At 38.3% G+C, this 72,089-nt stretch overlaps 1 protein-coding gene and 1 long non-coding RNA gene across 2 annotated transcripts; both read left to right on the forward strand.

Moving 5' to 3' along the window:
* Positions 1-9,419: 9,419 nt before the first annotated feature.
* On the forward strand, positions 9,420-14,380 carry HEB2 (condensin-2 complex subunit H2-like protein). The gene is made up of 12 exons (XM_087670799.1): positions 9,420-9,533; positions 9,631-10,165; positions 10,787-10,886; positions 11,000-11,100; positions 11,185-11,327; positions 11,433-11,910; positions 12,006-12,169; positions 12,286-12,456; positions 12,552-12,647; positions 12,966-13,067; positions 13,246-13,416; positions 13,574-14,380. The coding sequence occupies exons 2-12, from the start codon at positions 9,982-9,984 to the stop codon at positions 14,033-14,035; spliced, it is 2,172 nt and encodes a 723-aa protein (XP_087526925.1). The 5' UTR covers positions 9,420-9,533; positions 9,631-9,981; the 3' UTR covers positions 14,036-14,380.
* A 31,651-nt stretch (positions 14,381-46,031) lies between these two features.
* Positions 46,032-46,987, forward strand: LOC148011330 (uncharacterized). The gene is made up of 4 exons (XR_015689258.1): positions 46,032-46,089; positions 46,190-46,238; positions 46,349-46,408; positions 46,674-46,987. It is a non-coding gene; the product is annotated as an uncharacterized LOC148011330 (long non-coding RNA).
* The last annotated feature ends 25,102 nt before the right edge of the window (positions 46,988-72,089 follow it).

Below are 72,089 nucleotides of genomic sequence, written 5' to 3' on the forward strand. Positions count from 1 at the left end.
TGGTCCGATTCTGGGAATCGAATCGAACAGGGTGGTCTGATTCTAGTAGTCGGACGGTGCGACCCCGAAATTGAATGGTCCGATTTTGGGAGTCGGATTGGGAAAGTGGTCCAATTTTCGGAGCAGTCCGATTTTGGGACTTGGACGGGTTGGTTCGACGGCGCGGACGATGGCCCGTGGGTTGCGTGCAATGCTTCAAGGTCAATGCCTACTCCACAGAATCGTGCCGTGCCTTCCAAATAGGTGCAAAACAATAGAAGGAACTACTAGGTATACCTGGAAGCAATGCGGCGCTTGAATCGATCGATGCTTCAACGATCTCCCCATAGCTCTCTCTTTCTCTCGCTCTCTCCCTGGCTCTCAAGCTTACTCTCTTCTCACAAGGCAGAATGTCAAATGTAGTCTTTCCTGGTTCCCTGGGCCTCTTATTGCCCCATCCCAGCCTGCTGTGACCTCAAAAGTTAGTCCCTCATACTCTTCCAGCCAGAAATCTGAATATGTGCCCCTATTTCCCTATTTCAGCCTGTTATACAGCAGAAAACCCTATTGTTTGCTCCAATGTTTTGTTCATATCCTTCCTAAATGCAATAAAAAATTATAAGAAAAATACCTACGCTACTCCCTTATACTCAATCTACAACATAATGAAATACTAATATGGATGTACTTAGACACATGTATGTGTGGTTACTAAAGTAATAACCCATTAAAGATACATGAGGTGGCACAATGAATGTGCCATAACCAAGAGTGGACTATATAGCAATCAAATGGCAGAATCGCTAGCATTCTCCCATGTCAATAATCTAACACATCAATGAGTAAAATCCTACCACATTACCAAGGTATATAATGGATACCACATGTGGAGCTCGACATCTCAACACCCCTCTCGAGCTCAACATGAGCTCCTGGATTCCAAGCATACTCCTAAAGCGGTGGAGCTTCTTGACTCCTAAGGCCTTTGTAAAAATATCTACAACCTAATCCTCATTATCGACATAAACCAAGTCGGTGTTACCTACTAAAGCCCACTCTTAAATGAAATGGTAGTGGACCTCTATGTGGTCTATGCATGATATACTAGGTCCTTGGCGATCAAATGCTACTAAGGATATCACATATGCTACTTGTCCACTGATTAGTCCCAAATCACCTAGTACCTTGAGCTACTTCACATGTTGCAACTAAAACACCTCTGTACTCTACCTCAGTATTAGATAATGCAACTATAGGCTATTTCTTGCTACTCCAAGTAACAACAAGATTCCCAAACGAAAACATAAAACCACAAGTAGATCTCATGTTTGAAATACTACTAGCCCAATCTACATTCTTGTAAGCATGCAAGTCCAATGATACACCTCTAGCATAGAACAACATGCATATATAAGATAATGCAATGTGTACTGGACTACATCCAAATGTAGCTTTTGTGGAAGCTACAAGTACTCACTCTCTAGACCAAGCGTGTGGTTTAGTGTAGAGGCGAAGCTCAAACTCAACCGCTAAGGCCCACGGACCTCTTATTGTTCAAGCATTTCAAGTGAGCACTAATGGCTACCTCTCACATAGTTGACGCACTATCCCTCTCTACAAGTGTTGTGAGCTTACCTTGATGCCCGATTGAGCTGCTTCCTCTCTCAAGCAATCCGATAGCTCCACGATTCGTGATGCAAGCTCAAGTATCCTCAAGCCTCTTCCCTCAAGCTCCATCCTCCATAGCCACGTGCGAGACAAGAGAGGAGATGAAGGAGGGCTTCACCTCCAAGATCCCTCACCCTTACCCTCACACACACACACTCCTTCACTCACTCACACTCCCTCCCTCAAAGCACTCACAAGCAAGCAAGCAAGCAAGAGAAGAGAAGAAGAGTCCACTTTGCCACACACCAAGAATGAGCTCTCATTCACTTTTTGAACTTTATATACAAAACTCTAAATCCCTTTTGGGCAATCATCCCCTTATCCGCTTCTGTACATGGATGGCCATGGCCTAGGCCCTTTTTCCCATTCATCCTCTTCTCTTCCGAGCTTGACCCTCCTGCCCATTCATGGTTACAAATTACACAGGAGGGAGCTTGGCACTCTTTTATAGAGGTTTTGGCTATGCCTTTATATTTTAAAGGTGCATCTTCTTGCCTTTGGCTTCTTGGAGCTTCTATGGTTGCATCTTGTACTCCTGTTGGTTGTTCTCATGCTTTTAGATTCCTTCCGGGTCCACTCTTTTGTAGGGCACCTTCCCTTTTTTCCACCTTGAGCTTTTCCTCTTGATACCTTGTTTTCCGTTTCCTTCACTTTGCAGTAAACATTTAGCTTTAGCCTAGTGGTCATCTAATACATAAGGTTGCCAATAATATTTTTACATGTAGTGACATCCTCAACCACATCAAATGGATTCTAGAGGCATCAAAATTGACTTGCAATCAACCATACTATACTTTTTAAACATATCCAAAGCATACTATTTTTGTGATATTCATATATCCTTTGGATTGCTAATTATCTTAATGCCAAGAATATAGTGCAACATCTCCCAAATACTCCATTTCAGACTCTGCCTTGGGAAGTCCCTTCACATGATCAATCTCTATATCACTCTCACCCACAATAATCAAGTCATCTATATATGTAGTGATAACCATGATACCCATATCACTCTCACATACATAAAGTGAGTGATTAGCGTGCACTTTGGGAAACCCAATCCAAACAAGATATTTTTTGATCCTATCATGCCATGCATTGTGGAGCTTACTTCAATCCATAGAAGGCCTTACAAAGCTTGCATACTTCATCCGGATAACTAGTCTACTGCTCCACATAAAATTCTTTTTACAATTTCCTACGTAAGAAGGCATTTTTAACATCCATTTGATGATACATAATCTAACCCTTTGATGCAACAACTACTATGATAGCCCTCATAGTATTCATTTTAGCCATTGGGACAAAGATCTTCTATTGATCAATGCCATGAGTCTATGCATACCCATTGGCAACCAACTATGCCTTTTAGTGCTAATCAATAAATCCATTTGATTTATGTTTCACTTTGTATACCCATTTGCAACTATTAGACTTTTTACCTTCAACTGAAGGTATCAAATTCCATATATCACTTGCTTGAACCATGGCCACTTCTTATAGCATGATTCCAATTCTCATCAACAACTACATCTTCAAATCAAGTGGGCCCTACATCTTGTGCAACCTTAGCCATGTATGCATGAGTTACATAGCTATCATATATCAATCACTAAATTGCCTTTTTAACTCTGGTTGACTTGTGTGGATCTAGTTCACTACTAGGTGCCTTAGTATCCTGCTGTGCCTTTCTCACCAAGCATTCTAATCCTAAACCCTTCATTCAAGCTCTACTTAAAGCCATCCAAAACTATATTAACATGAAGTGATTAGAAATCTACTACTCCAAGGTCTATCACAATAGACCCATGATTAGGCAACTCCTATGACCCATTCAATGTTCTATCTTTTTCATAGCCACGCTTCCATGTACATTAACCCCAATTGTATCCTACACATCACCATACCAACTACTCATTTACTCAAAGATAACATCCTTTCAACTCTTAACTCATGTGTACTAGGGTTGTATAATCTCTATCCTTTTTTGTCAATAGAACATCCCACAAACACACATTTTTGGCTTTGGGATCCAATTTTCCATGCAACTCATCAAGAATATGTACAAAAGCAATTCATCCAAATACTTTCAATGGGATAGATTTGGCTTTCTACTTGTATACTTCTCCTTAAGTTTCACATTATGTATGGCAAGTTGGGGGGTGTCTTCTTCATAATTTATGTAGTAGCGACTACTTTAGCCCAATAAGAAATAGGTAAGTGTTTTCAAACATTAATGCATGATTGATATTTTTTCACTTCGCAACTATATTTTGGTGTAGAGTATATTTACATGTACACTACATTTATATACCATTTTTATGTAGAAGTCAATGAACTCATTGGAGAAGTATTCTCCTCCTTCGTCAACCTTAAACATGCGTTTCACAATCTCATATTCTTCTCAACTAAAGATTTAACGCTTTTAAAGTAAGTGAACACCTCATTTTTTTAATGCATAAAATAAACCCATCCTATTTGAGTGCAATCGTTAACAAAGGAGACATAATACTTGCATCCATGTTGTTCAAGTACGATCATCAACAAAGGAGACATAGTGCTTGCATCCATGCATAGTCATAGTCTTCATAGGATCCCACACATTTAAACATATAAATTCAAGTGGTTTCTTGCATAGATTCTTCCAATGCAAAAAAGCTTGCAACATGCAACCTCCACCTGATCATGAAATGTTGTATGACAAATAACTTCTCGCTTCTTTCATAATTGTTTCTACAATTAAAAGCATAATTGCCTTGTTGCCTTTTTAAATCTCTAATTTTAGCCTTCTTTTCAAATAATTATTGAAAATGTGGCATTTTTCACCACAAATCCAACATTGTGTATTATCATCGAAATTTTGTTGTCTATTCAAACTAGCAATTTACTCTCTTTAGCTTCGTTGCCTTCCTCAAGACCATCTTCTTCCATTTTGTTGTGCATTATAATCTTGACACTACCATCACCTTAGCCTCAGTTATGACCTTTACCTCTATTGTTAGAGGAAAACATATGCTCAAAATTGTTCTTGCTTTGAGGAGAATAAGAATCCAAGTCAAGTTTCTTCTTCTCAAGTATCAACATAGAAATCAAATCTACAAAATCAAGGGTATCATCCTTGGTATTCATAGATGACCTCTTATAGTTATTTTGAGTTCATTGAAACATGCTTGCATATCATTCTAGTATTCATAGATGAGCTAGAGCTCTTATAGTTATCTCCGAGTCCATAAAAACATACACACATATCACCGTCATCATCATCATCATCATCATCATCATCATCATTGTTTTTACATTCATAAATCCAAGAGGTTCCACAATACACTTCTCTTTTAACTTGAACTTGAACTTTTAGGCCACCTTTGTGTTTACTACAAACAGTCTTACTAGATTCTTCCATGCAATGGCAAGGGTTTCAAACTCTTACTAATAGCCTATCATGCTACATTTGATAGTCGTATACAACCTATAAATTACTTTACTATGTGCATACTCCCAATCTTTCAAAGCTTTATTTTGTTTTCGTAATACCGATAGCCCATCATGCTATCTTTCACACTCGTGGACAATCTATAAATTACCTTACTATGTACATACTCCCAATCTTTCAAAGCCTTTTACTATTTTGCATGTAGCATTTCTTGGAGACACTTGGAGTGCCACTGCACTATCTCCTTTGAAGTCATAAATAGACATTGCCCTTTAAGAAAATTGTCATCCTAAACTTCTATCTAGGATAGTTATTCATATTAAGCTTCTCACTAACAATATGGTTAAATTCAATAAACTTTCTAGCAAGACAAAGAAACTTCCAAAAATTGCATTTTGCATCCAAGAATATGCACCAACCCAAGCATGCAAGCTTTTCCATTGGTTGCATAATAATAACTACAATCTACAATTAGATGCCCTTTGTGTCTACAACTTAGCAAACACCTAAAACCTTACAAATTCAAAATCTATAACTATCGCATCTATGAGAGTGACTGACATAGTCCAAACTATAGCGTATCCAAAGACTATCATCAATCATCGTGCAAGGCCAAAATAACCTCAAAATGACAAAAATAAAAACAAAAAGGCCTAAAAGGCTTATTTGTAGAGTATATACATTGCTCTTTGTGGTCGCCTAGGGGATCCACCTATGAGAAATAATCTATATAATGTACATTCAAATGATATTAAGAAATACCCTCACATGCTATAAGGCCTTAAAATTACCTCTTTTACTTTAGTAAACTTATGAAAAAAAATTAATTGTAGTTTAAAAGTTCATATTATAAATATAATCTTGTAATTTTTACTAAATATAATACCATTTCTTTTGAACTCACATGGTATCTTACATATTCTATAAGGTGTACTCCCTGAGTGTGGTCACTAAGTTTTGATACAATTAAAGTCTACTCCTACTAGCCTAAAGAGTCTCTTATGGCTACATCCTTGGGCAATTGAACAAGAAGGAAGAGCCTCTTTCTTGTTGTGTACTTGCTTACTTTTGTACTCTATCACCTTCACCTTAGCCTTCGATTAGGCTTGGTGTAATCATAATAAGGCTCTAATACCATGAAAAGAAATAAGAGAAGAGAGAGGTAAAGTAACTATACGCATGTACACACATACATAATGGAGACTTGAGCATGCACAAATGTAGGGCAAAAACTATCTTCTTGTTCTTTCTTCTTCTTACACCCAAAATAATTTAATCCACAATATGATAAAATATTAATATGGAGGAATTGAAACACACACATACACACGATCATTATTTGAGAACCTGGTAAGGTAGATGCACCACCTATAGTCTCAATGACATTAAAGTATACTTGCTTAGATAAAGACAAAATGATAGTGGACTTACATAACTCATCAAGCTCCTTCCAAATATTAATATCCATATCTTTTGGTTTATGTCTTTGTATTTCAATGGCTTGATCTACTTCTTTTGCACCAAAACTTCCCAAATTTAGGACTTCCAATAGTTAAAATTGTTGCCATCCAACTTGTCAATGTTAAAATTGCTAAAATTTAGGACTTCCAATAGTTTGAATTGTTGCCATCCAGCTTGTCAATGTTATAGATTAGCACTATTCCTAAAAGCACTAGAAGCAACTATCATTATGATTGCAAAATAAAGAGAGAACATGCTATTGTAATTTCAATAAAATAGCTCCAAAACTAAGCCAAAAATGTATGCAACGAGAGGAGTATAAATCAATATGTTGCTCTCCACAAAGTAGAAGCAATAGAGTGCTTGAAACAAGTGTTTGCTCTCAATAAAAGAGCACAAAGCCAAATCACAATAAAATTGTAGTAAATGATAAGTCAACTGTAGGCAAATGTTCAATATAAAGTGCTCCCATTTCTAGGGAAGTCCAGATAGTAACAAGACTTACAATGCATCTAGTAGTGTCAAATAAAAAGCATGGAACTCCAAGTACCAAATATTGTTAGAGAATCCAAAAGTGTTAAATACATAGATGCATCTCAAATAAAGGGGTAACCAAGTACATAAGCTAATTGTGCATCAGAGATCTCTAAGCAATGATGAGATCTACTAAGTTGCAACCAACTTGCTACATGTATCCATGATTGACAACTCGTTGACATGAGGAAGTACCAAATAACCAAATATCAAATAAAGATTAACCCATAATGATCAATAGCTACAAGAACAGTGTCTGCATAAACCCATGTGATATGAGAAAGTACCATGTAACCAAATATCAAACAAATATTAGCCCACATTGATTAATAACTATAAGAACAATGCTTGCATAAACCAATGAACATATAGAGAGATTCCACGGGCTCTAAACTCCCACTGAAAGCAAATTAAAGAATGCAAAAGCAAAGCAACCTTAATGCACGTACATAATAACATCTAGAAACGCAATGATACAAAATAATACATTTGGAAGTGTATAAATTACATAAACATCCTAGCTCATAAATGATAGATCATTGACGAATGCAACCTTTGCCAAATATGACTATAAAGGAGCTTAAAGTCAAAACCCAAAGCTAAAAGAAGAGCATATCCAACGTAACTATCAGTGATAATAAGCATACACATGATCCAAGAACATTCGCAAGTGATATAAAAACATGTATTTTATTGATATTTAAGACATATGATTGCCTTCTATTGTTTATGATAGCAATGAACCTTCTAATAGAGCTGAGCAAAGTGGGCCCTAATCATTCTATAGACCATCCTCAAGTATAAAGACATTATTCTAGCATTAAACCTTCAGTGAATAAGCATTAAAGAAGCATAAAAATTTAAATGTTGGCTACCATGAACTGTAAACAACATGTTTGTCCACAATGTTAATCAATAACTGATCATTCTCTTCCAAGGTATGCCCAAGACACGGAGTCCAATATGTGAGAAAGAACCCCTAATAACCAGGCAAAACATGGGAGACTGAAATCGGAGCAAAATACTAGAGGTAGAAGTAGTAGGGATGCTTCCTAAAAATACACTAAAAATTGCGAGGGATGCTCATGGGTCTTCTCCTATTGTGTATGACCTCATAGATCACTTGGCAATGATCAAAATGTGCACTTGAAGCTAGGGAAGAAGTTGGAGAAGGTGGGGAGCTAATGCGTACCTCAAACGGATGAAGACCGATGTGTGGGAACTCCAATAGTCACAATGTGTGACTTGCCTTCCCTTTATTATTTTACCATAGCAAATAATAAAGAATACATATGACAGTGATGGGTGGTCACCACCTGTAGTGTATAGATGCATGGGCACTAAGTACAAGGTAAATATAAGCATGTAGGTGGCATAGGTGGCCTTTTACCCCCAACACACATGCACACAAATAATTTGGTTCTTGCCATTCATACATTAGGAAAATTTGGTGGTCATTTAGAAGGCTCTGTAAAGAAGTTTGACCAAAATGTCTCCTCCAAAAAGGGGGCATGTAGTAAAATTTTTGCAAATGAACTCCAAAGTTGTTGGACCTCACATATTTGATTGCCATTAAGCTACTCATCTAGCAAAGAGAGAGGGGAAGGTGTAACATGGATTTCATATACACTTTCATCCTTTTGCCATGCATGCAATCTCAAAAACATTGGTCAATATATAGCATACACTAGGCACATAATAGTCCACAAAGGCAACATTCATAGATCTATCTCTCACATTGGCTCTCTTTATCAATCAATTTATACTAGGCTTATTTTAAAAAGTTATACTTATAGTAATGATGTACTCCCACAGCTATATGCTCAAACCACTTGGGCTATAACCCTTGGATAATAACAATAGCAATAGCAATGATGTACTCACACAGCTATATGCTCAAACCACTTGGGCTACAACCCTTGGATATATCCCTCGAGGCATCTTTCAAAGTTAAAAGCTGGATGCTAACATGTTGTGGCTTAAGGCATGCTAATGCAAATATTTGAACTATTATTTGTGACTTAGTATAATTCTAGCATTACAGAAAAAGGAAGTTAAAAGCCATCTTAAAAGCAGAAACGAGGTAGTATTTATGAAATGGAAGACCTTCTTTAAGAAGATTTACCCAGAGGTGGTTTTTTTTTAAAACAAAAAGTGATGCCATATGCCCTCACAATGCTCTACAGAGGTGGAGCAAATCCACTAGTCCATCCCAAATCCACTACAGAGGTAGAGAAAATCCACTAGTCCATCCCAAATCCACTAGTCCATCCCTCGGAATTGAACCGGGCTTTTTACGCTGTGCACACAGATGCCTTAATGGCTGCTCTAAGCGTTGCGGGGTGCCTAGGGATTGTTATAAGTTGTGTCACTATGTTTGGCATGCCCAAAAATGGGCAGTAGCCAGTCATGGGGGGCGAGCCGGTCGTGTCCCGCCTGTGAATGAGCGGGAGTTCAAGTAAATTTGAAACAACCTGAACAACACACACACACACACACACACACACACACACACACACAGCAGAGAGCTAAACGGTTATGGCGTCTTTCTGCAGGGAAGACAGAGACTCATTCATCGCCAATCGCAGTTCCAGGACCCGCAAGCTCTGCTGAACGGTTTTGGCGCCTTCCTGCGGAGAATATAGACAGAGGAGCCTTCATCAACAATTGCTGCACCAGGAAGCACAAGCTCGGGATTGACACAGACAGACTCAGTCAATTCTTCATAAACATCGTCTAAACTGTCATGCGGGAACAATTTCATTACTAGTCGACAGTGTCCTGTGCCAGCCAAGTGCCTGTTTTACTTGTGCGTATGCTGCTCGGACCGGCTCTAAACAGGATTGCTGTAAGAGGCCTCTGAGCCAACATGCGAAGAGGACAGTAGTGGAGGTATCTGAGCCAACATGTCAGGAAAAGGGGACGATGATTGTGAGAGGGAGCCTCGATATGCCCACCTGCTGCAGCCAATTAGGGATCTGGCAGCAAATTGGGCAGTGGATGTGGCACAGGAACTGGAGAGCTATTTGGCAGAGTTGTCTTTGGCTCCAATTCCTGAAGACAGCCATGGTTCCTTCAATTTTGCAGAAGGTATGGCATACCTGCGTTGAAATTACTGTTGGTGCTGTCGCCCTGCTCACAATTAGCTATGTCACAATGCTTTGAAGAAACATTTCCCACTTTGCTAGTGCTGGCCGAATTTTTCTACAGGAACCAGATTTTTATAGCACAAGCACATGTCACAAGTGATGCAAAACAGGACAGAGATGGGGGAAGGGAAATGGGGAGGAATTGCCATCACGTGTGACCATCTAGTCACATGGAATGGGATGTGGGATGGAAAGAAGCTACCATCCCTGCAATCCTCAAGTCCAAAAATGTCCATCACTTTAAAATTTTATTAAAATTCAATTAGATAGGACTTTTGTTTCAAGTTGGAGTCAATCTAGTTAGCAAATGCTTCTCAAGATGGGACTAATGTGGATCAAAACAAAATATCTTTTGTTCTTGTAGCATATACCTGTTGATGCATTTTTGTTTCAAGTTGGTGTCAATCTAGTAAGGAAGTGCTTCTCAAGCTGGGACTAATGTGGATCAAAACAAAATATATTTTGTTCTTATAGCATATACCTGTTTATGCATTTTTTAAAACTGTGACTTTCTATTCAAATGACGTGCAAATGTTCTAAGATACACATGCATGGATTGTAGCTGCACTTTTGATACAGGGTTCAATTCAAATATACAGCAGGAAAGTCGAATACCTTTATGCTCTGGTGTTGCAGGCTTTGGAAGTCATTGCTCAAAAGAAGTAAGTCTGGGATTCTGGCTGTACATGATATTGTGTGTGCAATCTTCAGCAAGTTATGATACAAGCAATTAGCTGAAGATTCACAGTTGGATGATATAATTGCACTTGCACAGGCAGGGGCAGGAGAAGAGCAGTTCCATACAAGAAAATGGAAAAGATGTAGATATTGTTGAAGACAAAGAGGAGGATTTTTTGAACCTTGATGATGTCCCAGGTAGCGGTGTGCCAAGTTTGTCACTATTCTTTTAATCACTCAAGTTGTTTCAAAATCAAGTAATTATATGTTTGTTATGGGCAGAGGAAGCAAACATTGATATTGTTGATGAGGAAAATGGCCCTGGTTCTTTTACTCCAGCTGTAAAGCCACCTGCATGTTTACTTGTTGTAGAAGGCCATAATCCTGAGTTGTCTGGAGAAGCTGGAGAGTTGGCTTCATACCAAGTAGGACAAAAGCTTAGCTATTTTTTCAATGGGCAGCAAAAGCCTTTTATTTGCAGAAAACTTTTTTAAAGTTGCTATTTCATAGTAATCTGCTAATGGGCACAGATTTCCACCAGCAGTCTACACAGAGATTTCTTGCTTCTAGACCCATGTGATGCAAAGGTCGTGGATGAGTATTGGAGGGCAAAAGAATTGAAACAGAAGAATGTAACTCCATCCAACCCTCCAAGTTCAGCTCATCGACGAACTCCGAGGAGTGGGGCTGGCACACCTAACCGCCGGTTATCTACTGCTCAAGACACCAACAACTTTGGGAGCTGTCAAAGGAATCATAGCACCGTGAAGAGCCCTGAGATGGCTGAAATGTATGATGGTGGTGTAGATGATTGGCATGATGATACTGGAGGTGCAGAAACATGGGGGGAGGGAGGCAATGGTGATGGTCTTGATGGTAAAGATGGGAATAACAGGTATACACACAATGATCAGAATCAAGTTGATGAAGGTGATGATGCTGTAGATCCTTGGGCACCCTTGAACCCTCATGAACCTGGGATGTTACCGGTGATGCCATATAGACGGGGTACTGATAAGGCTTGCTTTTGACAACCTTGGGCTTTATTTTTGTTAGGGTTATACAGATGATGAAGTATAAACTTGGATCATGGGTTGTCACAGGTAGATTAAACTCAAGAAAGAGAGGCATGAAAAAATCCCGTGATCCGTGTTTGGATGCCACATCTAATAGACCTGAACTGTCTAAGGTGTGGCAAGCTTTAGAGTGCTTGGAGAGGGAGATTCGTCAGTCAAAGCAAGCAGAGTCCCCCCCTCCTTATGAAAAGGTTTGATGCAATGTGTCTTGTGGAAGGTCACCCAACATGTCCCAAGTAAATTTGCTGTTTTGTTATGATGTCTCAGCCTGATATTGATTTACTTCTTCCATCTGGGTATAATTTAGTTGAGAAGCACTTTCATTTCTGGTGGATCAATAGCATTTGATGATGAAGAGTCCGATGACTCTAGTGATAGTGAATCTGACTCTGGACCTGGGGGATGGGACGCTGCTGATGAGCCGGTAGTGTACGAGCCAGATTTTGTGGAAGATTATGGTTCACAGGATCCTAGTCAGGTAAAGGATTCTCATCTGTATGATTCTTTTTTTGTGTGCCTCTGATGATAACATGCTGAGGTCTGAAAGATAAATGGGCTTGTGGATGCCTGTAGCAAAGCAAGCATGATATGGGCCTTGGTGAACCAGAAATATCAGCAAAAGCTGCAGACAAAGGAGCATGCCTTGAGGATCTCTGCCAGGTTCATCTGGTAAATGTTATGCTGCCTTTTTCTTTTTCCATCTGGTTGTCTTATTGTTTAACATTATGGAACCTGGCACTAACAGCTATTCTTACATAAGATTTTCATGAACCATACAGTAAAGAGAACCTATTTTTGGAGTCTTCAATACATTTGCATTGATTTAAACGATCAGGTTAGAATGTGCATTTCAGCTTATAGAACCGCTGTTGATGTATGACCAGCAGGAATCATACAGTGCACTCACTGCGTATGCTTAAAACAAGTAAAATTAACTATTAAATAATTATCATTTAGGCCTCAAGTGTGTTTGATTGCCCATTTCAGGATGAGTTTCTTAAAAAGCATACAGAGTCTGAAGTGCGGGCAGAACTTGCCACCAGGGTAACAAGCTGGAAACAGAAAATTGAAAAAAACCTTGCAGTACAGGTATGACAGACTCTCAAGTTTCTTTAAAGTTAAATACTATTGAGCCCTAGATGAAATTTGCTAAGTCTGTGCATTTTGGTTTGACATTGTGACCTCTGCAGGAGTCTCATTGTGATGTTTGCTGTAGAGAACTGCAGTGTGTTTTTGATCAGTTGGTTTAACATTGTTAAGTTTGCAGGACTCTCATCCTCCATTTGATATACATGCATATGGGGAGCGAGTACTTTGCAAGCTTACAGTCTCTCCAGATGCGATGGATGAATGTGTCATAGAGAAATCCTTTGTGGATATTGTGGCAGGGCTTGAAAGGCATGAAGTTGCAAGAACTTTTGCTGCACTTTTACAGCTGGTAACATTCCTGTTTTTTGTTGCCTCAAGTTCTTGGTTATTCTCTTAGGAAAATGTTGAAGGTGCTGTCAACCCTATGGCTGGTGCATTATGGCCTAGTCATGCCCAGTATGTATTCTGTTTGGTAACTCTAGCTGAAAGGTGATGTGCTATTCCAGGTGAACAATGGAAATGTCTCACTCGAAAAAGGTCATGCAGATTGCTTGCCTATATGCTTCACAGCAGAGCACTCGTTTTCTGTGAGGCTTCTTAGCAGCCGGAAGGCACATGAGGAAATGCTGCATTACAGGGCTCCTTCTGCAATGAATTCAGCCAGGAAATCTTCCAGGAAAGGGAAGAGAGTACCCTCAAAGCTGTCATCTATGGAAGTAGAAGGTGAGAATGTAGTGAGTAGTTTCTTGTTCAGCGGAGTCCACAGCCCAGCTGCAGCCAATACACCACATAAGTTAATGTCTTCTGGGAAGAGCAAGCGGATGGCTAAGGGGAGAATTGGGGAGCCTGAAGGAGAGGCAGAAGTAGGGATGCCAAATAAAAACCTTAGTCCCAAGTCTACTCCGGAGGGGAAAAGGAGAAGACGGCGGCAGTCACTAAAACCTGTTCAAGTTTTACTAGCAGGGTAAAGGTGCTCACATTTGCTGGTTATTGTTCTCTGTTTTCCTTCTCTATGTGAACACATTTCTTTCTGACAAACTTGATGCAAGTATCTTGTTCCTTGTCAGAGAGTGTACAATGTATCAACACTCCTAATTATCACCACATCGAAAGGTCCCTCTGACAACAGAGATCTGATGATGAGACACTGCTTGTCAAAAGATTATCTCTATCAGAGAAGGATCTTAAGGGTGTTTTCTTCGATCCTGCCAAAACATTTGGCATTGTATAACATTCTCAAGTATGGGCCCTTCCAAGGTTTGGAATTTTGTATTTAAGTTTCATGGAATCAAAAGGTCTGTACATGTGATCTGACCCCTTTTTCTTAGCTAAGGTAACTATGCTTATTTTGTGCAGTGAGATTAGATGATTCATATGGAAACCCTTTTTAAGTATTAAGGAGAAAACAATGCATCTTTCAACCTCCTAAATTGATGACGACATAAGGTCATTGTTGGTATAAAGATGGTTGTGACTAGTGGGACTAAGCTTTTTTATGCCTGAAGAGTCCCAATGAATATATGGTCACAAGAGAGCTCATACGATTTAATAGACCAAGTTCCAGCCACCTTCAAGTATCTCATTTTTATTATTTACGAGGACCGAGAGCAGTATTTTGTTTTCTGGATCCTGCATTCCATTTCATTTTTCTTTTCAAATGTAAACAACCTTTCCAATCAAGGACAGTTTGAAGGCAAGTAGAGTGAGCAAACAAGTTGAGTGATTTGAAAGCATTGGACCAGTGATTACTGTTGACATGTAGAAAGCGATCTGGCAGCAAGTTAGACAGACAGCATCATAGTCAACTGCTTCATTTGTAGGCCAGCAAAAAGAAGACTCCCTCAGAAATCCATTGCCTGCATCCCAAAGTCTGCATTGAGATGGGATCCTGGCAGATTGTGCATGAAAAGGTGATCATTATTGCTCAGTTGCATTGAAGTTGGATCAAAGAAAGTAGGCTGGTTGGCCATTGTAGTCTCTTGGGGTACCTTTCGTAGGTTTGCCTATTGAAAGGGATGCGGGAGATGCGGGAGAGGAGCATACACATGTAGGTGCTGGTAACAATGTTATGACAGCCTTATTGCACTTTCATATATATATGAATAAAGAATATGGGCGGTCATTGTACATGGGCAGGCTGAAGGGCCTTTTACCCTAACAACCTCCCACAAGGCCAATGGGCCAGGGAGTGAAAAAACAAAACAAAAGAAAAGAGACAGGGTGAGGAATTATGACATCTCACCCAATGCCCAATCAAAAAGCGAGCTGTGTAATAATTGGCGGGAACTTCCGCATAAGAAGAGTCGAGTATCCTTGAGTCCATAACATCCAGGAGATAAGCGATCTCATAGCTCTAGACAATAGATCAATCCATGATTTTTTTCCATGAAGCAAGCAGCAACACAACTCATAAGTGCACGGTTGTAAAGCATCATCGTTAGAGTAGTGCATAGCATCAGCGTGGTGTATACAAGACAGTGGAGAGCATCCAAACTCTCAGAGTCAATTATTGAAAGAGGGTCAGTATCCCGGACACAAGCCAGATAGGGTCTCAAGATAGTATGTGGCCTCAACGAAGCGGAAGATTGATATATGGTTGTAGAATTAGCCATAAAGCGCACTAAACGCACATAAAGAGGTTTGAGAGGTATCTGCGTCTCATAAAAGATAGTATGACATCTGTGTAGAACTTGCTCGGCATCTAAATTTCAAAATCTGCAAGTCGTAAAGTCACCATCTCCATAACCAAGGAGTATGTATCTGCGTGATATAGGCTCATGTGGCATACTGGCAGATGTCTGGCAGTCGAACATCCTCAAGTGATCATAGGAGGGTTTTATGCCACTACATGTCTCGTGTAGAGTAATAACATTCAAAGAGAAACACGACGTTCGATTAACCAAGCAGATTGCCGTCATAAGGGCCTTAGTCCAAAAGCCATAAGACAATCTAGCTATGGTAAGCATAGAAGCAACCTTTGCCTGTAAAGTCAAGCACATGTCATGAGCAGTCCCATAATACCGTGGGCATTAGAAATCAATGCCATATTGTTGACAAGAGATTCGTAAGCTGGGAGAGATAGCATGACTCTCATAATCCATTTGTAAGCATCTAGACTTGCTACTAGTAGAATCTATAAACCTGTCAAGCATAGTAACAACATCCTCAATTCGTACCAAAGGGTAAGCCCAAACACGGTGGGTAGCATGATCCATGAAGGTCACAAAATATGACGGTCCACCAAGTGACTGGGAAGGCATAGGTCCATATATTGCAACATGGACTAGATCTAGAGTAGCATGCCCGCACATGATTGCTATAAGCCAAAGAGGCTCTGTACGGACCATGAGTACAATGAGGGCAAGTAGCATGGGGAAGAGCAGGAAATAAGCCCATATCACATAAAGCATCCATCTCAATGTGTCGTACATGGCCTAGGCGACAATGCCCAAATCGGAAAGCGAGTTGTGCAATAAGTGGCGGGAACCTCACAAGAAGAGTCAAGCATCCTTGAGTCCATGACATCCAAGAGATAAGCGATCCCATAGCTCTAGACAATAGAGCAATCCATGATTGCTTTTCATGAAGCAAGCAACACAACTCATAAGTGCACGGTTGTAAAGCATCATCATCAGAGTAGTGCATAGCATCAGCGTGGTGTATACAAGACAGCGGAGAGCATCCAAACTCTCAGAGTCAATCATTGAAAGAGGGCCAGCATCTCGGACACAAGCCAGACGAGGTCTCAAGATAGTATGTGGCCTTAGCGAAGCGGGAGACTGACATATGGTTGTAAAATTAGCCATAAAGCGCACTGAACGCGCATCAAGAGGCTTGAGAGGTGTTTGCATCTCATAAAAGATAGTATGATGGTTGTGTAGAACTTGCTCGGCATCTAAATCTCAAAACCTGCAAGTCGTAAAGTCACCATCTCCATAACCAAGGAGTATGCATCTGCGTGACATAGGCTCATGTGGCATACTGACAGATGTCTGGCAGCCAAACATCCTCAAGTGATTGTAGGAGGGTTTCATGCCACTATATGTCTCATGCAGAGTAATAACATCCAAAGAGAAACACGACGTTCGATTAATCGAGTAGACTGTTGTCATAAGGGCCTTAGTCCAAAAGCCATAATACAACCTAGCTATGGTAAGCATAGAAGCAACCTTTGCTTGTAAAGTCAAGCACATGCCATGAGCAGTCCCATAATACCATGGGCATTAGAAATCAATGCTATATTGTTGACAAGAGATTTGTAAGCTGGGAGAGATAACATGACTCTCATAATCCATCTGCAAGTATCTAGGCTTGCTACAAGCAGAATCCATAAACCTGTCAAGCATAGGAACAACATCCTCAATTCGTACCAAAGGGTAAGCCCAAACATGGTGGGTAGCATGATCCATGAAGGTTACAAAATACAACGGTCCACCAAGTGATTGGGAAGGCATAGGTCCATATACTACAACATGGACTAGATCTAGAGGAGCATGCCGCACATGATCGCCATAAGCCAAAGAGGCTCTACACGGACCATGAGTACAATGAGGGCAAGTAGCATGGGGAAGAGCAAGCAATAAGCCCATATCACATAAAGCATCCATCTCAACGTGTCGTACATGGCCTAGGCGACAATGCCATAACAATGCATGTGGTATCTGCGTAACTGCAACCATAGAATCTCCCACATGAGAGATATGCACTACATAATCACTGCCATATCTAACACCTCTGGCTAATACAAAGCAACCACGATGGATTTTCCATGAAGTATCTCCAAGAGAGACATAATATCTTGCACCATGCAATTGACTAATAGAGATCAGGGTCTTACTGAGCGTAGGTATATGCAAGACATCACCGAGGATAAGAGAAGATCCATTTGGCAAAGCCAAGTGTATATTCCCTGTACCAATAATATGACAATCTTGCTCAAGGCCCAAAGAAATATATCCATCAACCTCCTTGTAAGAAGAGAACCAAGCTCTATGCGGAGTAAGATGACAAGATGCCACACTGTCTAAAAGCCAATCAAAGGTATAGGCCGTATCATTGAGCAAATAATCTGCAAGGTAACACGATGCCAGGAGTCTAGGCTCAGCTGTATCATCATGGGTAACTATATGCACCATACCACTATTAACAATGGTCTCACCTATTGTATCACTGACTCTGCTCTCATGTCTAGTGCGGCGCAATCTTTTCTGCTCTCTAATCCCCTTGAAGCATTTATGCTTCACATGCTTTGTCTTTCCACAATGAAAGCAAGCAGATACTGTAAAAGCTGTAGAAGAGGACAATTGCTTTGTAATAGCATGAGTAGGGCTTTCCAATACATCTAAGGAGCTCAAAGAATCACGGGAACTCTCATAAGAGAGAACATGCTCATCAAGAGGACTGTCTGCATGACTAGAAGAGCTGGAAGTCCTTATAGCATACTGCAAAGGAGACTCATCCAAATCAGAAGGGGAGAACACAAAGGCATCAACCATGGATGTAAAAGCTCCCACATGGACAAGCTTAGCAGACAAAAGCATGACATATCCAACCATTGTAGCTCGCAGCCATAAAAGCATAAGCATGCCTCGGAGCCATAAATGCATAAGAATTCCCGAAACATAGGAGTATATATAACTTTGCAGTGTCTTATGCCATGTATTGACATACATGTCCAACCAAGAACGACAGGTAGCAAATAAACCTGCAAGAATCAAGCTCCAATAAAAGCCCAAATATCTATGTAAAAGCATCCAGGTAAGAGGCTTTGTAAAATACATAGTAGCAGACCATGTGCATACACGGGTGGCCATAAAGATTAGCTGCTCCCTGACATACATGGGCAATAGCAGTCCAAATAGCATAGATGCTATACAATAGAGAAGTAGGACGACCATAATTGTAAATCCCAAGCACTATCCAAGTCCACTGATTAGTAAGTATCCCGCATATCAAATGCAAACGAGCAATCACAGCTCAATATGTAACTGCCAAAATAGGGGGGCAATTCACTGCTCAATACTTGTAAGTGCATCCAAGTAATAGCCAAGATCCATAATCAGAGCATAAAATCCCATATAGCATCCAAGGTCGTAACGGAAAAAGCCAAGTCAATGTCCAACTGCTCAAGAGAATACTCAAATGAATCTCGAGACGAGCTCAAACAACTGCCATCCATAGACAAAGCATAAAGCATTAACCAAGACATCATAATTCGTACTAGGTAGCCTAGGCATAAACCATGTCATAGATGAAATGCCAGTTGCAAAGAAGTGACAGTCAAACCCAAATCGAGCTCTAATCTTAGCTCAAAAGCATTCCGGAGCATAAACAAGACATGTGGCATAGTCCAAATACATCATGACATCATACCGAGTAGCCGAGAGAACCCCGTGATCAATAGGCATAATCCAACTATAGCATAAATAGCTTCAGTCCACACTTGCTTTTGGTGGTGGCTTTGCCCTTATGCGGCTTTTTCTATTGCTGGTCTGTCATTCCTCTCAAGCAGTGATCCTTTTTCCCTTTTAGGTTTCTGATTGCTGGTTGGCCCTTTTCATTGTTGAGTGGTCCATTTTAGGGTAGGTGACATCAATTTTAGAGCTTTATTTTTGCCTCTAGCAGGTTGCCCATCTGCTGCCCCAATGTTTGGGCCTTCCCTAGCTTGTTGCTAGCCTCTAGGGTTGCATTTTCTCAGCTAACAATCAATACTCAGTGTGCAACCTATATAGGCCCATCGCCTCATGGGGTGCACCCATAAGAACTTTGGAAGGGTATTGGACACCCCCTTCATATATATGTAGTGATAACTTTTCCAAAAAAAAAAAGTAATAAAAACACCCCTCTAAATTTTGTTAAATACATAACCTTTCTCTTCGTTGCGTGCAGTATACTTAACATCTTTAAAGGTGCACCTCTTGAGTCTACTGCTCATGTTGTCATGTCAAGCTGTTTCCTTGCCCTATCGGTGGTTATCTCAGTTTCGTTGCAGGTCATCATCCAGTTTGCCTTCCTCATCAGTCAGCATCTCGTTCATTCTTTGCTGCCCGGACTTGGTGCCCTCACTGCCTTGCCATCATCTTGCACTTGTGCAAAGGACTTCCTCAGTCACAGCAGCCTTGTATGCAATCTCCTTTCATTTAGCATTATACATGTTACTGCCCTCTCTTTCTCTCCCTTTGTGTTCATTCTCTCTCACTGGTTGGTCACTACCTCATTGAAACATTTTGCTGTGCTAATTGTGGTGTCTCTAGCAATTTTGGATTGTTGTATACTATATTTTTTGCATCTATTCTGTGTGAGGTAGTGGTTTTCTTCAAGCACGTTTTTTTTTGTTCTTGTACACTGCTTGAACTCTTGGAATTGTGCTTGTTGGGCTGAAGTCTTTGTAGTTAACTCTCTCAACCTCCTCTTCACTTCATTGTCTCTACCTCTTCTCTCCAATGGCAGCTCCTTGTTCTACTGATGATAAGTTAAGGGTCTTGACTATCCCACTTGGGGCGCTATGAAAGCTTGGTTTGTGTAGAAGCGCATGTGGTACGTTGTTTTAGGAGCCGTTGTACATTAGGAGCCGTTGTACATTAGGAGCCATTGTACATCCCAGGATTGTAGATTCTATTCGAAAAGATTGGGGTTGCGACAACTATGAGGAGGTTGTGCTTACTTAGGACAAAAATGATTCTCTTTTTGTGACATGCTCGAGCTAAGGGAGAGGATGTTTGGTAGTTGCTCAGATACCTTTCTTGAGCGATGTTGTTTGGACCCCTTTAGGATTTATAGGCTTAGCTTGTCAGGCAATTTCCAAGTCTACCTTGCAGCAAAACGTTACAGCCTTGACCCATGAGGATTGACCTAAGGGACTTGTGACTTAACAATCTTTACTAGCAATTAAGCTTCTAGCCAAGAAAGATCACTTTGGAACTTGGTCGAGAGCAAACTAATCATTGCATTTGGTTCAATGAGAGAGTGAAGCAAAGGAAAGTTGAGCAAATCCTTTGCCTCTTAAGGCATAATTTAAATTTTCCCCCTCTAAAATGATGCTAGTTGTGTCCTCTAAAACGATCTTACGAATATGATCGTAGCTAGTTATGTTATGGTTTATTCCCATGAATTTTCATTAGGAAAGCATTTGACTAATTGGGTCTACATGTTCATAGGACAATGTCACGACAATTGTCCATTTGCTTTCCATATATAGATTTGTTCTTAATTATTTAAGTAGGTTCTACCACGTTATAAGAACATATAAAAATAGCTTCGTTAATTAGTCTATTACACAGAGTTTGTTGAATGTCTTTAGGCATGATATAGAAGCAATAGAAAAGTCTTTTCCAAATAGTGTCAAGGCAATTATTTTGAATAATCATTGTCTTGACCATGCTACCATTGCATAATTTCTATCTTCGCCTAGGATTCCATTTGTCTAGAACATGGAGCCGATCGAGAAAACAAATTTATCATTGCGAACTTCTAACATCTCTTCAAGTGATCTTGTCCCTCCAACAAGTAATAACTTATTGATACGAGCTTCTCTTGGTTCCCTACAATACTAACTTGAAGCATCTTCTCCTTTTATTGAATTTACCCTTGATAAGTAAGTTAGAGGAAGATTGTTTAAAATAAGTCTTTTTGTTATCGATTGTTGTAAGGGCTTGTAACTTGTACACCCCTTTGCTAGAGTTGAGATTCATGATCATATGATTGGGTGTTAAGAGTCTCATTATTTGGACTCACTTTTGGGCCTTGTAGGAATTGCAATGTTATTGGCTTATTAAAAAAGGGGGTATAAATAACTATATCAATTGCATCTCAAAACTATATCATCTAACATATCATTGGAAAGTCTTGATTAGATAATTGGAAAGTATTGATGAGAGGATTCTAACACACCAACCTCCAACAAATTTGGAGACTATATACTCTAATTATGGCCTCTTAGCCAAAAAGTAGCCTCACCCTCATTTAATCTTATGGAATCTTTGTTCGAATCCCAAAGATCTTAAAAGGTCCAAAAGTGAGTCCAAATGTCCCCTAACGTATGCTTATTTGTATTTAAATGCTTAATAATAATTGTATTTGAAATGGGGATGCAATTTTTAACAAAGAGTTTCCTTGTATCCATCCCTAACAACTTTTACTTGTAGCCTAGTCCTTTGGTTCCGATAATTCACTATGGCAAAAGATATGATAGACACTTTGCTGAGTTACAATTAGTGCAAGATGATTAATAAAGTATCTATTTGATTACACTATTCTTTCAAATTCGCTAGTGCAGCCTATATGAATTGTGTGAATACAAAGGATATGTGCTTGTTTCTTTCATTGAACTCATGAGATTAACTTTTAATACATATTTGATTTAGAAGTACTTTGTTTGATGTCATGGCATTTTGCTTAGGGGATGCTTGCCATAAATTGTTTAGGTTCCATCATGAATGAAAGATAGATTGAAGGAAAGAAGGGATTGAAGGTTTCCCACAAACTTGGATTTGAATGCATCCCACTCATTGCTTGTGTACGTCGTGAGCTCTACTTTTTGTGCTTTGCTTTCTCTCTTACACTACCTCTCTCTACTCTATCTTGCTCGTTTTCCTTCTCTCTCTCTCTCTCTCTCTCTCTCTCTCTCTCCTCTCTTTTAATCATTTCTCTTCCTCTCTCCCGAGTCTATTCTCTTCTCTCTTTATCTATTCTCTCTCTCTCTCTCTCTCTCTCTCTCTCTCTCTCTCTCTCTCTCTCTCTCTCTCTCTCTCTCTCTCTCTCTCTCTCTCTCTCTCTCTCTCTCTCTCTCTCTCTCTCTCTCTCTCTCTCTCGCTATGTACATGCACACCACTTTCCATTATTGTTCAAGGGATTTTGTGTTGCATTAGTTCAATGGAATCCCATCGGATGGACATCAACATCGATTCTGTTAATGTATAATGACAACTTGATATTGAGAAGCTCTTGTCATCATAGTTGGATACCTCCTACTAGTTGAAACTTTATCATATTTTCCTCTTGAATCCTAACATTTTTATTTCCAAACTTACAAGGCTTGTTGATAATGGTGATTCTTTAGTTAAGGAAGATGAATAGAACCTTAATCAATATGTGGACTCTTTAAAGGCCATACTTAAGAATCTTTTTGCATATATTAGCATAATGTTCCAGGATGAAAACCCTTGACCAAAAATGATTGTGGATGTTGCCACCCCCTCCCCTTCTAACCCTACTTAGCACGAGTGCTTTACTCCTTGAAGAATGCTCTAAAGTTGATGCAGAGTTTCTTGACACCACTTGGGAGACCCTTAAGTTGGTTAAGGGTTTTGATAAAGGCTCTTACATGGATGCTTTCATCTCTCCTTGAACCTTGGAAGTGTATCTCCAAGCATGTGGGCACTAGCCCTAGTCTTATGGTGTATTCACATTGGTAGTCCCAATCCCCACAAGAATGTGGCTCCTAATCTTAGGGGAGGATGCCACATCTAACACAAAAAGATACTATGCTAGTGTGGCCCATGATGGGGTCTCTACCCTTAGTATAATAACCATTTTGAATGGACCCTAACTATGAGTGACTCACCTTATGAAATAAGTGTCTAAACCAAATCTAATAAGCCTATTTGCTATTGCACATGAAAAGTATGATGCCAAATTTCTCTAGAGTGTCTTCAACTATCTAAGAAGGGAAGAGTATGCAATGGGAGTGCGAGTCAGAAGTGGAGCAACAGTGTCGAGAGTGAACACAAAGATGAGTGTACCAGATTGTAATGGTACACAAAGAATAAAGAACATGCTTATATGTTAGGGTACAAAAAAGGCCATGTCCAAATCACAGAGTCTTTGCAACTCTAGTGTATCCTTTCCATAGCATATACGCTTCTCTTGTGTACCTTTTAAGTATTTGAAAATATATTTCATTACTTTCCAATGTGGCTTGCTTGGGTTAGACATGAATCTACTAACAATTCCCACTACAAGAGCAATATTAGGTTGAGTTGCAACCATAGCTGATGCATAAGGTATATCCTTCGTAGCACTAGCAGTTGTATCAATCTTTGGGCAATCAGCTTTGCCAAGCTTTGTATGTGGTGGTAAAGGCACACCGAGGGGCTTAGCATTAGCCATATTAAACCTATCAAGTACTTTGTGAATGTACTTGTCTTGTGAGAGAAACAAAAAGTGCTACCCTCTATCTCTTTTAATGCACATGTCCAAAGTGTGTTCAGTTGCCCCTAAATCTTTCATAGAGAAGGCTGAAATTAGCTGCCTTTTAAGAGCATTCAAAGTACTCTTATGCTTTCCTGCAATTAGAATGCCATCCACATACAAGACTGGCACAATAAGACTTCCATCATCAACCTTTATAGTGTATAAGCAGTGATTTGCATGATTGCATTTAAATCCATGGCTGAGCATGAAGATATCAAACTTTTTGTGCCACTATTTAGCCCCTTGTTTTAGTCCATATAAGCTGCGTTTTAGCTTACAAAGCAAATGCCCTTTTCTTGGAATGGTAAAACCTTTTGGTTGTTTCATGTACAACTCTTCATCCAAGTCACCATGAAGAAAAGTAGTCTTCACATCAAACTCATCCAACTCTAAATCCAAGGATGCAATGAAAGCAAATGCAAAACATGGAGTGCAGTCATCTTCACTGTTGGTGAGAAGACATCTTGGAAGTTTATGCCTTCCTTCTATGTATAGCATTTAGCAACCAATCATGTATTGTACTCGGGTTTCCCATCAATACATTTCACTTTGTAAACCCATTTATTAGGGATAGCTATCCTATCCTTGGGCAAAGGTACAAGCTCCCAAGTGTTATTTTCATACAAAGACTTCATCTCTTCTTGCATAGCAAGCTCCCATTTTCTCTTGTTTTCACATGACTATGCCTCTCTAAATGTTAGAGGCTCACTCTCATTAGTCAACAATATGCAATCCAAAAATGACTGCAACCTCTGTGCCGGCCTTTTGACATGTGTAGACCTTCGTACCTAATGATCTGTATTGTTGGGCAATGGGCCTACATCCTCACGTACGTGCACATCATCACTAGGTTGCTCTATTTAGTATTTTTATGTTGATGTAACTTGTTTTCAACATTTTTTTCTTGCTATTCTATTCCATCTTGCTCATCTATTTGTTGTCCATTCTCTTTTGGTTGTAGCACAATGGGTTGCTACTCATTTTCAGCATCAAAAGGAAAATCTTCATCTAATGGTTGCTGAATGGCTAGCTATTCATGCTGAAATTTGACCTTCTTTTGTCAAGGTAACCTTGTGTAGCGTGTTTCAACAACTTTGCCTCATTAAATACTACGTTTCGGCTATGTACTATCTTCTTGCCGCCCTGAGGAAGCCAAACTCTATAGCCCATCTCTACCTCATCTCCATATCCCATGAAGATACCCTTGATGGATTTCATGTCTAGTTTGGTCCTTTGTTCTACATGTACATGCACAAAGACATCACAACCAAAGACACACAAATGGTTATATGAAGCAGGTTTGCTAGACCAAACCTCTTTAGAAATGCCATTTTTCAATGCATGATTGGAGAGCGATTGCATACATGAACTGTAGTTTTAAGAGCCTCTCCCCAGAACTATTATGAGAGATTAGCTGTGGACAACACGCATTTGAATCTCTCACAAAGTGTGCAATTATATCTTTCAACCACACCATTTGATGCAAGATTATAAGGGGTTGTCAACTTCCTCTTAATGCCATGCATCTCACAAAACTTGTTGAACTCATTAAAAACATACTCACCTCTATTATTGTTCTTATAGCTTTTAACTTAAGTCCTTTCTTTGTGATAACAAAAGCATGAAACCTTTTGAAAGCATCCAACACTTCCTTTTTGTTCTTTAATACATACACCCATGACTTTCTAGTGAAATCATCAATAAAAGTGAGAAAGTACTGTGCATCCCTATATGAATTAACATGCATAGTACACACATCAGAGTGAACTAAATCAAGAGCATTGGACTTCTTAACAACACCAGAGTAATAAGGAGACTTCACATGTTTTTCATATATGCAATCATGATAAAATTCTAGACGAGAGCCTTTTACATCAAATCTTCCTAAAGAGGAGAGAATCTAAACTTCAAGGCCCTTTTGGCTCATATGACTAAGTATTTTGTGTCAAAGTTCCATGTGTGAATGAACTTCAGCCACATCCAAAAACTTGCCAGGTAATGATTTACAATGCAAATAATATAAAGTCCCCTTTTTTGCTGCCTTTAACAATCAACATAGAGCCTTTTTGGACCTTCCAAGTTCCACCACCAAAGGTAGTAAAATACCCTCTTGCATCAAGGTGCCCAACTAACAATAGAATTTTCTTTATGCCAAGTACATATTAGACATCCTGTAAAATCAACTCTTGGTCATTTTCAAGAACCAAATGAATGGTACCTACAACCTCTATTTCATATGCATAGTTGTTGCCCAAGTAAGCTTTGCCTAGAAAACTTGCAGTGTATTAAAAAAATGACTCCAATGGGGGAGTAACATGAAAAGAGGCACTGCTGTTCACCACTATCAATGATTGAGACAGCCCATCATGAGCTGAAAGTAAGGCATCAATTACCTCCTTTTTGGTGATGTGCATATCATTTGTTGCTACTATAATGTATACATCATTCCATGAGGTAGCAACAAGTATCTCTCCAGTGTTAGAGAGCTCTTTAATGACCACACTAGGTGCAACATTTGCCTTTGTAACTTCTTTTGAGGGAGAGCTGTCTCATCATCTTTCTTGTCTCCTTTTTCTTTCCCTGCTGTTTCTTTCTTTCTTGCTCTTTCTTGTAATACCAACATTTGCATTGCCCCTATTCTTTGACCTACCTCTAAGATGATAGAATGAATGACCACTTTCTCCACTGGACTTTCTTCTGATCTCCTCATTGAGGATAGAGCCCCTAACACCATCAAAGGTTAAACCAATATTGTTGCTAAGTGAAACAACCAAAGCCTCCCAACTATCAAGTAAAGTCATCAACAAGAAAATAGCCTTCACTTTATCATTGAAAGGTTGCAAAACCGGACTCAAAATCTATGTGAAAGCACTCAAATGCTCAGATGCTGACTCATCCAAGTCCATGTTCACAAGCTTGCGCATGAGATGAACTTGATTTACTGGAGTTGTATTTTCATAAGGATTAATTAACTTTTTCCATATAGCACATAAGCTGTATCAAGACACTTAATATATGTAAGTACATCATTGAAATTTAATACAATCATTTTAATGTATGCAATGACCTTCTTGCCAATCCTCATTTGCTAGAGTTGCATGCTTAGTTTCCAAGAGAGAATCATCATAATATTTGAGAAACAAAATGCCTTGCATCTTGTCCTTCCACAGATAAAAGCCAATGCCATCAAACCTCTTGATTTCAAGGAGGGATTTAGTGTCATTGTTGCCACTAGAAGCATTAGTTGCCATTTGTCACAAGCAAAGTACCAAGGACCAATGTTGTAATTTGTCACAAGCAAAGTACCAAGGACTAATGTTGTAATTTATAACATCAAAAAACATGCTGAAAATTTAGTTAATTTCAGCCCAAAATTTTAGAAAATAAGAGCAAGATTTAGTGTCATCATATTACAAACAATGCCCAAATAAAAGTACAATAGTAGAGAGAATGACTTTCACCAATATAGCTAAAATTTCAGCATACATTACATACATACATCATTGCCAGGTGACTCCCACTTCAGTAATGTTACCAAAAAACACATTTGCAACAATCTCAGATCAACAAATGATCTCTAAGATTGTTGCACCATGTATATTTAGTAATACATCAACTCAGTAGCAGTTGCCTGACATATATGCTACATATATATGTGTTTGAATGCTTGACCTATGCCTGAAATAGTCACTTGACCTCATGCTAGTTGGAAAATAGTTGTTTGGCCTAGTTGCTGTGCTTGACTTGTTAACAACTTAATAAGTTTTCACATGCACTTTCGCTAGTCTAAATGATGTGTCTTCGTGCAAACGAGTTGAAACCGATACACACAGACTTTGGGAAGTATGCACACCTTAGTCGTGGCTTTGATACTAGTTTGAGGGGAAGAGTACGCAATTGGAGTATGAGTCAGAAGTGGAGCAACAGTGTTGAGAGTGAGAGAGAGTGAACACAAAGATAAGTGTACCAAATTGTAATGGTACATGAAGAATAAACAATGTATTCATATGTTGGGGTACAAATAAGGGTGTGTTCATACTCGTATGGCTGTGTGTTCACACCCATATGACTTTACATGGAGATGAGGGGATTTTACACCCAACATTGATTTTGTTGGACACAGATAGAGTGCAAAAACAACTCAATTCTTTGATTTGAACATTCTCTATGGTTCATCATACGTAGCATTTTACATAGTCTTTCAAGATAAAACACTTAGAGGGTCTATACTTTTTCTTCAAATGGGTGGCCTTTGAGGCACATGATGCAATTGTGGTGTCACTAGTCTTCTCTTATTTTCAAGAAATGGTTCTCATCATGGCAAAGAATATCATGCTTAATAAGAATAGTCAAAGTCTACTTGGCAACATCAAAACGGATGGTGCTAGTCTTATTGAGAAATATTTCAACAACAACAACAAGAACCCTAATCCCTCCAACATTAGTATCTCTTAGTGTAGCACACAAAGTCCATCTCGTGGTAGCAATCGCCCCCCTCAAGAGCAATACATGCTAAATTTCTTTTGGCACTTGAACTACATATATTGCAGGACATGCCTCCAATAGCAACTCTAGTACCTCCCAAAATCTAAAAAGTAAAGATGTGTTGATGGAAATTGTAGTTCCATTGCTAAACGATTGATATTTGATTAATTTATAGATTATTACCAAACTTAGTTGTGTTAGAAAGACTATCCCAGTTTCAAAGTCTCAGGCAAAAACCATCCATTGTACATATTGCAATTGGCTTCTAGATTTTGTTAAGTCCATTAACTACTTTAAGTTTTTCTTTTTGCTTAGCTAGCCTATCTCACATCTCTTTTTGATAACATTATATTTAGTTGGAAAATTCGCCCCGCAAAGATATGCTCTATCTACCCCAAGATACATTTTGTAATCCTTGCCATCCTTTTGTAGCTACCACAAATATGATGCTTAGTTTTATGTTATGGATTCTAACCGTGTTGGTACAACCAATATCATCATTGCTTCTCAAAAAGATCTTAGGTGTCTATTGACTAAAGGATTTGACCATATTCCCCCCAAAATCCTTGATGCTAATGAAGCTTTGGGATCACTTCTTGATGGATTTTGTGAATACCTGGACATATTAAGGCTTGGCAAACATATTTACTTAAGCCAATTTAAGACCTATGCCAAGAGATTTTATTCCACTAAATCATTGGCATATAATTGTTTTCAGTTCTCATTAGAGCTTGATTGCAGTAGACTCCATTGACAAGGCATGGATAATGTCAACAATATAAACTTGACTCGCTTTGTCAAAGACTTCTATGTTGCTAGCATAGATAAGGCCTTGAACAACTCCTCTTTCTTCTACAAACACCTCATTCTTTCAAAAGCGATATGGCATTTTAAAGATAACGACTTTCAAGATTGTCCTTTGGATGAGATCTTTGTTTGTTCTGCTACACTCAATGAGTTTAAAGAGTTGAATATACCTCGCACACCTGGTAGCCTCAGATTACCCTTTTTTGATGGGTATTTTTGAGGCTCACAAGAATGATTTCACATGGTTTACCAATGCAACCAACTGCATATACATGCAATATACCCAACTGCTAACTCATGTCCTCTCTCCTAGCAAAGAAGTAATGATGCTCTTAAGTGCTTTAAAATTAAATAAAAAAGTGGCAATACTTATTGGAATGACTATCCAATGATTTTGGATCATTGATTCAAGCCAAGATACATTTATAAATCTATGAGATAATATGTTCAATACTTTTTTAGTAGACATTATAAAATGTCACGAGAATATTTTAGATAATGATGAACGTGGACTCATTAATGTTATCAACACCATCAATACTGGGATATTTAAGAAAGAAAGAAGTTCCTTTGTATACACATGAACACTTGCCTCTGGACTAACAAAAACAAGTTGCAACAACATCCCTCCTTGTCACCAAAAGGTTGTCTACATCTCAATTCCTAGATTATTAACAACACTTTTCTCACTAAGTGGAAAAATTAAAAGGAAAATTCATGGTATTCCAATGGGGTTTAGTTGTTCACCCCTACAACTTGTTTCTTGCTATTTGAATACAACTTTTGCAACTACCTAATGCAAGCGAGTAGGCATGACATTCTCAAACACTTTGCTCACACTTTTGGGTTTATGATATGATCTACTGATGATCAATGTATCTAACCTGCTATTTTTTTTTTGAGAAACAATCTTTTCTCCCCCTTTAACATCTATAAAGAGACTCATCTAGAACTCTACTTCATCAAAAACAAATTCTTTTCCTTTGAATTGGGGCATTTCATCTCCATCTCAACTCATTTCCTAAATATGGAACTATCATGCAAAATTGGTTACTCATTTTAAAGTCCTATGACAAAAAGAAGAAACTCCCTTTCATTTGTAAGAGGTATACCTTACGAACTAGTAAATAGACCAACTAATTGGGCCCACAAGGTCATTATATCACAAATCGAGCTTCACTCAAGCTTTCGTGTGGCCGTATAAAACATTCAAGCACTTGTAAAGAGCTTTACAAAAAATGAATTTTGAAAAGCTGGACTTTGGAAGCTAATTATGGACACGTTATCCTAGGAATATTCTCTACTCAAACTTGACAAACAAATGCTTCTTGCCATGATAAAGCTAAAGGTGTGTATTATGGGACCTATACTATGACACATGGGTAGGCCATAATTGCCACCCATAGTGTCTTTGTCCTATAAAGTATGAGTTTGGGTGGGCTTTCACACTGGATGGATGGGTTATTGTTTGTGTAAAAGCAGCTCATAATCATCAGACCATGGAACAATAACATCCATATGTTTTTATCTTTTCCGAGTATTCACTTGCTTGGCTTATCTACTTTTCTCTTTCATCATAAATTAGAAATTACATAAGAGTCCCTTACAATTTTTGAAACACATACTAGATTCTCAATTTATATAGCTACTCTCTCACACTTTTGCCTTTTCCTTTTCTAATGGCTCTCTCTGTATATATATTTTTAGTACCTACAATTACTTCCTACCTTCTATGGTTTTGAATAGGAATTATCTAGCTTCACATTCTCACACACACCCACTCACATGTAAAGGAAATTAAACCAAAAATCACACACATGTAAAATTGTAGAAAAATACACATATACACCCACTAGCAAAAGCATTATAATAATGATTAAAATGTTGATGCTAACAAGCACTCACTTCTATGCTCTCTTGTTTATGTGGAATATTTGCCTCAAAGACCATGGATTACGTTCTACATGCAGACAAGCACAAGGGACTTTTAATCAATCCCTATATAGGAAATCTTGTGAAATGTAGGAAATGTTGCAATTTTTCCTGTGTGTGTATGCATGTATTCCCTATATAAAACTAGGGAATGAGATTCCCCACATCTTATAGTAGGGAATTAAAGGTTAATATAGACTATTTCCTACCTTCTTTTAAAATTTCCTATATAAGAGTATACATGAACGTAATTCCCTACTTCTCCTTGTAGGGAAACATAGGTCACTACGAAGATTTCCTATGTTCTCTCAAAATTCCCTATATAAAATAATTATATAAGAATGACACTTCCTAATTGTAATAGTAGGGAACTTTAAGTACATAGAGATTTTTCTACCTTCTCTCAAAATTCAATGTATAGGAAATTATAAGAAATTCAAGCTTTAATCTAGCTCGTAAACACAATATAAAAATTAATGAAATTGAAAGTAACCATATGGAGGTGAACCTAGATTTTCTACCCCCCCCCCCCCCCCCCCCCCCACACACACACACACACACACACACACACACACACACACACACACACACACACACACACACACACACACACACACACACACACACACACACACACACACACACACACACACACACACACACACACACACACACACACACACACACACACACACACACACACACACACACACACACACACACACACACACACACACACACACACACACACACACACACACGAACATGTTGCATGCACCTGTTTGCATGTATGCGTGCACACATACACACACGAACATGTGTGCACATGCACACACATGCACATAGATACACACACATGCAAGCCTCTTCACTTTTAGTCAAAAGGCCATATCTAAATATAGTTGTGGGCTTGTTTATCCTAGCACTAAATGTTGGAAATGACCACCATGTTGCAGAAAAAAGGAGGCCTCAAACCAAGTAGTTACATACTTATTTTGTGCAATATTACTCTCTTTTCTCTAACTTTTTTGGATGATGTAACCATTTAATGCACATGTTTTAATATTTCTTGCAGACATAGGATATTGTATAATGGCACACATGGCAATGTTTGGATTAAAAACCTTATAGGTTTTCATGCACTCCTTGCATGAATTGGTCTACAAATCATGGTTAATTTAAGAACAATAGTAAAATACTCACCCTTGCAAGCTTGGACATGCCAATGTAAACATAATCTTGATTTAGCACCCTATGAGCCTTGGATGAGAAACCATCAAGATTTTGAATAGTTATAGTGTTTCCACTAATGACCAGATGGTTGAAATGATCCAAAAAATTTTAGATATCCTATTACTCTTGTTAGGAGAAAATGTTGGTATTTGTATAATTTCTTTAAATGAGCAAGATGACACTTGCCTTTGAGTGCCATAGTGATAACATGTGTCCAAGAGTCTTAATCTTCCTTTAGTAGTTCTTAAAATAGCAGGACACATATGTTGTATACTCTAGATAATTCAAAGACCTTGGGATCTCCTAGTAAGGCCCCTTATGGACCAACTTTTAGAGGCCCCTAGAGAGGAGGAGTTACACTCTTAAGTAATTCTTATAGAAAAATTATCCAAATGAATTTAAGGGTGGCATTATAAGCTTGGGTGGGGCCCTAGCCATAGACAAGAACTCCACTTTTACTTCTTTATCACAACTCATTCTAGAGTGACGATGTTAGAAAACATCCATTTTGAGCTATTTCCATGTAATTTGTAAGGGACCTAACCATACAAATTAAGACAAAAGTGTTTGCCATTTGGATCAATACTCTAGAATAGCTAAGGGTCATTTCATATTCATTCAGGGACAAATGTGTGCAACAAAGCTGTTAATTGAGGTTGCAATTATTCAACGGGGGATAGAACTATCATAGTGTTGCTAAATTTGACAAGCAGGAGGTGAGTGGATAGTTTTCTATAGTACACAAAAAGGAGTGGCTAGCCATTACCACCGATCAAATGCATGATGCAAGCATCCAAACAAATTTGAAATCAAGAGCACCAAAATCATGTTGATCCGCCTTTCATTTCTTTCGGTTTATGCATTCTAAGGTGTTTGTTCATTTGGGCATTTATGAAACCTTCCTATGCCAACAATGTTCCTCAAGGTGATGAGGTCCACAAGTCAGCTTTGGCTCTTTACATCCATAACCTAGTATGTCTAGCCATCAGAGTGCCATTCCAAGTCTATTCATAACCTAGTACATCTATCCAAGATTAGACAAAGCACCATTCCAAGTCTATTCATAAATCACACTTGTTGTCTTGTGGGGGACTAAAATCTTTAAATCCAACTTACAATGATCAAAAGTACAATCCCAATATGGTGATGAGAATACATCTCATGCAATATAGTTATCAAAGATACCACAGATAAAATTGAATTACACCAATCAAAATACATCACAGAGAGAGAAAATGGATGTGTGTGAAATAGGAATAGAGTTTGATTCTGGTTATGGCATGTGAGCTTTTGGACGCCTTGTGCCTATGTGGTTTCTCAAGCGTGCCTCAATTACTTCAATATTATAGCGTTAGGAGATGAAAATGGATCCCATCGGGTTTCATGTGCTAATGAAGCCATGAAAGGTATTGGTGGTTATTGAAGGTAGATTATGTGCTCTCGGATCCAATTTAATTTTCTAGGAAGAAAGGAGATGAGAAGTGGGCAATTTTGTCAGTATAGTTGCTCTTGATTTGCATACAATATATTCAACAACCAATTTTTTGCATGTTTTTACTGATATAGATAGCTGAGGCGTATATTTCTTATTTGAACCTTTAGCAATTTTTCAACCTCTTGCCATTTGTATGGACAACTTAAAATTCAAATAAAGGTCTACCAGGATGGCTTTGAAAATGGAGACTAACTCAAACATGAAGGAAACAAATATTGATGGAATGTTGTAGCATGGGAGTTTTTAAGTGTTGAGAGGTCAAAAGAAGGACTTGGATTAATGAAACCAAAAGAGGGAACATATTCCTTGGTGTTTCAAATTCTTAAGAGGTTGGATGCACAACAACTATGGGCTATCATTGTTTCCTTGGTGTTTCAACTACTTAAGAGGTTCGATGCACAACAACTATGCATTTGTAATGTGGGAATATAAGAAGAGGGATGCTCTTTTGAGGCACATGATGTGGAGGTTCAAAACTTTTTCAAGAAATGAGGTACCTAACTCCTAAGATTGGCATGAGGGGTGACAATGCAAGTATGGTCAACTTAAAATTCAAATATGTAGGTCAGCTAGGATGGATTTTAATATGGAGACTAACTCAAACATGAAGGAAACAAATATTGATAGCATGTTGTAGCATGGGAGTTTTTAATAGTTGAGAGGTCAAAAGGACTTGGATAATGAAACCAAAAGAGGGAACATATTTCTTGGTGTTTCAACTACTTAACATGTTGGATGCACAACAACTATGGGCTATCATTATAAAGAATTGGGTGGCAACCTACCATACTTTAGTAGATTTGTGGTGGATAGGCCCAACATCTTGGGATATCCTAATAGCTAAAGCTATTATAGTCAAGATTATTTCCTTAGCAATGGCCCAACAATTGGGAAAGAAATCAAAATACAAAGAATTCTGAATGTTGAGGAGTCTCTTGAGTTACAATGGAATCAAGATAATTGCCTTAGAAATTTCCCAACAATTACTCACACTTGAGTTGTGGTGTGCCAATTGGAAGATGTAAGGTTGTGTTAGATGTTGGTGAAAGTTGCAAAATAATCCCAAAAAAAATCGACAAACAACAACATGAGAGAAAAACCTCTTTATAGGATTTTCATATCATGAATGGTTTTAATTTCATCATACTATTTTCCCTAGTTGATGGCTTTCTAGATGTGAGATGTGACATGATTCAAACTTGCATCACATTCATTGATCATCGCATGAAAGATAAAATATATCATTATGTTTGTCCCTCAAGATTGTAATTAGTCCCCCTTGACTTGCTGGACCTCAAATCCTTCTAAGAACCCTATAATAGAGGTCTAGAGGGCATCTAGGCAAAGACTCACTCACCCGGGAGCTTGAACCTACACCACCATGATTGCTTTCAATCACCTCCATAAGGTTTGAAGATAGAAATTGATTCCATTTGGTTTATAAAGTGTTGCGGTAGTAATTTCATACAAAAAGCAAGTAGGGTTGTAGCCATCGAAACTAGGGCCGGTCTGAATGATTAATTCGCAAGTAGAAGAGGGTTGTTTTGGGGAAAATAGATTGGTACCAATGCATCTAAAGTCACATGGCAAGCTATGGATCTTCACAAAAGAGAAAACCACTATTCAAGAGGAATCCTGGATTGAGGGTGCTTTTGATTGGAAAGAAAATTTAAACCAAAATAGGCTACCTTATATTACTAGTTTGGACACTACTAATGGAAGAATTGCACTTTCTTGAGATGTTATGGCTTCTATTGCACGAATAAATTATTTGGCACTTAGGTAAGTAGCCTCATCATCATCGTTTCACCCAACACATATGACATCTCCATAATACACAATAGGGAAAGTAATATTTTTTAGTTTTAAATTTATTAGTAGTACAATTGAGTTCATCCACAAGTTTTAGAGGATCTAGTGGAGTTCTATATAGTGCAAAGAGGAGGCTAAAAACATTGAAAAGTATCCAAAGTTAATTTTATTTTCAAAATGCCTCCTCTTTTGCAACCACTCATCTGTTTCTACTTTAATGATGACATCTAGCAATGAACTTTGTCTTCTGAGTATAAGTCAACTTTATAATGTACATACCAATCTCCTCTATAAAAACTTCTGTGTTGTCTTTCTCAAAGCTCCTCAAATCTAAGAGAGGACTTGAGATCGTTACTTTGTTACAAAAAACACTAAGCGTATGTTCACCAAAATTAATGACATGATTCATGAGATTGTGAGGAGCCACTTGCATTTTATAGTTGGAATTTCATGACATTGATGATGATGACTCTGATTACAAGCTACTTGCCTATTTTTAGAATCTCCAAAGGGTGAAGACTCTTCTTTTTAGCATGTGCAATGTAAAAGAAGAAACATCAAAATCCAATATAGAATTACATTGTGTAAGCATGTAGGTATCAAACATTGATCCATTATATAAATGTAATCTTTTACCAAGAAACACCAAAATCTAATTTTCATTATTGGTGAGCTTGATGAGAGTAATATTACTTTTATATTTGATCCAAGGGGACTGCTACACAAATGTTTGGGGACCGGGGGGAAGGACTAAATACGTCACGTGCTTTTGCATGGCTAAGAGATTAGCGGCTATGAGATTATGGTGGATTTTATTTCAACCCGACAAAGACATATTCCAATGTCAAATGGACTTGGTGGCATAACTGCATATGTACATATGCAAGATGATGCATCCTTTATTAAGGTCTAATAATAGAATGAAAAAGGGGGAGACATTATGTATTTCATTAAATTATTAAGGGGTTTAATGTGCTTTTAGTATGCATGCGTAGGGTTGGTAGCAACGTTCATTTTGCCGCCATTTTGAGGGAGATGTGTTATAACTCAACCAATATTGAGAGAGAGAGAGAGAGAGAGAGAGAGAGAGAGAGAGGTTTCTTTGAGCTATGGTATCGTCACTATTCATCTGCCTATCCTCTAATCCTCTCACTTTGTTGTCATTACTCATCTACAATACTGCCTGTGGCTTCTATAGAGGAGGGGGCTTTCAAGGTCGTCAGTCCAGGAGCAGCTAGTGCAGGTAGGCAACCATGATTAATTTCTGAGATAGCTCCTGTTCATCGCCTACATTGCCTCTTTTCCACACCCAGCAGGATGGGGCCTGCATCTTCATTCTTGATTGCAGAAATACTGTCTACTCGTTGCACGACGTCTTGTTCAGAAATCAAACACGATCAAACTACTTCATACATCCAACCGTCACGGAACTGGGCGCTTACTTTTCAGCTCGATTAAACAGGCCCAAGGGGCCGCCGCGACCGACGGGCACGAACTGATCTAGCTGAAGGCGGCACGCCTTCCGGGAGGATCTGACCCGTTGGAGGCAATATACCAACGCGGGGCGGCCAGCAGGGGGCCCCTCTGATCCACCCAGTCGCACAGTTTGCCGTCAGGGCATGGCGCACCTTCCCAGTTGTTGCTGAGCTTGCCGTCGCCCCTCTGATCCACCCAGTCGCAGTACAGCTTGCCGTCGGCGCAGGGCGCACCTTCCCAGTTCGCTGAGCTTGCCGTCGGTGCAGGGCGCACCTTCCCAGTCACTGTTGCCCTTACTAAAAAGAACAAGCTGGAGCTCCCACAGCGTGCAGGTATCCAGCAACACGTCATCCTTTTGACATCAATATATAGGCGCCTATTCAAAGATTTAATATTAAAGATTCAGATCAGAAGCGATGTACGATGGGAATCAATATTGTCAAAATATTTTTAGTTGGATTAGAAGAGGACGCGGAAGATGGGTTGTGGGAAGGTGGAGCTGTGTCGGATTGAGAATGCGACTGTGCACAACATCGTGGCCTTCAACAAGCGCGCGTAGAGCCGGACTGTTCAAGAAGGCCAAGGAACTGATCGCCATTCTGTGTGACGCCGAGGTATCTCTCTCTCTCTCTCTCTCTCTCTCTCTCTCACTCTCCCCTTCACCTGTCCCCCCTCCCTCCCCTCCCTTAATTCATACTAGAATGAATACTTGTAAATAAGTCTTGCGATATGTTTTGATTTGTAGTAGGTTGCTAGGAGTACTTTCATGGTCATGGTCATCATCTACAAGTAAAGCACAACTATACCAAACATACCAATTAAACATAGGAAACAACTATAACCTAGATAGGGGTCAATATCATTTTCACTAAGAATATTGTGTAAATTTCACTTGGATTTATAAACCAAATTGTAGTTTCTAAGCTCTTAAATGTATGAAACTTTTGGTGGGATGCTTTGCAAGGAAATTATTGTCTTTTTGCTGATCAAGCTAGTAAAAGCATGAGGTCTCTTTCACACATGCATGTATATTTTCTCTATCTTCATGTGCCTCTTTCTCTATTTATGTATTTCCTATCTATCTACCTAGCTATCTTAAGTAATGTGGCACAAGGCACATCTCACTTACAAGTCATTTAGTGTTGGGCGAGGGATCTATCATATCATGAAGCTCCTAATAGCATAAGAGGTATTGTGAACCAATAAAACATGATGTCACATATATAAAGTTATGCTTGAGATTGCCTTGAGTAACTAGATTTACTCTTTCTAGGGTTGTAAAAAATCCTAGTATCATTGTTAGTGTGGTTTTTTCCACAAGTTCTTTTTCAATAGGGGTCTTTACATTTGGCTTTTGGTGGTTTCCTTCATTGTAGACTTGAGATTTTAGTAGCTTCTTGTATATCCATCTTGTTAGAGACCTAATTTTATGCATCCTTCACCAATCCACTTTGTGTCTTTCTTGATTTTATGTAAATCTTTCATGGGATACTCTTCTTTTGTTCATATGGTGTCTACTCCTGGGTTACTAACTCTTCACATTCCTTACTTATCTATGTCGTAGGTCAAGTTTTCCTCATCAAGTTTTCTATTTGGTGGAGTTTCCTAACCAATTCCACTTTTCTTGCATCTAATAATATGAGATACACTCTCTTTGAGATGTATCAACCTACTTGTATGTTTGGTATAGTTGTGCTTTACTTGTAGATGATGGTCATGGTCTTCATGGTTAGTTATCACATAAAATAATGTTGACTTGTCCTCAAATTCAATGCTTGTCAGTATTTTACATTTCCTAGTGCTAAGTAAAATTGGCCCCCATATGGACTGATCTTTGTGTTTCTGACCATATCTCTAGTTTTCCTAGTCTAGTCCAATATGAATATGTCATTTCATAAGTGTGGATAAAGAAGATTGTAAAACCACACGTAGAAGGGATAACTGTTGTGACGGACTACTAATTGGCTTCATATATGAATCAGTTCGTACACTTATGTGCTTTAAGTTCATACACTTATTGAGAAGTATTTATCTTTTCTAAAGTATAAATCAACTTTTCTATATGTTTTAGCATATCAATCTTTCACCTTTGATATGTAACTTTAATATATAGATTGATTATTGTTTATTTATGTCTATGTTTCAGGAAGCCATAATGAATAATTTAAGGAGATGTCAATGCAATTATAAGTGTAGGCATTCAACTCTTGGTTATCAGAATGTTACTAGACAAACTTATTATGCACACAGTCGCAAGGATATGAATGGGATAATACATTCATCAGTTCTGGCTCATCAAGAAGGTCAAAATGCCTCTAACAATGATGTTCCTATGAGTGAAGATAACCCTCCTATGGATCAACCATCATCTCACTCTTTGCCTAGACGCAGGTGTTTGTGGTGTACATGCAGAACATATTGTGGAGGTGGACGTATGGTTCCTCACTCAACATATGCAAGACACATGAAAATTGAGGAAAGATTTAAGAGTCTCACTACTAATCTTGGTTTACGTGACTCTCAAGGACTACCACAAGATGACATTCTACTAGAGCATAATGACATGGGAGATGAGGTCCATAATGACCCATCAGATGAGATTGAAAATTTAGACGAAAGGGAGGATAATGAGGTGGAACCACAACATGAAGCGTTCGATATGGATGATGTTGAACCATCTTTATTTGAAAAAATCGTTCAAAGAATAATTCAATTGCAAGCACTTTGGGATGAGCATCAAGCTTCAATTGAGTTTCAAGATAAAATGCTTAAAATTCTTTTTGGTGATATGGTCAGTTCTAATCCCCCCCAAGCACATATGGACAATATATATATGCCAAGCTTGGCCAAACTACTAGTGCAAATGCCTAACACATGGGATGGAGACTTGAATGGTATAAATATTCCTACTTGTTGGGAGAAACTTGGTATCATGTTCACACGGCTAGGTATGGTTAACTCCCAACGTTACAGGGTATGCCAAGGAAGTGAGAGCTCTATTCATGCACCATTGCTTTATCAGCCAAGCAAGGAGGATAACTACATTAGAGACACAATTGAATGCTTGTGTAACACCAGAAAAGGAGGAAGGAAGAAGTTAAAGCGTGATTGTTCACAATGTTGTGAAAAGTGTTCTAAGTGTTCTCTACCGAGAAAAGATATGCTCTCTTTTGACTATGTCTCCATTAGAGAACAATTGCGTCTACTAACGAAGTAGAACTCTATGCCATGAATTGTTGGAAATGTGGAGAAATAAAAACAAATGGTTAATACAGGAGAATACACTTTGTGATTCTACAATAAATGAGTTTTGGGATGGTACAAAATGCAAAAGTGTAAATGATTTTTGGAATCCTGAATCATACTTTGAGCTTCCATTGATATGTAATAACATGCATTGCAAATAAGTCTATACAGCTTGGCCTTCTGCCCAAAGGTCGCCATTGCTTGATCATTCATGGGATGATATTGAGAGTGCCTACAAGTTTATCTGCAAATCATGTCGAACTCACATACATGGGTACAAAAGGATTTGTAAGGTACACTTTATTATCATGCTTATCTTTTTAATTAATATAAATGAAATTTGATATAGGTTATTAAAATGTGGTGTGTTTTGTGATAAATAGGGTGATCCACGCAATTTCGCCTTGTTATTACATTGGGATGGATTCCAAGCCTCAAAGACAACCCAGAAGAATTGTGGAGTTGTTGAAATCAAAATTCTCAATGTTGGAAATAGCTCCTTTATTGGAGTTATACCGGTTTTATTTATTCCATTTAGTTGCAAAAAAGTTATTGGAAGCTCTAGTAAACTCTTTCACATATTCATGCAGCCATTGATAGATGAATTATAAAGTCTACTTGTTGATGGATTTGAAGTAGACTTCAATTATCCAGTCACACAGATTGTTGGGCATGAAAATTCTCTTAGTCGAAGATTCATTGCACGTGCTATGCTAATGATGGTAACTGGAGACCATCCAGCTCAGTGCAAGATTGGATCTTTCAAAGATGGTGGTCAATCATTTTGTCGTAGAGACAAAGTAATAGCCACTTTGGAGGGTGAGGGCTCAGGACGTTACTTGTATGATCAAAATAGATTCCAGTTGAGATATAGACCAATTAAAAGATCAACCAATGAAATGCTTAGTTCTTTGACTATGGCAGAGCGAGCCCTCACCCAAGCAGAAAGAGAAGAGATTTTGAAAGATGTGGGACTTTCTGGTAGATCATGCTTGTGGAGACTATATGAACTCTATGGCTTTGATTTATCCGTGGACCTTGTATATGATTGCATGCATATTTTGGCTCTAAATTTGTTCTCAAAATATATATGTGCTCTAATAAGGACTGTGGATAACAGGATGAAAGTAAAAATTGATGAGACAACACATCGTGTCACTAAAGTGACACCATACTCTATTCGTTATGGTCGCTGGCCAAGATATCCTAGTAAGTATTGTGAGAGCTACAAGGCTGAGGAAAATCAAAAGTGGATTCAATGGTGTTTGCCTTATGTACTATGTGAGATTGAAGGTATTCTGAAGGTATTCTATGACCTAGGATTGATTCTGATAGACATTGCTCATGCTTTTTACAACTATACTCGTGACCATGGTTGGTCGAGAGAAAATATAGACACCTTGAGAGAATTGCTTGGTTCATGGAAAGTAAGCTATGAGGAGCTCTTAGGATCAAACTCGGCTCCTTTGGAACATGTTGCAGGTATAAATATTTTTTATTTTCTTAGTTTCTTTATTTATATAGCAATTATATTTCACTTTAATCGTGTATATTTTCTTGTCTTACTAAATGTAGGTTTTGGAGAATTCTTGGATGACATTATTCGACATGGTAGTCATGATGCTTTCTGGTGTTATATTTATGAGCGTATGGTCTCAGTATATGTCAATATCAAGACAAATAACAAAGATACTGAGATTTCTTATGCAAACTACCAAAGACGAAGATTCTTTACATGGATATTTATGCATATTACAAAAGACCAACGTGACAGACTTATGCCGTATCAAAGGATGTCAAGAGAACTCCACAAAGCTTTACTACCACCTGATGGATACTTGGTGGATTCTAATAGGTACGATGAATGTCCAGAATGGCATGCATCAAGTCTCATGCATGTATCATGTGTGGAGAAAGCAAAAGAAATATGGAGTTTTTTAGAAAAGGCTAATGATTGTGCATGCAAAAGAGTAGCTCTAACAAAGGGAATAACCATAGGAGCAAAGAAGTTAAGACGCAGGGATGCAACTAATGAAGAAAAGAGATATGTTCATCATAGCTTCAACATAGAGGTGGAAACAGTGACAGAATATAAAAAGGTTTTTCTAAAGGGAGAAGTTTATAAAGTGGGAGATAAAGTGGTGGTAAGATGCGATGAAGACTCTAGAGTGGACATAGATGTTGGCCATTGGAAAGCATGCATATCATCATTTTTTTCGTTTGAATGCAATGGTGAAGTGAAACTATTTTTTGGAGCTTATTACTACAGACAATGTATTGTGGTTGAAAGTGGCCATGAAAGTCTAGTTGTGGATACCACTACAGGTATGAGTGTCTTGCAAAATGGTTTTGTTCCATTTTCATAGGATTGTATTAGACCAATACAATCATTGTTACACAAATTTATTCCACTTCAACATGGAAACAATATCATCACATATGAGACAAAAGATTTGAGACCAAGGTCACGTTTGATTAAGATAGGTTGCATTGGTTGCATTCCTCCTTGGCTAGAGGAAAATGATGTTGTCTATATGAAGTCTCATCTAGATGCTTTATGTGAGCCAAATGATCTCAAATGTGCCATTATAAGAGCAGTACACTATGAAATGAAGCAAGTAAAAGTGGGCTGGCTAACTAATGTACACTTGCAAGAAAATATTTGGAAAGTGAGAATAGAGGATCAAGATTGGAAGGATTGGTGGCTATGTGTATCCACGAAGAAGCAATGGCAAGTACTCAAAACAAAAGTAATTGCAATTGACAATAAAAGAAAGATTGTACCTACCATGTGGCGTTCGCATGAGCATGAGGCAACAATGTTATGATGGTATGTTTATTGAAGTCTATTGTTTTGTATTGCTTAATGTAATTTACATTTTCAAACATTATGACGGTATGTTTATTGAAGTCTTTTGTTTTGTATTGCTTAATGTAATTTACATATTCAAACATGCATTCCAAACACTTTCTTATTGTTACCATGCCTATGTAGGTTTGCCATGTCAACTTCTAATCTAGAGATGATGGCTCTTTTGAAAAAAATGATGAGTGAGGATCCCAAACTACTTGGACTTGTGGATTCAGTTGTGGAAGAAGTGAAAGGTAACTAACTCTAATAACTAAATTTATACCTAATTTTATTACTAATTCATGTGTTCTAATCCAAGTGCTAAGAAATTAAGTGATTTAGTTTGATATAGCACTTCTTTTTAAAAAAATACAAGTCTCTTATGTTTCTAAACTTTGGTTTATTATGTGTACATAAAATAAAGGTAACAAAATCACAAATGATGGTACAAGAGATAATGAAACAATGAAAGCTAAGGAGGTCATTGGCCCTAATGTCTCTTCAAATCACGATACAAGTATATGTATTTATTTCTACTAAACTTTTAAAAATTTAAATTTGTACGTATATTACATCTTGCTTTATTAGGTGATTCATTTTGAGATTAACTAGCTTTAATTAGTCTCTTTGCCTAATTTAAAATGTTCATAGTTATTCATATATTTAAACTTTGGGTAATTGTGTGTATATATATAAACATAGATAAAAGAACAACAAAAGGTGGGAAAAGAGGTAATGTAAAAAAGGGAGATCAGGAGGTTACTTGCGATAATGTTTCAAGTCAAGATGTAGGTACCAACTTTAAGGATCAAAAACTTGTACAAATTTGGTGACAAAAAATGATACAAAATATCTAATCACTTTCTTTTGTGTTATTGAAAATTTTCATAACCTTGTATTATCGTGAGCTTTGGTTAACTCTATGTATATATAGGTAAACAAGTTACTAAAGATGACACAAGAGACAATGCAAGAAAGGAAGACATTGAGATTGCTTGCCTTAACACTTATTCAAGCCAAGAATCACGTATTACCAACTTTCTTATGTTGATAATGAGTCATTTTTTGAAATGGTTATACTAACTAATGATATTTGATCACTTGAGTATCAATAGGAGTGATACACATACCATCATATGATGATATCTATTGGCCACCCATGTTGAAATTTAGAGAAGAGGGTAGACTTTATGGAAAAAAGCTCTTGGCTGAATACTTTAAAAGTCAACACACTGTCATGCTCGAAAATTATCATCGAGTACATAGGTGGTTTGAATCCTTAAACCCAGATGATCTACGTTATAAAAATGCGGATAAAGAGTATATCATGAAAATCATATCAGAGAATCACCATGAGATTTTACCATTGAAGTTTATTGGATGTGAGTACATATGGAGAGAGAATGACATATATGACTGGTGGAAGGGTACAAAGCAAGATAAAAGAAAGTATTTGAAGAAAAAAGATCTTTTAAAGAAGGTAAGTTGATTGTTACTTTTTTTAATTGGCTTTCCTAATATTTGAGGTGTAGATTCTTAGTTATTGAACTATTAATCTTATGACATATAGAGAGAATTATCAGCATCTCTTGGAGTGGATGATGTAGATAAGCTTTAAAATGTATCAAATGACATAACATCATCAATGGTAAGATGATATGATTTATAAGTTTGATATCATAAGTGTAGGATTGGTTCTTTTTCTCCCATACTCATTTAGGGGTGTCTATTGATGGCAGAGTGAACCATATGTTGCTACTATTGATTCTAATCAACTTGATGTATACATTCCTAGCATGGATGATATTGCAAATGAACAAGGTTTGAAAAAGGTATCTTATAATCTTATATGTTTATCACTTTTGTACTTGATTCCATATATTTTGGAGACATTTGATATATACACATGATCTTATTTTGTTGATGTAGCATCTTGAAGAAAGTAGCTTCTTTGAAGGACAACAATACAAGCAAACTGATTTATCATTGCAAGTAATGCTTTTAAGCTCATAAGTAATAACTTTCTTTGAGAATGTCTCTTATATAGATACTTATACATTAACTTTCATTTCCCATAGATGAATATGTTCGTGGAGGAAGAAAAGAGCTTTGAAGAATTTCAATGTTATACATCTGATGAGGTTCTTTGCTTTACATTAAATTTAAGATTGACCATATGATTCATGTTCTTAACAGTATCTTATCCTTTATATACTTAAAATGTAAGATGTTGAAAATGAAGATGAGACACTTGATATGGAAAATTGTGCCAGCTTTTCAAAGTTATTGTCACATGGTTTAGACAAAATAATATACTCAACTAAATGTCAAGAAACTCTGGAACAAAGTATACATAGTTTAAGCAATGATAAGGTATGTAACTTTTTTTTCTATATAAATATTTTTAATGTGATTACTAATTTTAGTTTTGAATGTAGGCTAATCCAGATGATAACATTAATGAAACATCTCGAAAAAGTCAAAGAAAGAGGAAGGTATTTGATATATGTTTGTGAGAGAACAATAGGGTCATAGTTTAGTGAATAACTAAAGATATGATTTATTACATAACTATTAATTTTACGTGTTGACTAGCCAAGTGAGAAGATGAAGGATCTTTTGCAACAAAGGAGCATGAAACGAGGTACCAATATCAACGAAAAAGAACCAAAGATGCTAGATGTAAATGTTTATATTTTTGTTTATGTCATACATGAAAAGCATAATCTAAATTTTTTATTTTATTTGAATTAGGAATTTAAAGATCTCCCAAACCAAGGCATTGAGATTAACATTTCAAATGATACTCAAAGGGTAACTTTATTGTTAATTTATATTTTAATTAGATATATATAACTGTAGTCATGTAGTTCAATTTGTAGCTTTGAGATTAACATTTCAAATGATGCTTAAAGGGTAGCTTTATAGTTTATATATATATATATATATATATATATATATATATATATATAATAGTCATGTAGTTAAAATTATGGCTTTTCATATTATAATTTGTGTCATTTAATTATCTATACATAGTATAATAAGTTACTTATTCTCTTTTTGTTATTCAATGCAGGTTAATATGACAAAAGAGAACATGGAAACCATACTTTTGAAATATCTTGGTGTGTCTACAATTCATGATATGTACTTTTCTTTAAAGAGTACATACATGAATCTAAAAAAGATTGAAGCTAGCTTTAGAGTCTTGATTAAGGATACAAAGAAGCCAACAAGTCATGATATGATTAAGGAGATTATTTATTGGCTACTAGGAAATGGCAAAGTTGTATTAAACAAAAATAGCAATGTGCTTAGTCTAGATGATGTGGAAGTTTTAGCATAACTTCTACTTTGAGTTAAGAATTTATTGCTTTTCAACATATTGGAAATTTGAGGGATTACTCAAACATTTATTACTTTGCAACATATTGGATAAAACAATCAAGATACACATGTTGCTTAATTAGTTTTTTGTTCTATGCTCCTTTAAAAGTATTTTCATTTTTCTTTTGGTTGCTAGAAGTAGATGTTGATGTCTTAATTTGTTTAATCTATTTTGATCATTAGATGTATGTTATTGATTCTTACTTAGAAATGATGACATTCTCTATATAATTTTCTAGTTAAAAATGTGTTGTGTAATTTCTTGTTTGATATTAGCATGTCTAAGAGTAAGGGCAAAGTAGATAAAGTGATAAGGAAAAAAGAGAATTCCCACGGAATTCCCTAGTTGAAAGTACATATAAGTAGGGAATGTAAAAAATAGGAAAAATGAGAGATTTCCTAGTGAGAGTACCTAGGGAATCACCTCTAGAAAATTTTTCCTATATATCGAATATTTCCTATATAGGAATTATTCCCTACATAGAAAATTTTGTATTTTCCTATGTAGGAAATATTTCCTACTTCTTATGTAGGAATCCTACATAGGAAAGGTCTTACGTGATTCCCTACTTATTATCACTAGGAAATGTCCCATTTTTCCTAGTTTTTACTTTTCCCACTTATATGTATTTTCAACTAGGGAATTCCATGGGGAATTCTCTTTTTTTCCTATATGGGGATCGATTAAGGTGCCCAACTAACAATAGAAATTTCTTTATGCCAAGTACATATTAGACATCCTGTAAAATCAACTCTTGGTCATTTTCAAGAACCAAATGAATGGTACCTACAACCTCTATTTCATATGCATAGTTGTTGTCCAAGTAAGCTTTGCCTAGAAAACTTGCAGTGTATTAAAAAAATGACTCCAATGGGGGAGTAACATGAAAAGAGGCACTGCTGTTCACCACTATCAATGATTGAGACATCCCATCATGAGCTGAAAGTAAGGCATCAATTACCTCCTTTTTGGTGATGTGCATATCATTTGTTGCTACCATAATGTATACATCATTCCATGAGGCAGCAACAAGTATCTCTCCAGTGTTAGAGAGCTTTTTAATGACCACACTAGGTGCAACATTTGCCTTTGTAACTTCTTTTGAGGGAGAGCTGTCTCATAATCTTTCTTGTCTCCTTTTTCTTTCCCTGATGTTTCTTTCTTTCTTGCTCTTTCTTGTAATACCAACATTTGCATTACCCCTCTTCTCTGACCTACCTCTAAGATGATAGAATGAATGACCGCTTTCTCCACTGGACTTTCTTCTGATCTCCTCATTGAGGATAGAGCCCCTAACACCATCAAAGGTTAAACCAATATTGTTGCTAAGTGAAACAACCAAAGCCTCCCAACTATCAAGTAAAGTCATCAACAAGAAAATAACCTTCACTTTATCATTGAAAGGTTGCAAAACCGGACTCAAAATCTATGTGAAAGCACTCAAATGCTCAGATGCTAACTCATCCAAGTCCATGTTCACAAGCTTGCGCATGAGATGAACTTGATTTACTGGAGTTGTATTTTCATAAGGATTAATTAACTTTTTCCATATAGCACATAAGCTGTATCAAGACACTTAATATATGTAAGTACATCATTGAAATTTAATACAATCATTTTAATGTATGCAATGACCTTCTTGCCAATCCTCATTTGCTAGAGTTGCATGCTTAGTTTCCAAGAGAGAATCATCATAATATTTGAGAAACAAAATGCCTTGCATCTTGTCCTTCCACAGATAAAAGCCAATGCCATCAAACCTCTTGATTTCAAGGAGGGCTCATTAAGCCTGGGATTGGTAACCTCTACCTGTTATACCATATGCGCCATTAAGCCCTATATTAAGCCCATGAGCCACATCTGCGTGATTATTATACCTCCCCGAAAACCTATTTGATTGATCCCCTCGATCCCTATTAGGCATATTCATTATACTGCAAGCAACCTATCGCAGTATGCTTCATGATGATGGCGCCATGATAGCTTATTATCGCTTGCAGTAACACGCTCTGTACTGTGCAGGCAACCTATCTCATGCCCTGCATCCTGCATATTCCATGGTGGTTTGGTATACCGAGATGTAGTATCGACGTGGTGTATGATGATGGCCTACCTCTCGACTGAAAGATGCATGCATGTCTGCGCCTTGCTTATATACATACGTATCCAGTCCATGGATGATCGGAAGATACTTGGGCATCAAGTTATCTGCATGGACACTCGATTTGCCACCCTTCGTACACAGGCTCCCAGCTGCGCTCTGATGGACCTGTCTGATCCAGCAGTATATATCAGATCCCCATTCATGGAATATCCATGCACACGCACGTGGTGATCCATTGCATGGATGTCCGTAATGGAGCTGACACGCTTTACAGACCTTCCAAGCCTATCTCTGCTGGATCTTTCCTTACACGCCGCATGTCCATGCATGGTCCTGCCATATTATGTTTCTTACTCCTATGATTGCATGGGGAGTATGCAGGATCTATCCTTACACGCCGCATGTCCATGCATGGTCCTGCCATATTATGTTTCTTACTCCTATGATTGCATAGGGAGTATGCACTAGTGAGAAACATGGTATGCCCATAGTGTATATTGCTACATTGTGAAAAGACCACATCCACGTCTGCATTAGGGTACAATTTGTGGTTATAATGGATTCTAGGACTCCTTTTAGTACTTAGTTAATAAGGACCCTCCCTATTCCATTGTTTACAAATGTTCCCTCCGGATTCATCAAGGAATGGATTCGAGACATACAATTTATTTTTGTACTGATTTATTCCTCTTCTAGATTGATTGAGCTGGTACATATAGATCATATAAATATGTGATACATTGATACACATCATCTCCTTTTTAAATTCTAGGTTTTATTCAATAGTACTATGTGGTACAAAATTATCTGAGCTCCTCGAACAAATGTTCACAAATGAAATAGTTGAATCCCCTAATTTGGATTCTTCCAGGTTTTGACTATGCAAACATTTTGCTATCTCCTCCTAATGTTATCTCAAGAGTATCCCTTTCCCACGTTTTTACTTTTTAAAAAAAGCTACTAGGGTTTATGGATTTCATGTTATTATAAAGACTTTTTTAAAGATAATATACTTTAATATATGGTTATTTTAGCCCCTCATATCACTTTGATTTTGAAGCAACTGCTTGGTATTGTCATTTTGTGGTCATGGTTTGGTTATTTTTATTTGTTTTAATTTATTGGTAGGGAGGTTTCTAAAAAGGCATGGGCCTAGCTTCGTCATATTCTAAACAAAAGAAAAATATCCACTAAACCTGCTTAACAAAAACAAAAATACTTTGCTTTCCAAGGCAACAACTTTATAGATTGCGAAGAAAACATAATTAAAATAGATTAAAAAATTATATTTTCAAGGAAAAAAAGAGAAATTGAAATGAGAATAAAGCAATACTAAATCTTGGATTTGTAAGAACCCAATCTCTTTTAGATCGAAAGGGAAATGTTTCTCCTTCCCATCGAAATACTAATACGGATGAATCAAATTGATTGTAGTAACATAAAAACAATAAGATTTATTTTTTGAAAAATAAGGAAAAAGAAAAAGAAATTGGTATCTCAACATTTGTACAAGTAATAAAATCTATCAAAATCGTAATTGATTGGAACAAATTAAAAAAGAAATTAGTGTCAATATTTCTATTTTTTTCCTTTAAAGAAAAGAGAGAGAGGACAAAAGCATTTTATTTCGAACCTCCAAAAACTATTTGTTTTCTCTTATCAATTTCAAAATGAAAGTATAAAGAGGCAACCCAAAGTTGTTTCAATTGTTGATGGCTATTTATGAAAGAGCAAACGATAAGACATAAAAAAAGAGAAATGACTTGCTAATATTTCCACTAAATGATATAGTTCTTATTACATTTCTATTATATCTTTTAATTTTAATTTTTGTTCCTCTAAAATAGATCTTACACTACAAGATATAGACCTTATACCGACGTTTAAAGTGACAAAAATACAAACAACAAAATTTGCCCCCGTCGTCGCAAAAAGCGTTGTTATTGACGACGCCATAGAATCGCCGCTATATGCGTCGCATATAGCGATGCAAATAGCGACGCATATAGCGACGCAACTAGTAAAGTTGCGATGTTTATAGCGATGCCAATAGTGACGCGAGCAGTAAATTTGCGACGCAAATAGCGACGGTAACAGAGAAAATTTTTTTTTGTGGCAGGGGAGTAAGCTGCCCTGCCACATATAGCACTGTGTGCTGTATGAGAGCCATACAAAATAGTTTCTGCACTGCTGCATACAAAGCGCTTGCAAACAAAAAGAATGTATACTGAAATCATAAAACTGATACATGAAATAAATACATGATCGCATAAAATGCGATTGGTACAATCATGAAACGATATCACTAATACATAGAAAATGTCTACATAGATCAGGCGACTAAAAACTAAAGGTGTGTGAGCTCTAAGGATCCAAGGGCGAGCTACAAATCCTCGTCCCCCGAAAGCTCGTCCCGCCGCAAAGGAGCATCAAACGAATTCTGCAGAAAAAGAAACAACATATCAATCCACCATACAATAATGCATTCAAATATCTCATGGTAACTACGGACAAGAAAGATGAGAGTGACTTACAGGGCCGCCACGTCTATACAATCGGTTGATCAATGCCCTGAGACCGTGCCTCTCTGCATATCGAGTCTCAAGGCCTTGCAGATCGCGATTTGTAATAGAGTGCTGCAAAGAAAACAAAATGCTAACTGTTAGAAACATGATTGTCAGTACAAAGAATATATCAAAAAAATAAATAAGCAAAACAAAAGAGAAACTTACAAAGTCCTCCAAATATGTCCTGTGGCTGTCACTTCCAAGATGATGCACCGATCCGGCCTCGATTCGTGCCCTCGCCGCCTCTCGCTGCTGACTCCAACGTCCTGGCGAATCTGCAGCCTCCTCCCTCAGTCGGCGCCAGTCGTTTGCATCTAATCACTCGGGCTTTGGAGCCCCACTCTTGATTGCCTTGCATGCGTCGGATCGTCTATGTGACATGTATGCACACATGCAATCCATCATCCAACCCGTAGAGAATCGATCTACTGTGGCTGGCACCGGGAACTCCTCGTGCAAGGATGCTACTATGTAGTCCTTGCTCCCCTCCAGTATGTTCCTCTAATGATCCAGGACGTTGTGTCAAAAAACTTGTTGGCACAACTCCCTCATGCGAGCCATCACCCTCCTCCCCTCATCATTCATGATGATGGCTCCTGACCTACTATCCACTAGGTATCCATAACCCCTAGGAGTTTGCCTAAGATGGGCCCTCTCCCATCTCCGTCCATGCTACTGGGCATATCCAGGAGACCCTTGTACATCCGGTGTACCGACGGGGGTACCCTCTCCCGGAGTGCCACTCAAAGGGGTGCCACCAAAAGGCGTGCCATCTACCGACGGCTGTGCAAAAGCCGGAGTAACTGGAGTAGACGTCCCCACAGGTGTGACAAATCCTGGAGGTGACGCAGCTCCAGCTGAACGACGAGACAGAGACACCACGTTCGTGTCTCCACAGCAGCACCCCCTGATCCTCCTGCAGTCCCTCCCTCTAGCCCAAGTCGTGAGCATCGAGATCGTCTGAAACAGATCTAGCAGAGCGCGCTGAAACAGATCTAGCAGAGCGCCTTGATGAAGAACGAGACAACTCCTGGTCTGCCATCTCTTTGAATCTCGTGAGCTGATCTGGAGACATGCGTGCCATCATGTCCTGAAACTCCTCATCGCTCATCCCTCGACTCATCCTGAAAATGTTACTTGCACATATAAAAAATGATGTTAGAATAATCAATTTAAACTATACAAAGCATAGTAATATAAATCATTTTTGAAAAATCCCTCTTAAAATGCATATCTTATCTACCTTTATGGAAGATCTAAACAACAAATTGAGTAATACAATTTTCCAAGAATGAAGTATTCTATGGTCCCATGTTAATCTCCTGATACAACTCTGCATACACTGGAAGGTTGATAGACATGTCACCACAAAAGAACGAGTCTGCCTCATTCTCAAAAAATTCTATGACTTCTGTATTTCCATCATTGTTAGCCGATGCGGGCTCCAAGCTTGCGGTGGCCTCCACCCCTTGTAATATCGACCCCTCTATTTGCATATTTTCTTCATCTATGCCTGGAACATCACTTTGATCATATACTCTCGCACCTCGAGGAGTTGAAGGTATAATATACCACCATCGAGGTTGTCGGGGGTTTGGATAGAACAAACACTTACAAAGCGAGTTCAAACCATTGTGACATAAACCATGTCGTATTACAATTAGCAAGCAAATGACTATTTGCACCTGTTCACAATGGGCCGGCAACACGAAGGTGTCGTGCAAATCCGTCCATTCTTTTTCGGAATCTATTTCAAGAAATCCAAATGGACCTCGTCGAACTGTTGCTCCAGCTCCTCCAAGTACCACTTTGAACCACTGCACATCGAATAGTATCATGGAGAAGCTACGGTAATCCACCGTAATAATACTTTGCAAGTTCCCAAAATACTCCATCTCATCCACAACCGTGTTCGGATCCGTTGCTCGTCGCCGGCTCTCTTGCTCAAACCTTGCCATGACACCACAGTCCATTGTGGAGCGCATTTTGTCAATACGCTCCACCCGAAAATGCCGTCCGCGCGACCACGCTGCACTATATATTTTGTACTGTACATTGAAACACTCAAATTAGATGTAGCAAGCAAATTTAGATACGACACATTCTAAACCCCTCATTACCTTTGGACTACATCCCCTCGAGAACTCCCACTCCTCCATTGAGACCTTTGTCCCTTTGCTGGATGCTGCGGTCAAGGCTCCATGCAACCATCATGTTGACATAAACCGCGGCATCTCCTCCATGCCTTCGGGATATTGAATCGGTCGGTGACGCGTACTGCATCGGAATTCAACTCAAGCTTCCTCTCAATCTTGCCTTGCAATTTGGTACTTGGCGAGCCACGTCTCCATGGAGGCATATTGCAACATACAAAAGCGATTCACATTCTCTTCCATTGAGGCATCCATTCTTTTTTCTACCCCATTTTCAACCACCACATCTCCAGTCAGCTTATCATCGTCCTTCAGCGTCCATAGCATTTCATTGTCTGGTTCCACCGTTGGTAGCCATTGTGAGATATGCACTAACGCCTCTGACACCAACCAACCTTCCGTCATGCTACCTTCTGGACGAGCTCGTTGTCGCACAAATCCTTTTAGGGTTTTCATGAAGCGCTCCAGGAAGAACATCCATCGCGTATGGACAGGTCCAGCAATCTCCACTTCGTCCACAAGATGCACAAGAAGGTGAACTTGTATCGTGAGCATGCTAGTGGGCAGGTATTTCTCAAAGAGACAGACTGTCTCAACTGCTCCCCGCCTTGTGGATTCAATAGAGGACGTCTTAATCTCTTTCTGTGAGATCCATTGTACCAAAGTCGACAACTTGTAAATGGCCTCGCGAATTTCTGGAGTAAGGCATCCCGCGATCGCGATCGGTAGGACAAATTGCCACAAATGAGAAAGCATTATGAATAATGGTCACTTTTCAAATTGCAAAATGTCCACGCTAATTAAAATCCATTCTGTTCACAAACCTGACATATCTTATGTCAATCATGGGATTTTAGCCCAGACATTTGGTCATCTTTAGAAAATGCGGACCTGAGAGAACGCATCATACCCGTCGGAGTGCGGATAGACTTGATTACTTGCTTCACAATGCGCTCTTCTTTGGTAGACAAAACCCAGGGAGCGCGAGGAAGATGCACTCCCCCTTCAGCACTCGATTGCGGTCAAAGCGCCTCCATCTTACCTACCTCCTTTAATCCATTCGTGACCCTATAGTGTCTCTCTTTCCTGTGATGTGATCCCATAGCAAGCTGCTTATATTCTTGAAAATATGCATGGGATCCAACAAGTGGTTGACCTGTAAGTGGGTCCAATATGGCAACTCGTAGAAAATTGAGAACCGTCGCATTCCATTTGGATGTGATTCCGGGTTTACCATTTTCAGCTCATACCAGCTTGCAGCGTTCATACGTGCTGGAGGTCGTCCAAGAAAACCTTCCTTGAGTTCATGATCCTCCGGTAAGAAAGCGGCGTGTCCTTGATATACCATCTTCTTCATGGTTCGTGACCTTCGGGAGTCTAGCTGTGGCCCACACAATGGACATGCATGATAACCTGAGGTAACCAGACCTGTAAGGCGAGCCACGACCTAGTGAATACTTGATTGAATGAAATAAAATATAGATATTACCAGCGAGAACAAAGGTCTGCTCACCTGAGCACTCTCCCAATCCTGGAAAGTCATGCATCGTCCACATGAGAATGGCTCGAATGTTAGCTGACCACCGACCATCGCGCCTGCTCATATCTTGCAGCGTGACCCCCTCCTCCCACAAAATCTTAAGCTCATCGACTAATGGACGAAGATACACGTCCATATTTTTTACTTTGTAGCGGCCCAGGACGAGCAAGCTAAGAATGAGATGTCATTTCTTCGTAGAAATCCATGGAGGGATGTTCTAGTTGACAAGGACTATAGGCCACACACTGTAAGAAGTCGAGCGCAAACCGAATGGGTTCACACCATCCATGGCGAGACCGAGCCGAAGATTCCTTGGCTCTCACGCAAAGCCTGGGAAGGTAGAGTCAATGTGGCTCCATGCGCGCGAATCCTAAATCGTCGTACGTGTTCTATAGACAATCGACGTTTTCGTCTAATTGCCAACTTGCATTGAGAGCAAGGACATGGGACACGCTGATTAAGATACGTCTCGCGGTCTTGAACAATAAGACCTTCGTTTTTCATCTTATTTACATTACAGCAAACGAGGCTTAAATGGATAGCTTTATGGAGATGTACGTCAAGTTGCAAGTTGACCATAAATCTTGTATTGTATATAGTAGTTGAGAGATTTTCCAATGTTATATCTCAGCCTTGTATCATGCTCAAGGATTTGTTTGTCCCGATAGATAATTATTTGTTATATCTCGGCTTTGAGTATAAGTAATCCATTTTAAAATTAATGCGCGCCATCTATGAAATTTAATAACTATAGTAATAAAATTTATTTCAATCAATTCTACTCATAGTTATAAGACCTGAGAGAAATTATCCTATACTCAATTTAAGGGTTTCTTCTTCTATAACAATACTTTTGGGTTCATTTTGATGAAGTATCGTAATGACCATTAGCTAGGGTATCATTGTCTTTTAGTCCTTCCGTTGACTAGTTGGCATGATTTCTAATTTGGTATGCCTATAAAGTTAATACAAAAACAATGAATTATGCATATCACAATTAGATCCCCTACTTGGAAATTATGAAGGAATTGACCATTTTTAAGCCATCTTAAAGAGTCACCAATGTACGTGGCCCATGGCAAAGCACATTGCATACCATTATCGATAAGTCTATTATCTTAAATTTCCTTCCCCTCCCTCTTCCTCTCTTTCTCTCCCTCTCTTTCTCTCTTTCTCTCTTTCTCTCTTTCTCTCTCATTTCCTCTCCTAAACAAGCAAAAAAGAAAGTGATTCAAACAACAAACAACCAAACCCGTCGTGAGAGAGAGAATGCACACACTCTCTCTCACCCTCACCCTCTCCCTCTCATTCTCTTTCTCTCCCTCTCTCATTTCCTTCCCCTCCCTCTCCCTCTCCCTCTCTTTCTCTTTTTCTCCCTCTGCCTCTCTATCTCTCTTTCTCTCTCATTTCCTAAACAAGCAAAAGAAAAGTGATTTAAACATCCTCCAAGCAAAAGGGAGAGGGAGAGAGACAATGCACTCTCCCTCTCTTTCTCTTTCTATCCCTCTCTCATTTCCTTCCCCTCCCTCTCCCTCTCGCTCTCTTTCTCTCTCATTTCCTCTCCTAAACAAGCAAAAAATAAAGTGACTTAAACATTAAACAAGCAAAAGGGAGAGGGAGAGAGAGAATGCACTCTCCCTCCTTCTCCCTCTCTTTCTCTTTCTCTCCCTCTCTCATTTCCTCCCCCTCCCCCTCCCCCTCCCTCTCTTTCTCTTTCTCTTTCTCTTTCTCTCCCTCTCCCTCTCCCTCTCTTTCTCTCTTACTCTCTCGTTTCCTCTCCTAAACAAGCAAAAAAGAAAGTGATTTAAACATTAAACAAGCAAAAGGGAGAGGGAAAGAGAGAATGCACTCTCCCTCCCTCTCCCTCTCTTTCTCTTTCTCTCCCTCTCTCATTTCCTCCCCCTCCCTCTCCCTCTCCCTCTCCCTCTCTTTCTCTCTTACTGTCTCATTTTCTCTCCTAAACAAGCAAAAAAGAAAGTGATTTAAACATTAAACAAGCAAAAGGGAGAGGGAGAGAGAGAATGCACTCTCCCTCTCTTTCTCTTTCTCTCCCTCTCCCTCTCCCTCTCTCTCCCTCTCCCTCTCCTTCTCTTTCATTTCCTCTCCTAAACAAGCAAAAGAGAACGATTTAAACCTTGAACAAGCAAAAGAAAGAGAGAGGGAGACTCACCAATGAGATATGGTGAGCGTGGGGTGGCTTCTCTTTGCGATGAAGGCTCCTCCTCTCCTTCGCGAACAACGGCGGCGGCGGCGGCGGCAAGTCTTCTTCCTCTTCTTCTCTCACAAAGCCTTCGCTCTCTCCCTTGCTCTCGCTCTCAAAAGTCGAAGCAAAAGAAATGAAAACCACGCTCGGGTTTCGGCCGCGTTTTTTCCCTGCGGCGTCGCTATTTGCGACACAAATAGCGACGCCAATATCTGCTGTTGCTAATCGGCATCGCTAATGGCCCAATTCCTTGTAGTGTTAATAGGAGGAAAAATTTGATGAGATGAAGAAGGGTTGATATAGGTAAGACAAGGGATTGTATATCCTTCATTCCCTAGTTCGAGTCTAGATGTTGCCCAAACTAAGTTTTTCCCATTTTATTAGGATCGACTCTTCTTGTCATCGATTCATATACAAATTGAGATGCTCCATAGATTCATTATGGCCTCAAAGAATTCCTATTACACTCATGCTCCACTGCTATCCCAATCTCCTTCGATCACGCCTGCTCTCTTGAACTCTCTTTGCATCTGCTCTCCTCTAGCTCATGCTTCACCCCTATAATCTTGTCGTGCGATAGAGGTATAGCACATCAAGGATATCTGACCACCCAACAATGGACATCAACTCTTCGCATGAGGTGCCATCCGACAATGTAAGAGGTGTGGGCTATTTTAAACTTTATGCTATTTCTAACCAAAATGAATAGCAACTTCATACATTTAGATGCTCATCAAAGGGACATGTATTTTTCTAAAGGGGATGTCCGCAACGGCAGTTTAGAGTAGGCCAATGTTCATGGAAAACTCGGTATTTTTGGGATATTTTAGTTATAAAATGGGTCGGGGTTAAGTCTCTTTATTTTTTCCATTGGATAGGCTTGTTTTTATGACCCTCATGTGGTGTAAATCCATAATGGGTTGCCGCCAAAAGTAATAGCCTCTCGCTCTTGTGGAGAGAGTCCATATCACTTCCTAGCAACCCCTCATGTGCAATGAAGCCTACATGAGTCACCACCAAGTGAGGGAGATGCGCCTCTCTTGTAGAGAGACATCATATTGCTTGGTAGCGACCCTTGTGTGCAATGAAGCGAGCAAGATCACCACCAAGGGAGGGAGGTTCCCCCTGCTTGTGAAGAGAGATCATATTGCTTGTAGTGATCCTTGTCTATTGTGAAGCCTGCACAAGTTGCCACCAAGCAAGGGAGCCTCTCCCTTTTGCGAAGAGAGCCCCTATCACTTTATAGCAATCCCATTGTGTTATGAATCCTACACAGTTTATCACCAAGAGAGGAAGCCCCTCCCCCCCCCCCCCCCCCCCCCCCCTTGTGGAGAGAGCCTATATCACTTGGTAGTGACTCTCGTGTGTGGTGAAGCCCGCACATGTCACCACCAAGTGAGAGGTGTGCCTCTCTCTTGTGGAGAGAGCTTGTATCACTTGGTAACGACCCTTGAGTGCAATGAAGCCTTTCAGTGTCACTACCAAGTAAGGGAGGCCACTCCCTCTTGCAGAGAGGGCCCATACCGCTTGGTAGCAATCCTTGTGTGTAATGAAGTCCACATAGGTCACCACCAAGTGAGGGAGGCCCCTCACTCTTGTGGAGAGCCTGTATTTCTTAGTAATGATCCTCATGTGCGGTGAATCCCTTCAATCTCACCACCAAGTGGGGAGGCCACTCCCTCTTGTGGAGAGAGCTCGTATCGCTTGGTAGTGACCTTCTTGTGCGATGAAGCTTACATGGATCATTGCCAATTGAACAAGGCACCTCCCTCTCTCTACAAAGAGAGCTTGTATCACTTGGTAGTGACCCTCCTGTGTGGTTAAGTAGCTTGCATGGGTCACCTCCAAGTGAGAGAGGCACCTCCCTCTTATGGAGAGAGCCCATATCGCTTCGTATAATGACTGTCGCGTGTGGCGAAGCCCTTCAGTGTCATCACCAAGTGAGGGAGGTCTCTCCCTCTTCGGAGAGAGCTCATACCACTTGGTAGCAAGCCTCGTGTGAGGTGACGTCCTTCAGTGAAGGCCCCTCCCTCTTGAGGAGAGATTCCATGGTATCACTTGGTGGCAATGCTCATGTATGGTAAAGCCCTTAAATATCACCACCAAGTGAGGAAAGCCCCTCCCTCTTGTGGAGAGATCCTGTGCTTATTAGTAGTGATCCTCATGAGTGGTGAAGCCCTTCAATATCACTACCAAGCAAGGGAGGCCGCTTCCTCTTATATGGAGAGAAGCCTTATCACTTGCTAGAGGCCCTCGTGTGATGAACCTTACATGGGTCACCACCAAGTGAGGGAGGCCCTCCTCTTGTGAATATAGTTGGTATCACTTGGTAGTGACCATTTTGTTGGTTGCTGAAGCCCACATGGGTCACTATCAAGCATGGGAGGCCCCTTCCTCGTGCAGAGAGACCTCATACCCCTTAGTAGTGACCGGCCTTTCTTATTCTTTTAAAAAATATATGAAACAAGATGAAATATGAACTGGAGTTTGAGGACTCATTCTCGTGCTCATGAGTTGCCCGATATGTTTACTTTGCCATTTTCTATTGAGAACGTTTTATGTTTTTGTATGAATGTGCTGAGTGTGCACATGGAGGAATATTGAAGAATGACTTCAAGTGGTGTAGTGAAAATAGAGGCATAGGAATATGTTCACATTCATGACTTTGTGACCACCAATAGAGTTGCAAAGAGAAAACTAGCTATGATGTTAGATAAATTACCTAGCAATGCACACAAGGACACAGAGAACTGCTCCCTCTTGCATTCCTTTGGTATTTGGTATTTGGATGCATGCACGCACGTATGCATGCACACGTGCACATGCGCGCGTGCACACACACACACACACACACACACACACACACACACACACACACACACACACACACACACACACACACACACACACACACACACACACAAAATCTCTAGTTTCCTTGTAGCTCCAACAATGGGTATCAGAGTGGGAGGGAGTCTCAAACCAGTACCATTGATACAAATCTTCACAATCTCCATTTTGGATGAGATTTGATGTGTCTAAAGAGGTCAAAAAAATCTTGAGAACATCTTGTAATGGCTTAATTTGCTCCATTTTTTAATATGAGGCTATTTTGAGCTCCATTTTTAACTTGTAAGTGCTACACAAGCTACTTCACCATTTTTTATAATTCTACATAGGGTCTTTAGAAACTACAAAACAAGGATTACAATATTTGTTGTAGAGACATTGTATATAAGTTATTGGGTATTGGTAATTATTTAGAGGCTATTAGAAATGAGCTATTCTAAGCTATGAATTGTTTGACATAGGTTACAAATTGCAGATTTCAAAGTTGAGGAGATTGTTATTGGCTGCTATTCTATACGCAACAAGTGTTATTGGAGTAGAGACTTTGATGTATACATTGTAGCAATTCTTGAGCTACATAGGTTATCATATTGTCCATACCTATTTGCTTGTGAATGAGTAAGAACAATGTTCTTTGACATATTGTAGAGGTTTCATAGAAATGAGTTTTTTGATGTACTTTTGAAGAGTTGGATGCTATTCTGCTACCATATTTGTGAGGAAGCATTGATGCTGTAATACAATGTTTTAACTATATATAATGATTTTCAGAGTGTTTAATAGACAGTGATATATGTATTATTATTGAGCATATATATTTTCTTATCTTCTCTAAGCTCTACTTATATCAATTAGGTATTGTAGAAAGTTTGCTAGTTTTGTGGAGTAATTTGTTGATTTTCTGGTTGCTATCACTTGATAGTTAGTTGCTATTTTACACACATAGCTTCATCATCTACAATAGGTACGGAATTCTATAACATTAGGAAGTTTGATGGTACCAAATTTAGTTTGTGGAAGGTGTAGATCCAAGTTGTCCTTATTTAAAAGAAGAAATTATGGCATAGATGAAAAACTAACAAATATATCAAAAGATGATTGGTTAGATCTTGACGCATTAGTCAAATCCACTATTACACTGCACTTGGCTATGTATGAGACTACTATACATGACTTATGAGAAAGAAAAATTTCTAGTAAGGTGTATCTCACATGAATACGTTGTTTGAGTTGCAAATGAAGGAGGGATCTACTATCCCGTCCTACTTTGATGAATTCAATATCATATTTAGTTATATGCAAGCTCAAAAGTTGAAGTTCGAATATGAGATTAAGGAAATCTTTTTGTTGTGCTCCTTGCCTACATTATGGGACAAATTTAGAACAACCATCAATAACTAAACTCCAAATGGTGAGTTGAAGTTTAATGATGATATGGGTAGTTTATTGGTTGAAAAGATATGCAATCAAGACAAAATTAGTCAAGTATTGGAAAATCATGAAGAAAGAGATAGAAAATAGTATAAAGGTAAGAACCAGAACCGTGGATGATTACACATCAAATCCAAGTTCAAGAAAAACATTGAACGCTTTCATTATGGTAAAACAAGTCATATTAAGAAGGATCATTACAAATGGAAGTGAGAGAAAAATGATAAGAATTCTTGGACCTCACCCATCATTATGCACCTCACCCATCAAATTCAAGTGTTATGGTTTCTCCAAATGTAGATCTTCTATGAGCTTGGAAATGAAGGAGAGTAGATACATTGTCTGCCTTAGTTACAAGTTGTTCTAATATTGTTTTGATCTTGATTCAACATACAACCAAGACACCAGAGGCTTAGAACGCATTGAGAAGTTAGTATGAAACACAAAATCAAATAAGGATTCAGAACTTGGAGAATCAACCAATCAACTAACAGCAGAGAAGTTTGTTGAAGGAGAGATAGCTGAAGCATTCATCACTCAGATCAAGAACTTGCAAGACTAAATGATTGGCACTGGGATAGAATAGACTAGTGATGAGCTAGCTTGGAGGTGTCTTTAGATTTATCCACCAAAGTTTGATGGATTGGTAAGTACCCTGAATACTCAGGTGAGACCCGTTAACATTTGAGGAATTTTGTGCACTATTAATGGAGGAGGAGTTGTATCTTAAAGCCCGAGAAGATAGTAGCAATGGAGATGTTGCATTTTTCGCCAATGCGAAAGTTTAAGGTGGGTCCTCTACCAAATGGTGACAAAAAGAAGAAGGGTGGTAAGAATAAGTTTGAAAGGAGAGTGCTTCTACTGTAAGAAGAAAGGACATGCAATTGCAGATTGTCGTGTCAAGAAGACACATGACAAGAATGGCATTGTGAAGACTAAAGGAAAGGAGACAACCAATACGGAAATCAAAGTTGGAGTTATTCATGGTGACCATTTAGGAAGTGTTCCTTGGTGCAAAAATATCTAACACTGACTCATGGGTATTGGATAGTGGCACCTTTTGTCACATGACAAATAAGAAATGTCTATTTAGTTTTATGAAGCCTCTGCAAGAATCCAAAATTGTGATGGTTGGGAATGATGCAAAATGCCCTGTTGAGGGAACAAGTACTATTTTATTTATTTTTAAAAATGGTGAACTCAAGAATCTTTCAAATGTGTTGTATGTTCCAGAGATTAAGAGAAACTTGCTATCAAATGCTTCTATAAATGATCTTGGCTATGAGGTGAGGTTCTCTAAGATAGGTGGAAAAATGATCAACAATGTTGGAAAAGTTATCGACAGAGGATAAAGGAAGAATAACTTGTATGAGCTAAGTGCTCTTATAGCCACCACTGGTGCGGGCACAAGTAAACATTGGCATGAAAGATTTGGTCACATTGATTTTGTAGGGTTGAAGAAGATGCATAAGTAAGATATGGTTGCTCAGCTACTTGCAACAATAACTAAAATGAAGAAACCATGTGAAGCTTGTATGATGGGCAAGCAATAGAGAAAGACATTTTCACAAGAAAGCAAGAACAAAGCAAAGGCTCCTCTAGAGTTGGTGCATGCTGACTTGTGCAATATAACGCCTACAAAATCCTTGGGAGGATCTTCTTATTTTATGTTGATTGTCGACGACTCTAGTAGGAAGATCTGGGTGTACTTCCTTCGTGATAAGGCTTAAGCTTTTGGTAAGTTTAAAGAATGGCTTAAACTTGTTGAGAATGAAATAGGGCAAAGTGTGAAAAAGTTTAGAATAGATGGTGGTGGTGAGTTCAGCTCAAAGGAGTTTGAAGACTTTTGTAAGAGCAAAGGGACTAAGCATCAATTAACGATGCATCTCATACACCTCAACAGAATGGCATTGTAGAATGTAGAAATTGAACCATTGTGGAAATGGAAAGGTACATGCTTAAGGGAAAAGGATTGCCTAATTAGTTTCGGGTAGAAGCTATTAATACAATAGTCTACATTCTCAATTGGAGTTACACAAAGGCTCTAAAGGGAAAAACTCCTCATGAGGTCTATCCTGGTAAGAAACCATCTGTCTCACATTTTAGAAATTTTGGATGCAAATGTTATGCACATGTTTCAAAGGATAAGAGAAACAAGTTAAATTCAAAAAGCACAAAATGTAACTTCTTGGGTTATAGTGATGAGCAAAAGGTTTACAAATTATATGAACAAGAGGCAAAGAAGATCATAGTGAGCCATGATGTGGTGTTCAAGGAGCAGCCACATACAATGGAGGAGGAGAATATAAGTTCTTTCACTTTATCATCTAGCAAAGAAGTAGTCCACTATGAACATGTCTGAAGAGTTGTCCCAACTCTCAAGGAGCAAGAAGTATCATCTTTGGATGATGAGGACAAAGTTTACCAACCTACAATCATGCCACCGAAAAATTCATTGCCATGAAGGGTGAAGTAGCTCTATGATCATAGTAATTCTATGCCTACCATAGTTGAGGAAAAGGCAGATGGACCAAGGAGGTCTCTAAGAATAGAGGAGCAAAGAAAGGCTTCTGCTGACATAGTCAATATGGCCTTGATGGTGGGTGAGATTATGAGAGAAGTAAAGGAGCCATCAGACTTGGAAGAAGCACTTGCCAATCCAACATGGAGAGTAGCTATGCAAGTTAAGTATGACAACATAATGAAGAATGATACTTGGGAGCTAGTGGATAGACAAAAAAAGAGGAAGATTATTAGCACCAAGTGGGTCTAAAAGGTAAAGTACAAGATTGATGGCAGCTTAGAAAAGTGCAAATCTAGATTAGTTGCACATGTATTTTCATAGGTTGAAGGATTTAATTTTCAAGAATCATTTGCTCCAACTGCTAGGATGACCACTATTCGCATAGTACTTGTAGTGGCTGCTCGTAAGAAGTGGCTAGTTTACCAAATGGATGTCAAATCAACGTTCTTGAATGGGATCTTAAGAAGGAGGTGTATGTGGTTTATAATTTGAAGAAGGCATTGTGTGGGCAAGCCCCTAGAGCACAATACCAATAGATAAATAAATTATTTCCAGGTTTGAATTTCAAAAGATGTGCCTCATATGCTAACTTGTACGTTTACAAGGATAGTGAAAAGTCTGTAGTGATTGTCCTGTATGTGGATGACCTTATTATTACAGGTGACTATGAAGATATGATCCATCACACTTGAAAGGCTTGGAGCTCTGAGTTTGAAATGACAGACTTGGGCTTGCTACACTATTGTTTGGGATTGAAGTTTGGTAAGAGCTTAGCAAAATCTTCATCTCTCAAAAAAGAAGTATGCATGAGAGATCTTAAATGCATTTGGCACCGAGTGTAAGGAGATAGCTACACCTATAGAGGTCAATGTGAAGTTATCCATTGAGGATACATAAGCACTAGCAAACATTGGTATGCATAGGAGGTTGGTTGGTAGCCTCATGTACTAGTGTAACACTAGGCCAAATATCGACTATTGGTGTTTTGAGCAAGTTCTAAAAAAATCCATAAGAAAGTCATTTGAAAGTTGGAATGCATATGTGCTCAGATATTTGAAGGGAACTCTTGACTATGGTTATAGTTTCAAAAGTTCTCTTATAGAAAGTGTGACACAGATTGGGCATATGATAGTGATTCCAGGAAATCAATTTTTGGAAATTGCTTCTCTTTAGGTTCATGGATCTTCTCTTGGATTAGTAAGAACCAACCAACTGTGGCATTGTCCTCTACTAAAGCAGAGTACAAGGTAGCTTGCTTTGTTGCATGTGAAGCAGTATCGTTAAGGAGGATCCTATGGCATATGGGAGTACAGGATGAAGATCCAATAGTGCTAAGATGTGACAGTCAGAGTTTCATTGCCATCACCAAAAATCCAAATTTTCATGCACGCACCAAACACATTGAGATCCAATATCACAATGTGTGTGACTTGATTGAGGATGGGATATTAGAGTTGATCTACTATCCAATGGAGGAGAATGGAGCAGATATCTTCACCGAAGCTCTTACAAAGGATCTCCTTCAAATTCATCTTCTGAGGCTTGGCATCAGGCCAAGAATATAGTTCACTTATGGGTGGACATTGAGGGGGGGTGTTAGATATGCTGAATGCCCAACCCTCGTAAGGTGCCACTAATAATCCCTGGTGCTCTAAGTTGTAAGGCCCCCACTATGAGACACAGACATTGGGTGGGTCTTGACTTGTATGTCAGATGAGGTCTATGTGATTGGGTGGCAAAAGTTTGACCTTTGCAAATCTAGCCTTTAGGTTAGATAAAGTAGGAATGTTGGTAGCAACTCCAGGCACAATCAAAGCAGCATCACACATTACCTTAGTAGCATTACCTTTCCCCTTATCTAAAATTCAAGACACGTTGATGTGCAATGAAAGAAAAGAATCCCCCCTTAAAAAGATAAAAGTATGTCCCTTTACACACTCTCCAAGCTCCTCATCATTAAGATAGTTTCTCATGCGGATGGAGAGTCATTGTTAATGATTGGAGATTCCTAGAGGCATAGGAAAGGGAAAGGGAAAGAAATCATCCAAGGAAAATGCCTCAATTAGGGATAATAACCCAAATCAAAAGGGGCCATACGGTCCAAACAAAATCTCACAATGGGTTCTTATCGTGGTAGGGAGCAAAGGGGGGAAAACACCTAGGATGAGCCATGGAGAAACTTTGCAAGTGAGAAGCCAATCAATAAGGTGGGGAGAAAATATCCTTGATGAATTTGAGGGCCACTTTTGCTAAGGTTGCATAAGGTGATCTATAGGGTAGGGATAAAAGGCTCAAGGTTAGCCCAAGAAGCACTCTTGCAAGGAGGGGCAAGGTAGTCAAACCCCGATTAGAAACCCTGAGAGAACTCCTAATAGGGAGGGAGAAGTAGCAAGGCCAATCCCAAGGGACCCCAAGAGAACTCTACCAAGGAGGGAGAAGAAATAAGTTCACACCCAAGGAAGACACTAAGAAGGACCCTAAGAAAGGAGCAACGAGTGTAACCAAAGAGCAAGTATTTGCTTTTGTAAAAATGTAAAGATGATATTGTACGTTATCTATACCAAATGCAATGAAAATACATCTTCAACATATTTTTGTATTTTCCAGAATCTTTTATTTTTATTTCATTTCTTAAATGTATAAAATATTAAGTTGAACTAGGATTTACAGACGTATTGATTTTTTATCCTACTTAATTGAGACTGTATTGGTTTTGATTTAGATTAAGGTGTCAATTAACATTTCAAAGCTATACATTGGACAAATGGATAGTTGTATTGCTTTGAATACCTTTACATTGACTTCTTGGAGAAGCTTATCACATTTCTACCCTTATTTCCAATCAATTCACCATTGAATTAAAATCAAGATCTCATATTTATGGTTGTAGATAAAATTTGAAGAGTTTCTTTTACATTTTCCAATGTCCATTTTCTTGTTTATTATGACAAACACTTTGACCCTTGTCATAAAAATGATATTCATATCAAAGTGATCATAAAATTTCTTAGAGTCCAAAGATGCTCATACATCTTTAGTCTTCCTTCATCTTATGCATTATAAGATCAAATGTTGTGTTTTTCTTGGAACATTGTATGGTAAAATGATGAGGTCCCTGAAAGCTTTGCAAGGAAATTGATCACCATTGTGCATTTCCTCCATTAACTTCTAGACTAGTCCAAAAATGTTATCCAATGAGATAAATGTGGCTTTTCTATTAAACACATTATTCTAGTTTAGTACAAATATATTCATTGAAACATAGATCCAAACACATGAACTAGGATGAAGAAAGACAACCTAATTCTTTTTTATGTTATCCAATCTTCATTGGACTTTGAATATCTTCCGTAACATTTGATTTGAAGGCTTGGATGGTTCCATCATCGAGTGTATCCCAATTTGTAAGTGAAGTGAGATCAATTGTAGGGAGCTCTTCCAACCTTCCATACTTGTGCATTTGTTGGAATATTGTATATTGCAAATTTGAAAAATATATTTGTCTCATAAAGAGGATAAATGATGATATGGGTAAATGAGGTGGCGAAATTGTACATGCATGACACTGAATGTACTTGTGACACTAGCAATTTCACAAAGTTCTCATGATTATTCTTAAATTTCACTCAACTAGTACAATGGAAATAAAATTCAAGATTTTAGCCTTACAATGAGGTAGAAAATACTAGTGGAAATTAGGCAATGAGGTGAAGATGTTTTGTAGAATTCTTCTTTCTATTTTGTTAAAACTTACGAGGACCTTTACAAGAGGAGAACATCGTCATCCAATGGTGGATCTTGTAGGTTCTTGGATACCATACATAATCCTTTTTTGTATTGTAACATATGCATGCATGTATAAAGCTAGATGATCATTGAGAAGAGGCCTAAGATGTTGAGGAAAATGAGATTAGACTAGAGCTAAGGTGTTGAAAAAAAGGCATTTTGCTAGAGGCAGAGGTGCCAACACAATGAGACTATGAGAAAAATTTACACTAAAACATTGCAAACAACAATATAGTCAAATGTCACTTAGATTGAGGCAAAAGTTTCAATTTTTAATATTTTAAGGCAATTAAAAGTCACAACACTTTTCAAATGTGACATCAAGCGTGCTTAAAACTAGAAAAAGGGAGGGAGAGACATCACATCAGGTACAAAGGTTTTTGCTTAAAATTCCCCAAGGGGATAAGTTTAGAAATACTTTGATATTTTTTCTAAAAGTAGATAAATATTTGCTAAATTAGTTGAGAGTCTATTGTTATATATAACAAGACATGGCATTATCCTATTTTTCCATTCACTATTCTCATCATTAGTGAAAATCAAATGGTTTGTTTGAGGTCTTTTTGGCCCTAATGATATTTCCAATACTAAGAAAGCCTTCACCCATAACACACTTTAGACTTGTAAAAGAGAAGAAACATTTATGGACTTCACTACTTCACAAGCTAACTTTAATTATTCTTTGCTATTTTTTAGCAAACTACAACCAAGCCACCAAAGTACCAACTTGATGAATATCTAGGTATAGTTTGTTGATCTTAATACTAGAAATTGAAGTTAAACATAAAAGTTGATACGAATGAGCACTCTTGTGAATAGACATTGAGAGAGCTTGCATATGCGAAAAAATAATTGAGAAAGCGTGTGCTTTTAGAGACGCTCCTTGCAATTTCACATAAACACCATATTGGGGAAAATGGGAATTTCCTATAAGTTTGGGACACGTGGTCAGATATTTGGATTTGTCATAACTTGAACACTATAACTCCAAATTGAGGTCTCTATAGCTCAATAGAGTCCATTTTTCAAGTCCTTTCCAATGACAGTTCACATCATATGGTCTTGAGAAACTTATGGGCATGTTATATGGGTGTCACCTTTTTAGTATTCAAAAAATGGAAATTGGGAGATTCCCAAACTCACGAATATTGTGTTCATAGAAATACTCCAAAAGAAATTCAAAAGTTTTTGTTGTAAGTTTTGTGTAATTTCCTTCATAAATATATTGAAATTTGTGAATGACATATTAATTGACAAAGTAAGTTTGTGCGAAATTATAAGGATTTGATTCTTAAATTCTTTCTTTTCTTGAACTTGGTTTAGAATATTCAATTATAACATTTGTTCATTTATCTTGTAGATGTGTATCCCTCTAATCTTGAGGAATGGCAACCGGTCGAGTCTATCGTTAATGTGATTTATGTGATGTATGGCTTCATTGGAGAAGAGATGTACAATAGAATGGAATATTTTTCTAAGACCATTCTTATACTGTCCCCATGTAGCATAGCCAATGGGGATCAATATCCCCCCTTCCTTTGCCTGATTTTTCAAACTTTGAGTGGCCTTTGCCAAGTCTAGCTACTAGTGAGGGCTATAGATGTAAAATATTTTTTGAGATACAGAGAGCATTAAAACCTAGTATCTCAACTAGGCTAAGCAAAGTTACTTTGTTCATGCCTATTAATTTTTGTTGGCTTCTTTTCTAATGGTGAGATAAGAAGATCAAAGGCCATACTTTCAGTGAAGAGACTAACATATAATCAAGTTATATAATTTGTTGATGGGACACTAGGATAGAAGGAAAAATTATATGTAAGATAGATCAAGACTCTATAGCTTGTAAATATATGATTGCTACTCAAAATTTCATCCTTAGCTTTTATTATAGTAGATGCCATTATGTTGGTGGTACTTTGGTTGCTTTAGACCAAAATCTTGATAATTTTAGCAAATATCCTATAGTGGATCTTGATGTTCGGTACAATGAGGACATTATTGCAATCCTAAAGGTTAGATCATCATGTACGCTACATCAAGTGAGGATGGATTTACAGAATGAGGATATTGAACTACCATACTCATTTGTGTTCCAACTTAATAACAAACGAGTAAGTTTTTAAATCATATTATATCCACTTAGGTGTATATCTAATTTTACTTTTTGATTAATAAAAATTCATAACATATATATTTTTATAGATATTAATGAGAGAGAGAAGAATGTACAATGCAAGGATATTGAAGAAAATATCTCTTTACTGTTAATATAAAATACATGTACAAATTTTGTGGCAGATTTTTGTTAGCCATCTCCATGACTTATATACAAGGGCTTACAATCAGTGAGGCAAATCTTTTTTTTTTTTGAGAACTTTTCTTAGGAGAAGGGACTCCTAGCTATCTTTGATGCTTTGGTTGCCTTGGGTGTTGAAGGCATAGCTTCACATACTATAGTTACATGCATCTCCTCTCCTTCACTGTCCAAGTCTCCACTATTGTCTATTCTTATTGGTTCTATACAATTGACCATTATGTACTTCACGAGCTTTGCTCTTATATACCAAATATGCTCACTTCTATGGCAATCTCTTGTAAATTGTCATATATTTGTAAGAAAAGATTTTTAGTTCATTGTTATTTTTTACAATGGACTCTATTATTATCATCGATGGACTATTATGCAATAAACCTCTATCATTAAGTTTAGTATATTTCACATTACCTTTATAAGTTTATCATCATTGAGATAAATAAACCGAACCAATCTTCTAGCATTTACAATTACTCTCCAAACACAAGAGTAACTATCATCTTGATGAGTGCACTGCAATCAATAATATCAAGTAAAAATGTGAAACTTGTTTATGGTAGTTTTTAGAATAATTTTTATTAGTATGTTCCAACCATATTAATCAAGACCTTACCGCCTTGTCTATATTTCATTGTTGCAAGTAAGTCAGAAGGCACAGGAGGCCTTTTCTCTAGCACTTCAATCAATCTTTTTACAACTCTGTACCAAAAAGACAATAAAATTTAGAGTAATTACAAAAGAAAGACCAAAATATTTAGAGTACCTGCAACAAAAAGATCAACATATTAAGGAGACCTTAGAGTATATAACTTACAACTTGGCATTTCCATGGCTTCCTTTTATAGAATTGATGAGGAAACATTGCCTCTCCACACAGTATATTCCAATTAGGCTCCAATGAGAATTGAAAACAAAAATATTTCAATAATCTAGCAAAAGAAGATATCATAAAATCTAACAAAATATCAAATTACTTACATTTCATTGTATGGAATTAGAAGAACCTCCAAAGTTTTTCAGTCAATTGAATTGAACCAATGGTCAAATGCACTTCCATCAAGCTCATTCCTCATATAGTATGAGATAGATGGATCAAGAACCTCAATCTTTTGTTGTATATCAAAGGGGAGCTCATGCATTACACACCTAGAAAAGAAATGGAGATAGTAAGCATCAACATGAAAGTCTATTGCTAGAAAAATATACTGAGTAAAAACAAATTTTGGTATACTATACCTTATCCCAACAAGAAGAATAGAGTCATTTACTTCTCTCACTTTATTCTTGGGAATTTGAACACAATCAGAGTCCAAAAATACCATATCACATCTTTTGTTAATATCACCAGGTAAAAAGCAACTAACATTGAAGCCCTTAAGGTCAGCCCTTTCAACAAGGGTAGATAACTCCTCTTCAAAAGATGGGAGTTGTTCTACTTCATTTTCTTTTTCTTTCTTTCTTTTATACTCCCTCCATTTATCAGTCTGCTTTTCTGTGGCTTTTTCCTCTTTCTCATGTTGTCTTGTGTCCTTTTTATGGGTGATATCTTCGACCTTAAGACCTAGATCATTTTTCTTCTTTCTATATGGAGGCACATTTAAAATATTGAAAACGTTCACATCAAAAAGGGGG

The sequence above is a fragment of the Lygodium microphyllum genome, chromosome 28 (assembly GCF_053477565.2).
Source record: "Lygodium microphyllum isolate KBCC chromosome 28, Lygodium_microphyllum_v1.1.10, whole genome shotgun sequence".
In the NCBI taxonomy this organism is placed as follows: domain Eukaryota; kingdom Viridiplantae; phylum Streptophyta; class Polypodiopsida; order Schizaeales; family Lygodiaceae; genus Lygodium; species Lygodium microphyllum.

Coding starts and splice junctions, on each gene's coding strand:
- HEB2 (XM_087670799.1), top strand. CDS start 9,982: ATGTCAGGAAAAGGGGACGATGATTGTGAGAGGGAGCCTCGATATGCC. Junction 10,166..10,786: donor TTCCTTCAATTTTGCAGAAG/GTATGGCATACC, acceptor CATGGATTGTAG/CTGCACTTTTGATACAGGGT. Junction 13,417..13,573: donor TTGCTGCACTTTTACAGCTG/GTAACATTCCTG, acceptor GTGCTATTCCAG/GTGAACAATGGAAATGTCTC.